Genomic DNA, 71,570 nt, shown 5'->3' with positions numbered 1-71,570 from the left:
GCTTTTCTAGCATCAAGTATTAACAAAGGTCTCTTGTCAAATTTTGATTTGAACTATGGACATTGCAATCACACGATGCTGAAAGTACTCATTTTCTGTGTTGCAGCTATGTTCAGAGTGCCTGCAAGATCTTCAGGGCGGCAGAGGAGTGCCGCCTGGACAGAGATGAGGAGAAGTCTTATGTTCTGTACATGAAATATTTAACAGTTTATGACATCATCAAGAAAAGACCAGACTTCAAGCAGCAACCGGTACAGTTAATAACTGTGAACTTAACATCTGTGCATTATATGACTAAATGTGTAGTGTTTCTATTGTTAAGACTTGTTGACTCGTGGAAGTTGTTTCTGAGTAACTAATTTCTGTTTCAATGGACTTAGGACTATTTCATGACCATGCTGGGGCCAAACAGCTTTAAGAAAGCCATTGAAGAAGCTGAGAAGCTCTCCGAAAGCCTTAAACTCAGGTGAGAGGCTCATTCTACACACCTTATGATGGAATGCATAAGCTGCAAGACAGGATATCAGGGCATGGGTTTTCAATCTTTACGTTTTAAACAGGTATGAGGAAGTTGAGGTTCGGAAAAAGCTTGAGGAGAAGGAGAGACAAGAGGAGAAGAAAAGAAAGGAGGAAATAACAGAGAAAGATGCTGGTCGAGGCTCTCCGAAAGCAAACAAGAAGGACAGTAAAAAGGTAAAGATGTCACAAAACACATTTATTGTCATGGTTTTTGCATATTAGAGAACAGTGACATGTGGCATTGATTCAAATGATACATACTGTATAGTCTACGTGTGTCTAAAGGAAAACATTTATCACTTACTTGGGTCGTTTTTGGGTCCATTTACATGGTTGGGTTTCATCTGAATCTACTGATTCTACAGAGGTTTGAGTTTATGGTTCACATTAGATCAGTAATAACAGCAACACTAGCAGCCTAATTACAGGGTACAAGGTTTGTTTACTCGTCATTCTTCAGCACATGAGTTGTATGAAGTGCTACTGACAAAACAACAATTACATATTGCATCAATAAATGATAAGTCATAAAAGCAAACCATTATTTATGATGGAGTGCATAGTCTCATCGCTTGAGCGAAGAAGCTGCTGTGAAGTCTGATAGTACGACTGCTGTGTGACTCGTCAGGCAGCAGCAGGGTGAACAGGTTTGTGGTGGTTGTTGGCTTCGAAGGAGCAAAAGCAGATAATTAAATGACATTACAAGTGAGGGTATTATTTTATCCTGAGGTATTAGTCAGATGATTGTTTCATCATTCATTTGGTTTTCTGTTTGTATGTCAGGTAAAAGGTGAACAGAATGAACTGAAGAATGCAACATCAAAAGGTAGGCAGAGTAACACAAGAGAGACATTTTCTGCTATTATTATCATTTTTATACTGAATAGTTTTACAGTTGTTTTACTTGTGTTGATTCGATGAATTTACCTTGATAGCTGCGCTGCCAGCTGGTGGGATCACAGCTGAGAAACTTTTCAACATGATGAAGGACCAGACGATCACCATAATCGTCATGGACGCCCGCAGCCACAAGGACTTTGAGGAGTCTCACATTCAGGTCCCAGCCCAGACCTGCATCTCTGTGCCTGAGGAGGCCATCAGCCCTGGGTGAGAGAGCACTCTACTGTAAAAGTACATAAAGTGGTTTTGGGAATGAGAACACAAATGAGTCTGTTGTTTCATTTTTCTGTTTCTGTTGTGTCATCAACTCTCATACAATGAAAGAATCTCAACTCCTCAACTTGACCTCGTGATCTGAAAATTTTGTCATGACTTTTCAGAATCACTGTGAATCAAATCGAGGCGAAGCTGCCGGACGTGTCCAAAGAGCACTGGAGGCGGCGGGGATTTGTGGATTATATAGTCCTGCTGGACTGGTTCAATTCTGTCACTGACCTTAAACTGGGCACCACCTTGCAGAGCCTCAAAGACGCCCTCTTTAAGGTAACTGTGTGTGTTGGTTTGTCTTTGTGCACTCACTTATGTGTGACTTGTGTGTGATGTCAAGGCTTCGTTTAACACGAGCTTTCGGAAGTGAAGCGTCTGTAACACTGCAGTCACCTTAATTGTATATTAACAGTTATTTTGCTCACTTTGTGCATGTGTTAGAAGCAGACAATACACCTTTGCAAGTCTTTTTTTTCTTTTTTTGATAAAGTTGAATATGCTTTTTGGCTCTTCTTGAATATGACAACCTTTTGTTGTTCCTAAACTGACCGGTCATCAATTTACGTCAGTATAGCCGATCTCACAGCAAAGCTGTTGACTGTCGTTCAGCATATTATGAACTGCAAGCAAATGTCTTACTTGTTCAATATTCTGACAACAGAAAACAGTAGTTTAAAAAGAAATACAACCCCAAACAACCGACATGTCGATTTGCACAGGACTCATGTTATCACTCGATCTCTGTGTTTGGTGAAATGTGTTGGGTAATGTGCAGTGGAATTTCTGTTTAACAAATGACAGACAGTGCAGATAAACACAGGATTAAAATCATAGACCTCTTCCACATTATTATAAATTACTAGAGGTCTCCAGGTAATTCTAGTCCAGTGCGAAAATGACTTTAGAGTGTCAATAACAACAGTAGAATTTTCCGTGATGTACAACAATGTGTTTGCACACTCCACAGTGGGACAGCATCACCATCCTGCGCAGTGAGCCTCTGGTGCTGGAGGGAGGCTACGAGAACTGGCTGTTGTTTTACCCCATGTACACAACCAACGCTAAAGTTCGGGCCCCTAGACAGAATATCATCAGCACCCTCCCTCAGTGTGAGTATCAGCAGCTCCGCTCGCATGCTTTCATTTAATACCAGGGCTTGTGTTAATGCAGCTTCTCTTGTATTATTTCATAAGATGATGAAAGCAAATGAATTAATTAGTCAAACAAAGTGGGAACACTGAATCTATTTCTGCACCTTGTATCCGACATTTTATGCTTCTGAACTGTGTTCAAAGGTTTTAAATACACACACTAGTCTCCAAGGCGCATGTTGGTGCCTCACCTGAATGTAGATGTTCCTACATTAACAATGCAGCACTTCATGACCAGTTATTGCAGCTCCCCTGCATTCCTCACCAGTAGCAGTGTCAGGACTTATGTTAAAGAGACAGTCTGTACATACTTTTTTCTCTTACCTGTAGTGCTACATATCCATCAGGGATGCCCAAACCAACTGTCAATGCCAATGTTTTACATTTTCAACAATTATAAGACAAATGGGTTTATACCATTGTTTATTTTTTAAGGTAAAAATGCTGTTGAAATATATGATATCCGAAATTATTTAAGATTTTTCATAATCTGAGCATGTCGTCAAAATGGCACTTTGCACAATGAGTCTTTCACTTTAGAGAACATCAGATTCTAGCACAGTTTTTGCATCACAACATACAATACATTATGTTTTTGCTTTTGGCCAATAGCACAACCTCAAGTTTTAGTTTTGGCCCTCTAGAGAACAAGTTTGGGCACCACTGATCTAGATGGTTTTGGTGGGAGTTACCAAGTTTTGGAGATGTCGGCTGTAGAACGTCTGCCTTCTCTCAGATAAAATGGAGCTAAATGGAAAACTATGCCTGTTTAATAGTTGTCACAACAAGGTCTTTGGATTATCTTGACTTACTGGGTCATGACTTTTGGAAAAGGATATTGTTGTTGAGGTAATCAAATGTATTTTCTTGGTGCTTTGAACATCACAAGCCGAGCACCATCTGGTTCTATCATATTCAGAGAGAGCAGAATTCTCTACAGGCAATATCCCTCAAATTTAGCAGCTCACACCAAAACAGATCATCTGGATGCTTAAATAATTAATTTTGTTGTTGGGGCGTACTGTCCCTTTAAGTCCAGTGAGATGAGGTTGAAAACAACAACAGAAAATCATTAAAAACGTTCATCATGTATTACACATGAACCTTTTAGTGTTGCTTCTAAGAAAGATTGCTATTATATTATGGTATTTTTTCAACAGTGAACTTCAGCTACCCGTCCCTCGAGGAACCAAAGCCTCCGACCCCACCTCCCCCAGAGCCTGCGGTCACACCTGAGCCTCAGGAAGCCTCTGCCCCTGTGCTGATGAACGGGGTTGCACCAGCAGAGCCCCCATCATCTAAGACTTCCATGGTTGATTACAAGGTCCCAGACACCGTCGATTTCCCCGTCACAGCCTCCACAAATTCTGGGCTTGACCCGAGCAAGAAGGGACCTGCAGCGGGAGCATCCAGCCAGTCACCTGTACCAGCCAAGACCTTCCCACAGGTAATGTATCTACCCTGATAAATAATAGAATAGAAAACATTGAGGAATAAGTGTGTCTAAACATGGTCTGCTTTATCCTCTTTCCCAGTTTGATCGTACCAAGAAACCCTCTGTCCGGGTGACAGACGAGCCGAAACCCAGCCTGAACGGGTCAGCGAAGGACTCGCCCCAGAACGGCCCTGTTGTCCCCGATCGCTCAGTCAAACCATCCTTCCCCTCCAACTCCTCTCTGTCTAAAGAAGAACAGAGTCAGATCCACTCTGAGGCGGTGGCAGTGATGGAGAAGGCGAAGCTAGAGCAGGAGAAACGAAACCAGGAGCGCCGTTTGGAGGAGGAGAGACGGGAGAGGGAACAGAAGGAGAAGGAGTTGAAGGAGAGGCAAGAAAGGGAGGAGAGTGAGGAGGAAGAGAAAGGACATCAGGACAAGAAGAAGCTCGAGAGGCAGAAGGCAGAAGAAGAGGAGGATAAAGGGAACAGGGTGTGGGAGGAGAAAGAGAGGAGGGGAAAGGAGCAGAGCTCTGACACACCCTCGAAGAGTATGTCTCTGGACTCGCCGGCTCCCAACCATATTGTTAGTGAAATGAAGGTGAGTCCTCTTGTCGGAGTTTGTCACCGCCACAGTGGATGTTTCCAGTGGAAGGTGCAGAGAGAAAATGTTGAAAGCAGGCTGAACATTTGTGCTTTTGGCATCAAGAACACAAGAATCCAGTGGAACGAATCACACAACAGGGATCAGTTCCTATCTTTAGAGTCCCTTTAAGTCTACTGTCTGAGATCTGTGGCTAAAATGAAACTTGTGAGTCAGGAAAAATTGTGAGTCAGGAAAAATTATGAATACAACACTTTCGTTTTTGCTCTCTTGAGTGAGTGAATATTTTTCCATCCAAGCCAGCTACAAAAACAAACTGCAGTCAGGTTAAGAGCCAGGTGAGGATGACATTTACATTAACATTCAGCAGACACTTTTGTCCAAAGCGACTTACATTAAGTGACAAGCATGCAGTTTCTGGTCCTGGGCTGGTGTTATTACACATGGTCTGTGATTGTGAGGTCCGTCAGGTGAACTACCAAATTCTTAAGAACAACACTGTATAGCACTCTCCTTCAAAACAGCACATTTTAAAGTGGCCTGTTATTGTGACCAGCTGAATGACTAACTGATTTTTTAACAAAGTCTCTTGTGAAAGCTTTGAGCAAAAAAAAAGCATTCCCTTTATATTTTCATTGAGTGTAATATTGTAATACTTGTAATAACTGTCATTCACATTTGACCCAGAGACTTCTGGTTTTCTGCAACTGCAGTTCTTCACACTTCTGTAATGTAATTCTGTGTAATTACAGAGTTAAAAAGAAGTTCAAATAAAGATACATGTCCCTTACAGTTCTACCTACACTCTTTCTCTATCACGCTAACTGCATTCAGCCATTCATACCAAGGTGTGTTTAGCTGCATCATTGACAGTCCCAGTGGAGTACACGATAGACCGAAATTACGGATGATAGACCGAAAGTGTCATGTGATAGAACTCTGAATTTTGTTAAATTTGAAGACATACCTTGGACACAAGTCATTGTTGTAGACCTCAATGTAGTAGATCTCCCAATAAGAAGTTTCTGCTTGACAGAACCATGATGTATAGTACATGAATTAGAGAATGTTTGATTAAAGTTTGTGTGTGTTTATTCGACAGAGGGAGCCCCTGACCAGAGCAAGAAGCGAGGAGATGGGTAGGAGTGTACCAGGCCTTCCAGACGGTTGGATGAAGGTACCAGATGTTTTAAACCTGAAATATGTGACGTTATTGCAGATGAAAGTTAAATGAAAAAAGGTTTAAAGGAAATAACTTATAATTTAAGGAAGTGTTACTTCCTACCTAATATTTAGTATCTTCTTACGTTTACCCCTAGTTCCTCGACACAGTGACGGGGACCTACAGATACTACCACTCCCCAACCAATCGCGTCCACCTGTACCCTCCTGAGGTCACCGTTCCCCAGACCCCACCCTCCACACCGCCGACAGTCAAACAGAAACCACCGCAGCCAGCTGAACCCGATGCCAACCATGAACAAGAGCGGGAGCAGTCTAAACTGAAACGCTCATACTCCTCCCCGGATATCAGTCAGGACCTGAGAGAGGAGGCCCAGAAGAAGGCCACGGCCCCGACCACTGCTGCTGTCATACCCACCATCAACAGAGACACCAAGTGAGGCGCACAGATGTTTCATTACTGAAATGTGTAGACGTATTTTGACATGGTCATAGTCTAGCTGCACTATATTCCTTTAGTCTGGTGTTCTCTCACCGTGCTCCTCTGCCCTCCAGACCAGCCACCAAAGTCTATTCTAAAGTGGAGATTGCACGGCCGTCAGCTGCCAAAATTCGCAACCTGAATCCTGCGTTTGGAGGTCTGGGTGCATCACTGACTGGCCTCCGTAACCTGGGAAACACATGCTACATGAACTCCATCCTGCAATGTCTGTGTAACAGCACCGGCATGGCGGAGTACTTCAACAACAATTACTACATGGAGGACATCAACAGGTAAGATAAATGACTCGAATTAACCGTAAAGTTTCAGGTATGAGACAAGTGATTCTCATCTGTCTCTGTTCTTCCCCTCCTCCGTCAGATACAACATCCTTGGCCATAAAGGGGAGGTGGCGGAGGAGTTTGGCGTCATCATGAAAGCCCTGTGGGCCGGGCTGTACAAGTGCATCAGCCCGCGGGACTTCAAGATCACCATAGGCAAGATCAACGAGCAGTTTGCTGGCTACGACCAGCAGGACTCCCAGGAGCTGCTGCTGTTCCTCATGGATGGGCTCCACGAGGACCTCAACAAGGTAGTGCACACACGTCATTCACAACCACCAGTGTGACATAAATAAAGTATTAACATTTTTGGATATCTGCTAGGAGCAAGAGAGAAACATTTACATCTAAATATGCTCACCATGAATTCAATATTGAGTGAATAAATAAGTTATTTATTCCTTTCAACCACGGCTTTCTGAGGCTTGCCATCTATTGCCCCTGTATGTTGTTGCACATTTGTCTGTTCAGAATAAAAACTTAGTCTTTTATCATTTTCCTTCTTTCTGTTTTTTTTTTCACCGGGTTTCATTTTGATGAAATTAGAGAGTAAGTAAATAGCTGTGTGTCCTTGGTCCTCCTGCAGCAGTGTGAGTGTGGCGTGTCTGCATCTGTCTGGTCTGATGCTCCGTCAGAACCTCTCTGTGCATGTAGACCCAAGACATGCCTCATTGCCTGTATCAACTGATTTTTCCTGGCTTCATGTGCATTTGAATGGGGGAGAGGACGAAGTGAATTGGCCGAAAAAAAATAATTTCATAGCTTATTAGGGGTGTCAAGATGCTCTGAATCTGTAATTGAAGTTGACTTTTTTAATTTCAGGTCACAATTTGATTCTATAAAAGAAACATAATTCAACACTTATGCTATGCGATTGTTAGATTATTGCATATGGATTTAAGATCAGCAGATCATTAGTTTTGCGTCCTAACAACTGAGAACATTTTCAACAACTTCTTCAAAAGATTTCTACAACAGCAGCTTGACTTTATCCTGGTGCTTTTTGCAGGGTAGGGTAGGCAAGTTCAAATGGTATTTGAAATGAGTCAAAGGCTACATACCCACCATTTACTCCATTTTATTGTGTTGCATTCAACAGTAAACCACAAAGGGTAGAAATTCAGTTTGTCAGAAAGTTCTGATTGTCAAAATGTGTCCAGAGTGAACCTTCTTCTCTGAACAAATCAATACAGGATCTCTGAAAAAAGGACAAAAAGGGAAGATCTGTGACACTGTCTGAGTTAACTCTAGTACAAACCAGTTTATAGGACAGTCAGTCACTGATCATGTTTTGGAATTTGATGATAACCTGATGGCTCATTTTGATCATTTTTTGATTTAGAGTCAAAATCTTGACATCCTTGATGAGTTCATATACAGTATTATTATTATTTCTAAACTCTCTAAAACACCAAAAACTTGATTGTTTTTCCTGTTAAATGCAATCGTTAAAGCCCCACTCCAGTGTATTGTGGCATCTTGATGGTATTTCTTATTTTCTGAGTCATTTCCTACCAGTGATGATGAGCCACACTATTTGCCAAATATTTTTTGATGAATAACTTATAATGATTTTGTATTCTACTTTAAAAAATGTATGCTGTTGCTACAATGGAAAGATGACGTATGACAATACATTGGAATCTAAACTGAGCTTGGTTTATATTGCTAATGATAGTAGCGTAGCACCTTTAGGAAGAGGGCAGTGCGTCGTGTTTGTGTGGCTGACTGAACGAGAGCGAGGGTGGCTGTGCTCGGAGCAGACAGGTGTGTTTTGGTCAGTTCTCACTAAGAACTCGGTGTTCCACCCGGATGGCTGTGGTTTGGCAGGAAGAAGCAGTGCAAACTTCAGCGAGCTCAGTGACCGCCTCAGCCTGTGCTCTGAGTGCACCCTTTATTTTTTTCAATAATTGTATGAGCATGTGAGGTGATATTCTGCCTTGTGGGAACTTTTAGGTGGTTTAAACTTTAAAGAGATGTTTTAGTAAGGCAACTTGGCCGTGTGGATCATGCATATGTCTTTTATATGATGTGCGATAAGAGTGTTTTTTTATGGATGTTTTCACTCGTAGTTTGGTCAGGGTTACGCAGTGAAACCTCTTGGTTAGGTTTTGGAAAAGATCATGGTCTGGATCAGAGTGACATATCAGTGTTGACTTTGGGATTCACATGTGACAGGAAAAGTGATGATCACAAAAAACAAAATCATCTCTGAAGTTACATGTGATAAGACACTTAATGTCAGGCACGCAGCACCGCTTGTGACGCAGGATGTGAGGTGCCTGATGAAATACAGAGTATTTAGGGAGTCATGCTGGTCTGAAAGGAGGGAAAGTTGTCTTGTAGTTGGCCATGAAGCTGTATTGAAGTCTATGGGAGATGCATGGACTAACACTAAAACCCAACATGTACATTGTATGACTTCTGATGACGAAATGCCTCGAGAAAATGAAAGAACACACTTCAGAGAGCAGATTAACCACAGATTTTTTATGTTTCGACATGTTGTTTGTCCTCCAGTTTCGTTAGGAAAGGTTTGCACAGTTGTTCGCAGTGTGACTGCAGCCTCACCAGCGATATATGCTTGGAGCTGCCCCATTATCAGACCTGTCAATCATTTGGAAAACAAAGTCAGTGGTTAACCTACTCTCTGAAGTGTGTTATTTCTTTTTCTGCCATTAAGACTTCATTACAACTGACACCACAGTCTGGCACCAAAGCAAGAATCAGTGACGTAATGACCTTTCTGTATTTTTTAGGTCCCATGACGCTAGACAGGCTTATCAGTGGCTAGAGTTGAGCTTTAAGCTGTCAGAGAAGCTTGTTCTCAGAAGAACAGGCAGTTTGTAGATGCTGCGATTCTGTCTCCATCTGGGGTTGAGTCAAAGTATTACACTCACAACAACAAGCAATTCGCATTTTCAAATTTAAAGGACGAGATGCTGATTAGGATCTAAGAACTGATGATGTGCACTCCTCATGACGCTCTCCATCTCATCACATCCTTCCTGTGTGACGTTCAGACCTGACTGCTATAGGCTGGCCCTGCCCCAGTCCTCTCTGTCTCTCCTGGCTAATTGATAAATCAGTCAGATTCATTGACGAGATATTAATTAGCAAGTGTTAACCTGCCTTTCATATCTTCCTGCCTTCATAATGAGAGTGAACTTGTTCTACTGCATGCTAATTTAGAAATGTGAAGTTTAGAATTCAGTCTGTAGTTCTAAACTGCAATCATTAAATTGAGCTTTAAGAGATCATAAAGCAGGTTTTTTTTTTTCTTGCGAACACCTTAACTGTTTCCTGTGTGCCATCATGTTATCTCTCTGTCTCTGGCTTCAGGCGGACAACAGGAAGAGGTACAAAGAGGAGGAGAACGACCACCTGGATGATCAGACAGCAGCCGACCTGGCCTGGAGCAAACACAAGATGCTGAACGAGTCCATCATCGTAGCGCTGTTCCAGGGCCAGTTCAAGTCCACACTGCAGTGTCTGACCTGCCACCGCAAGTCACGGACTTTTGAGACCTTCATGTACCTGTCGCTGCCTCTGGCCTCCACCAGCAAGTGTTCCCTGCAGGTCGGTCAAATGTGAACATGTGAATCATAGTAAAAACATCCTTTGAGTCTTCTACACTGTTGTGGAGGGCAGCGAAAACAGTTTACATAATTAAGTTTGATGAAGGGACAGCAGAGGATTGGTAGTTAAAATGTTTGTTAATTCTTGGCAGGATTGTCTGAGACTGTTCTCAAAGGAGGAGAAGCTGACCGACAACAATAAGGTGTTCTGCAGACACTGTAAGGCCCACAGAGATTCCACCAAGAAGCTGGAGATCTGGAAGGTTCCACCCATCGTCCTGGTGCACTTAAAACGGTCTGTAGTGCTGTTTGCGTAAATATGATGCAAAAGTGCCTTTTCACTTTCATTAAAACTGTATTTTAAACAGAATTTCCAATGTCCACTTTCATTGTTTGGGAAATAAGATTAAGAACTTGAAATATATCCAAGAATTTAAAAAATCTGGCATTTTCTTTGCTCGCTGACATACTGGATTTTTTTTTTTATTCCTACAGATTCTCCTATGAGGGCCGATGGAAGCAGAAGCTGCAGACGTCCGTCGACTTCTCTTTAGATAATCTGGACCTGTCCCAGTACGTCATTGGACCCAAACAGAACCTGAAGAGATACAGCCTTTATGGAGTTTCTGTAAGTAGAAGTGAAATTAAATCTTGTGTCAAGTGTGTTTTCTATTTTATGTGTTTTATTTATTTGTGCACCCATGAACAGTACAAATAAAAGCATGTTACAGGAGAGGTGAAGACTGTGATTTATAGAGTACGCAACAAACATAAAAAAACACAACAAAATGAATATACTGATGTACTTAAATCTTCTATATCTTTCATAAAGCCGCCAGTCCATTAATGGTCTTTAAAGCTGCATATCAGTAAAGTGATGTTATTTTCTGTTCTACTTGTTCAAGTACTTGTCTTTACCCACTTCGTCATTATATCCACATTACTGATGACTATTGATCTTATTGTAATTGTTGCAATATTGAAATTGGGGTATTTGGTCAAAAATATTGTGATTTTGATGTTTTTAAAAGTGTATCACGATGTAGATGAAACATTTTAAGATATTATTTTAAGGCCATATCTCTCAGCCTTAGAAACTGTTCATATGTGATGATAAAGTTACCTCCAAAGTAAATGTTTGAATTCGACTCTATAATTCTGATCTAGCTGATGAAACGAGCTGTAACCTTCTTCTTCTCTGCCCTCAGAACCACTACGGCGGTTTGGACGGCGGCCATTACACAGCCTACTGTAAGAACAGCCAAAAACAGCGCTGGTACAAGTTCGATGACCACGAGGTGTCCGAAATCTCCACCTCCTCCGTCAAGTCCTCGGCGGCCTACATCCTGTTCTACTCCACCCTGTGATGGAGCTGTGGGACACCAAGAGGGAACACTCCACCAGGGGCGGCGACGCTCAAGCCTAGAGGTTTCTTTTTTCTTTTAAAAATCACAGCTCAGAGGACCTGGCGCACGTAGTCGCGGGTTAACTAGTCGTGTTTTTGCACGTGAGGACGTTCTGGAGCGATTGGCTGTGAGAGTCCGTCTGTCGCGTGTCGGAGGAAGGCGCGGGCACACTGTGCGATGCTTCAGCTACTAGAGGACACTATACCTAAAACCTGCCGTCTGTCGTATTACTGATTAATCTAGAGACTATGATTTACTTCTACTCTGATTTCTAGACCTCGATGGTTGTGTTGTAGGGCTGACAGCTGGCTCAGACGCTCTTCACTGTCTTTTCTGTTGCCGTATCGCAGAACAGCTTTTCTCGTACTGTGTGAACACAAGGGTTAACAGTTAGACGCCATGTACATACTTACCAATGCTGATGTTGCACATTGAAACATGTAAATACTCGAGGACAAGGTGTTTATCTGTTAAGTGACCAAATTATTCTGTTTTCTTCTTTTCCTGAAAGTAGCAGCCATCATAGCATCATCATAATCATCCACAAGTTCTAGGGGTTTAATCTCTATAGCCTTCTAATATTTAACATGATCTCACAATGGATGGAAGAGACTGTGACTGTTGATTTTTTGCATTCTTTCTAAAGATAGAATTGAGATTGTTCATATTAGCCACATTCTTGCACTTACACAATATGCAATCAGTCTAAGTTGTTTCTGTAGAACACGTGTTGAACAGCAGATGTGAACACTCGACTCAGAAAGCTTTAAGACGAGACGGATGCTGAGATCTTGTCCGTCGCACTCCGTTCAGCCGATAACAGAACCTGCTTCTATAAAGATTGTTGTTGAATTCACTCTGTTAAACGTGCTTAACTCTTTACATTCTTATACTCAAACCCAAAAACTATATAGAGGAAAAATGACTGGGATAACTTCCTTCTCGGCTGGTTTTGAGGGAACTGTGATCTGATTAATTTGGTTTCTGTGTTCAGACCCGGGAGAATATGAAGATCTGTGAAATTGACCTTAATCACTTCCACGAGTGCGTTAGTGTCGACATTTGCTGCCTGACTTGCTGACTGACCCACAGACTGACAAGAGCCAGCACAAAGTCTACTGGTAATGTTTGTTTCTGAATGGACCATGGAGATGTGAGGTGGCAGGAGTACAGTTTTATGGCCTGGCATGAGATCATAATCTGTTTTCTTTATACTTGTACATGTTGATTTTATTTCTTAATGCTCTTTAAAAAAAAAAAAAAAAGATTTGTTTCAGATATAACGATTATATTAACCTCAAACGACTCATATGACTATTTATTAAAACTGCTTCAAATGAATGTGCTTATGTCTGAATGTTTGTGGATGAATCAGCTACAGGGCTGTTAAAACAATTACTTTCATTGTTAATTCATCTGTTGATTATTTTCTTGATTAATTGATCAGTTGTTTGGTCTGTGAAATGTGGTGACAAATTGGGGACAAATATCGATCAGTGTTTTCGAAACCCATACATATTCAGTTTACTGTCAAAGAGGAGCAAAGAAACCAGAAAGTATTCCCTTTTTTAAGAGAGATTTCCTTAAAAAATAAATCCCACAAACTAATTAATCAGTCATCAAAGTAGCTGACAATCAACGACTGATTCGTCATCGTTGCAGCTCTAGTGTAAAATTGATTTATTTTGAAGCAAAAATGTCAAACATTTGCTGGTTCCAGCTCTTAAATGTGAGGATTTGATGCTTTTCTTTGACTTGTATGACAGTAAATGTTTTTAGGTTTTGGATTGTTTTTGACAAAGAAGCAATGTCAAGATGTCACTTTGGGATATTTGCGATGAGCATTTTAAACATTTTTTAACAGTTACATTCTCAATTTTAATCTTTAATTTTAAAAATTAAAAATTAAAACGTTAGTTGTGCACTGTATATCTGCTACAGAGACAATATGGTGTTTTAACATTACACACAAACAGCTGCTATAATAATGACAAACAAGTCAGTGCTGGATCTTTACATTTATTTAAAGATTATAACTTATAACTTTCAAAGATTACTCCACTGATGTCGGACTCGCCGTTAAAAAGGTCTCGAAATGTATCAAATCAAAGAGATAAAAAGGAAGTTGAACTCCAGCCGGGCTGATCAGAGTCCGCTGATCTTTGGCTTTTGAAACGGCTTGCGGCTGTAGAGCAGCATGTAGCTGTTTGGAGACTGCACAAGGCTGTCCTGTACCTCTCTGACCGCTGAGTCGTCAAAACAGTGCCACGTCCGGGTCAGGGCGTTATGGCAGAGAGCCGTGTAGTGACCCATGTTCAGATTACCTGTGTGGTTCTAGAGGAGGAAAGAGATCAGTTTAAACCCAGAGCCCAAAAAGCCTGGGACAGAAAAGTTGAGAAACAAACGTTCTACGGTAACGAAGACACCAGTCTTGATCCACACAGGGTTCCTATAAGTCATCTGCCATTAAAGGCTGATACAATTTACTGTTTGTGGGCAAAATATATTTCATAGTTTATAGTGAAATGAATATATATTTGGTTGTGTTTACTCACCACGACAGCGTACAGGCAGTATGAAGAATATGAGGTGTTCTGTACCGAGCTGGATAGAAACGGGGAGAGATTGAGCTTCATGGAGAACGAAACATTAGTCCTCAGTTTCACCTGGTTCTTCCCCTTACAGCCAAACCTGCAGGGGAGGACCAATCACATTGATTTAAGAAGATATTATTAATGATACTGTCAACATGAGCCGTCCAGGATATAGCAGGTTATTTAGGCAAAGTAGCACTTCATAACAGAATATATAACTCACGTTGATGCATAAAGAATGCTCTTCTTGAATTGACACAATATAAAGACACTCTCGGGGCACTAGGTTACCTTTTTATTGGCCCATAACTATTATGTTATATATTTGTATATGTCCATCCATAATTAGGATTTCACCTATTTATCATTATTATTATTATTATTATTATTTTTTAGTATTTATAGACTGTCTCTTTGTGTCGTTGTGTGTGGCAGTTCTTCTTTAACCGCTCTCATTAACCAGATGATACACAGATGGTGTATGCCAGAAGGTGAGAATGAAGTTTTTGACTAAAATTTCTTCCTGTTGTTTCCTTTCAGCCCACTGAAAAGAAAATGTCCAAAAATCACATTTAAGATGTTTAGTTTAGTTCAGATTTCAGTTCATTAAACATTAAGTTAGACAGCCAACATTTGCATCTTTCTATTCAAACATATAAAAACTTTAAAAAAAATATTGTCCGAATTGAAGTTCTCAGTTTGGGAAGTTTCATGGTGACATCTGTGAGTTATAGCCCACTAGCTCTATACTATACCCTATCCATATATCAGGTTCACATTATATGCTTATTAGCCTCCTTTCACATCAGGAGGTGGAGGGGATGGTGGTGATGCTACCACAGCTGGAGTCCCACCACTGGATATGTTTCAGGACACCTGGGGACATTTCCAGTTGTTCTTGTGGTGACAAAACCAGCTATTTTTGAGGTATTTTAAGCCGAACTATGATGGTTTCCCAACCCTAACCAAGTGTTGTTTGTACATAAGAGCCAACCAGTGCATAAACACAACGTTTTGACAAGAGAGAAATAGAGACTTCAACCTACACAAACGTAAAGGTGCATAAAAAAACTGCTCTGAAAAAACTTAAATTCTGTACCAGCTGGACAAAGTTTGTCTGCTTGTGAGGATCATGTGACCTTTAGTTGAGATTATTTTGTTAATGCTGATTAAAGTCTTCAATAGTTTTACATTTTGTGCACTCATTAATTAAACTTGCGTATGAAGCGCTGGTTTCTACCCACCGTTTGAGGTGCAACATGAGGACCTCTGGAGGTTTGTCCAGACAGGTGAGGACTGTAGATTCTCTCCTCAGCTCACACACCGAACACAACATCTGCTCTCCTCCCGTCAGCACAGTCTGCTCGAAGAACAGTGACAGGCAGTCCTGCACAACGTAGAGACAGAACTGTGAGAAAACATGAATAATAAGGACAAGACGACAACCAGCACCTAAAATAGGACCTGTGAACAGTCTGGACGGTGTTTCCCAGCTGTAAGGAGGGTACCTGAATGGAGCACTTGATGATGTCTGCAGGGATGGGCAGTGACAGGACGGTGAAGGACTGCGTGCTGTGTGCCTGCTGGTCACAGTGCATGCAGACGGTCATGTAGCTCAGCTGGCCCTCAAACAGATGCGAGACGATGGTGGACTCCGCTGCAGTGGAGCAGTTTCTGTTCTGGTCTTTTCTCGGCTGCCGTATCGAGGAGTGCAGCTGACGCTTTGCAACCTTGAAAACACACACACACACAGATTCACATCATCCTGTAGGTCTAGTGATCAGCCACAGAGAGGTATGTGGTGTGATTGGTGCACCTTTCTGAGGTCGTCGTGGAGTGCGTTGAGCAGGTAAAGCAGCAGTTCCTGGGCGTCTTGCTGGGCATAGTTGTTGAACTGTGGGAGGATGGAGCAGAGCACAGACCGGGCCTCCACAGGAGCACAGCTGGAGCTGCTCCCCATCCACATCTTCTCCAGCAGGCGCACAAACACCTCGGCCACACGGCACTTAGACCTGCATGAGCAGAGGAAAACATGACTGTCAACCCTCAGGTGAGGCAGAAAGAGGAGGGTGGTGGCGGGGGCAGTGGTGGGTGGTGTTACCTCTCCAGCTCTTTGCGAGTGTCCTGACTGAGGAGATGCTCGACGAGGGGCACAGTGGAGCACAGACACTGTAACACAGCATTTAAGTAGCAGGAGTTTCCTGTGTTGTCCAGACCGCACACTCCGGGTCTGTTCCACCTGTGCAGCCTCACTGCAGAGCTGAAGGCTCGCTGGTCATTTTCCCTCAGCTGATGACAGCTGGACATGTTCGTCCTGCAAGACCAGAGACAGCACAGAACTGAAACCGTCCTGACTTCAAATTCTTTAAAGTCACAATGTTAAAACCTTGAAATATGTTTTCTGATGCTCAGTAGCTCAGTTTAAAGCTGAAACAATTAACATTGTAAATTTAAATAAATCTATTTTGATAATCTATTAACTGGTTTGAGTTATTTTTCAGAAAAAATAAGATTCCAGCTTCTTAAATGTGAATATTTTCGGGTTTCTTTTCTCCTCTATAGACTGAACAAATCAAATCAAATCAACTTTATTTATAGAGCACTTTTCATACACGGGCGTGTAGCACAAAGTGCTTTACACAAGAAAGATAGAACAATAATAAAGAAAGCCCCTCCCTCCCACCCTCCATAATACATACACACACATACACACATACACACACACACACCTGCACACTCTTACTACTGGCAATAGGGAGACATGGCAAGGCACTGAGGTTTGAGGAAGCGGCGTCTTTGGGGCCGTCCACACTGGGAGGAGTCACAGGCTGTGCCACGGGGGGCACCAGTGCCCAGGCCCCCCGACCCTGACAGACAACAGCTGGCCGGGCCGAGGGGACCCAAGGACAGCACCCCCAGCAGCAGCCCAGACACAGCTCCCAGTGTGGAGGACCCCCCTGAGGAAACTCTGGAGTTAAACCTTAAAAACTAAAGACATAAGATAGGATAAAAACCCTGACAAAAGATAAGTAAATGGAGTGAACAGTTAAAAGGATAAAATTACGTGAGATAATAAATAAAAATAGTACCGAAGATAAATAAAACAAATACAATTATTTAAGATTAAAATCATCTTTAAAAAAAAAACAAGATAGAAGGAACAACATAAAATACGATAGAACCACATAAGAATGGAATAAGAATTTAAAATATTAGTTAAAAGCCTGATTAAAAAGGTGTGTCTTTAACCTTCCCTTAAAAATATCAACAGTCTCTGCAGAGAAGTCTCTTTACAGAAGGTAAAGCCTGCACGCTCACTCAAATCATCAGGTCAGACTGTTTCAGGCCAACAGGCCCTCAAGCTCAATCATGGCGCGTGTGGATAATCATCCCAAAAACATCCAGCAACTTGATAATCAGCTAAAGTAGGAAAAATTCCCACAGAACAAATGAATTCCAAAAATGCAGCGCCATATATCAAAACATCAACCAAACATATGTTTTACATCAAATGCATCATCCCATGAGTGAAATTCACCAAATACCTGCATCTGCAGAAATCTTGAAATGGAAGGAGGAGAGGGCAAAACTATAAAGTCATGTCCAGTATCGGGCTCAATGTTCTCCCATTCTCACAAACATGTAGAAGGTAGGCCCATAGTTACAAAGCTGAATCACTGTAACATTCAGATAATGATTTTAGAGAAATTGTTTGATCTTGTGATCAATGATTAAGACCTCGGGTGTCTGCGAGGGGAAAATGTAAAAACGTAGGAGGGTATTTACCTCACATTTATGTGGTTAACATATGTATGAAAAACTCAAAGAGCATTAAAAACCAGGATAGCAGAAAACAGAAGCTGTATCCAGGACCAGCGTAACCCAGAGGCAGTGCATTTCTATTTTTAAGATATTATGTGATATTTTCAGTATAGGTCAAAGGTTTTAAAAACAAAATAGAGTTTCAGTCCTTTCTCACATCTGTTTTAGACAGTGGGGTCATGAAGCTGCTCTGTGGTCTGCTGGTAGGGCAGCAGACACTTCTGTATCTTTTGTCAGACGGCAGCAGGGTGAGCAGACTGTGGTGGGTGGTTGTTGTCTTTTTGTACCCTTTGGCCTCTGAGCTGAAATCTAAACTTAACGGAGATTAATGACACGTTTCTTGCTCAGTTTGTTGCAGATGAACCCGAACAGTCATATTAGAAATGAATTAAGCTGAAGTTGCAAAGAAAACAACCAAATGGGAGCCTTGATATATTTTTAGAGATTAAACCAAACTTCCAAAAGTAGAAAGTCATCAGCGTACATCTGCTTCTGTTTGACTGGTTGCTGTTTGATTTGTTGTTTCTTCAGAAGTCCAGTACTGTGAGGTTATATTTAGCTCAAACTGAAACACTAGAACAAACTGCAACACTAACCTTCTCTTAGAAGACCTCGTCTCTTGGTACGAAGTGCTGTCCAGTGGTGGCAGAACCGGCACGGTGATGCTGCTGTCCACAGCCAGCTGAGAGGCCAGAGCCCTGGTGAACTCAGTCAGGTGGACCTGCCTGTCTGAGCCCTGGATCTGCAGCGTGTGGAGCACGAATGTGTTGATGCAGATGATGTGTAGCGTCCCCCAGAGGCCTGGGAGGAACAAGTCTACCTCTGATCCTTTCAGGTCTGACACAGGAAACAGAGCAGGTCCGGTCCAGCCCTGGAGATGAGACGGTGAACCCTCGGATGTTTGCTGCTGATGTGGTCCGACCGGAGACGATGTCGGGTCATTGAGCAGTGGAACAAAATCAATACTGACCCCTAAGCCAGAGCAGACGTCTGAGAGTCTGCCCTCCATCCACGCAGAGCTGTCCAGCTGAACCAGGGGCCTCTGTCTGTAGAAAGGTCCCAGCAGGTATCTGACCACCTGCTCCACCACAGGCCTCCTGCTCTGCCTCTGGAGCTGCTCTGGACAGTACAGATACATGTTACAGATGAACCCAGAGCTCGTGTCACAGAGGAGGGCGAGATGAAGAGAGCAAGGACCCTGCTGGTAGGACAGACTGTATTTCTTCACGGCCAGGTTGTGACCAGGTGTGTACAAAGCCTGGTAGCGCCTGGTGATGTGGCTGCAGAAAGCAGAGAGCGCCTCCAGCTTGTCTCCATCCTCCAGCCTGGTCAGAGACAGCAGGCTGGTCTGGAAGCTGTTCCTCTTCAGGACGCCCTGCCACCCATCCAGTCTGAAAGTCAGCTCAGAGCCAAAGCTGCTGCTCTCTCCTACAGTCAGGCCGCTCTGCAGGACGATAGAGAACCACGCTAACGCCTCAGCATACTCCCCCTCAGAGAGATCTGCTCCCTGCTCTCTGCTCTGATGGTTCGCTCCAGCCTTCACACCAGCAGCTCTCCTGATCAGCTCCCGGACGGCTCCTCGGTCCAGCACTTCCAGCAGGAGCTCTCTGGCCGTGTGGTACACCTGGTAGGCGGGTCCGGTCTGAGTCCTGGTGAGCGGCCTCACCTTTTTGGACCTGAAGATGTTGGGTAAACACAGACCATCCCTCTGAGAGTCTCCATGGAGCTCACCCAGCAGGTGGCACTCCTCTGACATCCATGTGCACTCCTTCACTGACAAAGCCTTGGCCTTCATCTCAGTCTCTCTAAGATCAAGTCATCCTAAAAACCGACTGCAACCACTAACACCTCAACTGAAATTCCTCCTTGTCGTCCGTTTTGTTTGATGACACAACGAGAAGGTGAATAGACAGAAAACGCAGTGTTCATCGAGGTGTGCCTCATATCCTATCTGGTGTCTGACGGGCTGCGTGTAACATACATGTTTGCATGTGTGTGTGCAGATCTGCTCTCAGGTGAAACACTCTGACACTCATGAGACTCGGCTGTTGAGGTAAATCACCAGGCATCCGCTGCAGCCAGACAACTGTGTCTTGGCAACCCACAAACACAAAACTCGATCAAGGAGCAGCTCTCATGACACGTTTTTGTCCTCCTGTGAGGGATTTAAGGGTTCGGCTTTACATTTAAAACACCACTTAGAAGCTAATGGGAACATTATGCTTTCAGTTTTCTTCATAGTGTAAATATCAGTAATTCATTGAGGTTTAGACAATCTTTCACACACTCCATTAGGTGGAGATTTTTAAGCTAACTCCTATGTAGCAATTGTTTTTGCAATAATAAATAGCATTCTTTATCTTCTCTAACATCTGCAGTGTTTACTACAGAAGCCCTGAGAAACAAGGCAAGACATTTTTTGTTCCTGGTGATCCATTTTCTAACTCTGACCTAAATAGTTTTTTTCCCTTGTGTTTATGACTTGAGAACAAAACGTGTGAAACCAAGTGGTAATAAAAAAAAAAGTTATAGGAGACTTTTTATTTCCATGTGTAAAACTGAGTGAATTTTTGTGCGAGTGGTTTTCTTTCCCAGGCCACATTTTTCTTTTCATGTACGAAAACAAGTGGTTTTGCATGTGCGTCAAACAAAGTGAAAAAACGTCTTTCAGGAAAAACATTTCAGGAACCTCTTTTTGTGAAACAGAGTGGGGGAAGAAAAGTTATTTTTTTGTAAGGCTCATTTTGTGAGGAACTCACATGGAAAGGGGAGTGTTTGAAAGTAAGACAAACATTCTTTAGATCATGTGTATAATGACTGAAAGGATGAAGCCAGGTTTCCCACAATGCAGCTGAACAGCTGTAGGCTATACGCTCACCCTGCTGGAGCTCCTTTGTAACAAATACGGCTGCTGCTGTCGTTATATTTGGCATTTTGAACATAAAAACACAAAAGTACTGTACTCTAACTGCTGCATTACCATGATAACCACAATCTGCAGGCCTGGGAGCAGCACTATACTGGCAGGTTTAGTGCCTTGCACAACAGCACATCAAAAGTGCTACAGAGCAAAAGGAAATAGCAATTAATTTGTTTTCAGATGTTTCAGTCCAAAGAGGTCAGCCAGAGAACTGCAGGTACACAATAACACAACAATCTCTTTTGCTATAATGCGTTTGAGAACTGCCATGCTGCACATTCTCCACACGGGGGAGCTGTTTGGTCACTGGGCTCAGCTCTACAAAGGCCAGCCTTTCTTCTAAAGCGAAACAAAGTAGCGGCAACGTCACTGATGTCGCCTCCTACAGGTAGACTGAGTTATAGCTCCAAACCTTAACACATGTTGTTCATCCAAAAGTAAATACTGACTGTTTTCCCACGCTGTGATACATGAAGTGTTACAGTTACAAATGTTGCTGAGTCATTTAAAAAGTTGAGGGACAGCAGTCGTGTAGGATGAAGCATCACTGCACTGAGGCAAATACAGAAGCACTCCATTAGCGGGTTATTGGTGATGGAATTATACAGGCAAATGTGTTTCTGTAAAAATACAGTTTAAATGTAAATTACTGTATTTTTAATGTGGTATAATCCTGTAAATTTACAGGCATTTACCGGCTACTGAATTGAAGTGAAATGAAATTGCAGGAAGAATGTGTTAAAAAAGGAAACTGCAAGTAAATGCTGCCATTAGGTTACATCACCATACCGTCATTTAGCAATAAAATATTGTAGTGCTACAGTAATGTTGTGCTGGGGTCACATTAAATACTGTGGAACATTACTGAGATCTTCATGTGTGTGACTTCTTATGAATGTGTATTTTCACGTGTTATATTCTCTCTGGGTGATGTACACTTTCAATAAACTGAAGTCGAAGTATATCACAGTAATATAGTTACTGTGTACTACTGTGAATTTATCGCAATTATCTGCTGGTAATTTACTGTGAAATTACAATACTGGCTCTTACAGTGTTGCGAGCACACAAGCCTCACAGATGTTAACGTGTGGATTATCATTTCCTGGTTTCAGGTGTATTTGAATGGTTGGCAGCAGTGTTTTTGTTTCACAGTGTTGTTTCCACTGCGGCGAGATCAGTTCAACAAATAAAGTCTGGTGCATTTCTGCCAAATGATCCAGTCAGTATTCTGTGTTTCAACAAAAACACGTTTCAGCTTCTACAGATTTGATCCAGCGTCCCCCATATGGGAACAGAAATATCTGATACAAGCTTTTTGTTTTGGCTTCCGCACAATTGTAATATTCCAACCTGGCTGGATGTGAAATGCAGATTTATTTGGCAATAAATTAACAAAAACAAAAGGAGTTTATGAGCTTTGGTTGGCCTGATCATGACTAAATCTAGGCAAGTTCAAAGTCCCCAAAGTACCTGTGTTTGTTACACTATTGCCCTTGTTAGTCTCAAGTTCACCTGGGATATAACCTGTAACATCCAAATAAGGCGTCTCTAATAGAATGGAGAGTGTTGTTTGATTAAAGAACTTCTGCAAAAAAGAAAAAGGCACATTTTAACCTGTAAGAAAAGTAAGATTTTAAGCCAGAGTGCAGAATAAACGACACTAACACTGTGCATTTCCATCATGCACATTGGGACTAGAGGAGTCTCAGTAGCTGTCTGCGCTGAGTGTTTTTTCCACGGTAAATCTTCTGTATGTGCTGCAGCACGGGAGCATCGTGACAGAACCCTGCCTTCTCTCATTGGGGGCGGAGGAATCACACAATTACCTCGAGGGCTCTTAAATGCTCTGTTGCATAAATCCAATCCACCTTCGAGCACAAAAATATGTTAATCCATCAATATCAAAGGGCATCTTCACTCCTTCACTGCGCCCTTTGAGCTCTCCCTCATATAAATCCTATTCATTCTAAAGAGGAACACATCACCCAGTATTCACTGTTACGCAATGTGCTTTACTGCGAAGTGGCCAGTTCGTGTCACCCACACGATGAATAAGAAAATGCAAAGGTGATGATTTTATTTCATGTAGGAGTCTCAGTGATGCACGTGTAGGCAATATTTTGCAGCAAAACACGATGTTTGTGGATTCATATCACGGCTGCATTCTAATAAGAATTCTAAAAAAAATTATATCTACTTTATATGGAACCTTTAAAAATCATAGTTTCCAAAGTGCTTTGACAGACTGAGCTAAAGCAAAGCGAGACACCCAGAACGACAATATAACAGAATAAACACTCAATATTTGGATTTTTCCTTTCGATGCTTCGTTGGTGAAACTATTTGACGGCAAGTCAGAAAACACAGAAACTACAATCCCTATGCCTCTATTTTCCCTGTGAATTGCTTCTGTTTGCTGGATAAAAGACAAACAAAGGCAAGAAATAAAAAATGAAGAAACTATCAGAGCTTTGGTAACTTTTTTATAGACTTGCATTAACACGAGACAACTGTTGCTCCAGTGTTTGTCAGACAGCCGTTGGCAACCCTGCTGGAAAAAAACAGCATAGACCAGCAACAAAACACCAAAACCAGCACCAAAACACAACATATGCTGGACCAGCATATGTTGTGTTTTGGTGCTGGTCTATGCTGTTTTTTCCAGCAGGCAAGCCACAGTCTTGTTCTGTGTGCAGAACAAGACGTTTTCCCTTTTGCAAATGCAGATTTAGTAACAGTTTAACATAGATTTTATCTCAACAACACACAACTTTTCCCCCCTGGTGTTTCCAGGTGCTATTGCTGCTGCTGCTGATGCTGTTGCAAAGACAACTTGATCATTTCTGTTTTCGTCAGAGTTGAAGAATTCAAGACAACACAGGACACATAGGTTATGTTTTTGTCCCAAAATCAAAAAACACATATTATTTGTTTATGGTGCTATTTATCCGTCTAGATTGTTTTAGTGTGAGTGGCAGATGTTTGGAGATATTATCCGTAGAGGTGTCTGCCTCCTGTCCAACATGACAGAAGTTAGTGAGCTAGTTAATATAGCCGTCAAATGAATGTGATGGAGTAAAAGTCAAAAGTGAAATGCAAATGTGAAACCACCTGACCACAGTTCTGAGGAACAAAGTCACAGAATAAATCATATGAAGAAGTCAGTGGAGGTGAAACGTCATCGCTGACACTCCCTCATTTCCTCTGCTAATAACCTGTGAAAGGTTAGTCACACTGTCACACACACACACACACACACACACACACACACACGCATGCACACACACAGAAGTGGGTTGTCTGGTAATGACATCTCGTCTCACTCAGTCTCACCTCGGCCACATACTGACTGGAGGAATTCCTCCTACAGCCTTTCATTACACGCATTAGGTACACAAGTGGTTATTTGTGTCTTTGCTTAATTCAAATTAAATTCTGAAGACTCAGCAGGAACATTGAGTTACTGTATTTTGTAGAACACCAATAAGTGCTGATGCTGTTCACTTCCCTGCAGTCTGGCAGGTCCCCTTGATTTCTACATTGTGTCGTTGTCTGAAACTGAAACTGAAATGTATTTTTCCGTTGAACCCAACGCTGGAAACGTCCTGAAAAAGGTCAGCTTCTGTGTTCGTGGTGGGAACGTATGCAGGTTTTTCCCTCGGAGGCCGAGCTTGTGAACTGGCCACAATGTGAGAAGAAGGACAACTGATAACACCCGCAGACCTCAGTACATTTCCTGATGGAGGACAGCGATCCTAGATTTACAACCCAGATTCCCCCAAATAGTTCTGACACTGTGTGAAACGCAGATAAAAACAGATTGCAATCATTACAAACAAACTGTGTTTACTGACAGGGGTTTTATGGAGGCACAAGCCCGGCTTTACACAGCTATAAGTAAGCTAGCGGCACAAGAACTGCAACCAAACTTTACATATACTAACACACAAGCTCAATAGCAACTCACAATAGTCACAGGCTGAGGCAAACACAAATGTACCCATTGTAAAATCTTATTTCCATAAACAATGTGATCTCTGTTTGATAAGACTGGACTTTATTGACCATTCACATGGAAGACCTGTCAGTGGTTGTCATCGTTTCATTTTCTAGCAGGTTCTTTGACAGAATACTTTGACAGGACGGGTTAAATATAGAGAACTCCACTCACTGTATAAGTCCAACCTTTGTGGCTTTATCTATGGAAAATAAAGTGAATTAACCTTCGCACAACTTCTCCAATGTGGGCGGCAGCAAGCAGTGTCAGTCAGGAGACTCTCTCACACACACACACACACACACACACACACACACACACACACACACACACACACAGACACACACACACACAGACAACACAGTGTACGGCTTGTCCCGAGTGATGCAAGGTAACCAATTACATTTCCTCAAGTGCTGTTCTTGACATACTTGTACTTTACTTGATTATTTCCACTTTACGCAACGTAATTCTTCCCCTCCTTTCCATGTTAGAGGCAAACACTTGTGCTTTTCACTACTACTTATTGCTACATTTATCTCACCGCTTTAATCACTAGTTACTTTACAGATTTTTTTTTATGTCCTTCCTATCCAATAAATGATGATGGTGTCAGAGAATATGATGCACATCTGTAGACTAAAGTAGACAACAGTATATTAGATAGGTTATAGTTAATGAGCTCAACGTTAAACATGTGCAGCAGTTAAATGGCACATACACATTAATGCAGCTGTAATATTCATCCACAAACATTAGATATAAACACTGACAGGGAACATTTTACTGCATGATGAGTGTTTTTACTTTAAGTACAATTTGCTTATGATACTTTTACTGAAAGGAGGTTCTGAATGCAGGACTTTTATTGTAATGGAGTATTTTCAAACACAATATGGCATTAGTCCTTTGACTGAAGAGAAGGATCTGAATATTGATCAACATTCAATATAGTTTACCATCCTGACAGTTCTGATACTCACTAGTTGGACAGTGAAGGCAGCACTTTGGTTTGCAGCATCAGCACCGCTGACAGAACCTGAGCTGACAGCAGCAGTGAGCAGCTGCTCCTAACTGCTCCTTAGTAAAGTTGTCAGCAGTAGTTAGAGAGTTAGTCACCTTTGTTTGGTTTTGCCACAAACTATCGGTTTTCTTCCCGCTTCCTCTGTCATTGTATACTGTCTGCACTGTAAAAGAATACTAGTAGACGGGAAAAGTCTGTTTTATTCTGTATAAAAAGCACTAACGTTTACATTTAACAGATCTAGATGAATCGTTTTTATATTCAGTGATTTATATTCATTTAAATACTAATAATGACAAATCAAAACTACAACTAGCAGTGACTCTACTTTGTAGTAAAGTGATACACTCTATGGCAGAACATTAGAGACATATGTCCATATTTTGTTTGATCTGTGTCATGTTAGGACTAAGTGCTCATATGATGCTGATGGTATGCAGTGACATGTAGTGACAAAACACACAATAAACACAGTAAAAGATCAATTTGACAGACAGTTTTCAAGTTTTTGATAGACATCGTGATATTGTTGTTGTGATGTGATATTGTATTATATTGCTATCGTAAATTCTTTAGGCCTCGATAACAGTGTAGTGAAATTCTGCAATTGAGGCAGCCCTCTTACATATAGTACAAACAAACAATAAAACCAGATGTAATGTTGTGGAGAAATTGATAACAGTTGGTTACAGCTGAATGACATTAAAACTGACAACACAAAATATGCCCGTGAACCAGATTTTTACAAAAACGAGATTATAAAAATAACATTTCTGATAAAATCATGTGAAATATTTGATCTTTAAAACAACTTGACTTTAGAGAACCAAGAAAATAATCAACATCAATCCAAAACAATCTAACATGCTTAATGCTCCAATTCTGTCATTTCCTGTCAGCAGCTAGAACAGAGAGCAAACACACAATTCTGTGAAATACACAGAAGATTTACACACATCATATGACTTAGTGTATCCCATTTTGAGAAGCACTGTCCTCTGAGAAATCATTTCCCCTGGCTGTGTGATTGATGACGGATGAGGTCAGTCAACATGCTTCGTCTTTCGTTCGACTAAGCCTTTTGTCCGACACGCGTCAGATGATTCCCGCTGAGGAGAACCTTGTGTTTTCTTTGAGTTTGAGCAGCAAGAATTTAATTGTTTGACATTACAAAGTGGAAATAAAACCCTATTAACTTCATTTATGGAGGTTGCTTTGTGCATTCTGTGTGAGCAAACTGCATGGTAGGGAAGAAAACCAGATTAATTCATGCTAAATGGTCATGTTACTTCAGCATCATTCCTTCTATTAGCAATGTAGTTTACAATGTAGCTTCCATTTATTTCCACACAAAAGAAGAAATGTCTCATTATGGAAACTCTTCAGCTAAATTAGTGTGATCTGCTTAAATGAACTTTACCAGGAACAGCTGTTGCTACTCTACAGGCAGTGGGAACATTGTGTAATGGGGACATTATGAATATTAATAAGCTTTTAGGACGATTTTCTTTGAATGAAGGCACAAATTGCTGTGCTAGTCACTGTTGTTTATCAAAGTAATTACGCCTAAGTGAGGACTAATGCATTTTCCTCAAACTGATTTCTGAAATTCTTTTACTGGCTGTGAAGAGGTCTGATGTGATTTCAGTATGAGAGAGAGATGGGGAACAAAATCAAGGCCTGGTTCTGTGCAAAAGATGATGTTCTGCTTAAGTATATATGAGGCTTCAGCGGGTTGAGCGAACTAAACCAGGTGGCTGGTCTTTAAAATAACAGTGTGGTAATTACTCAATTCAAATTGTGCCCCCCTTTTTCTTACATTGAAATCACATCTAGAAAGGTTAAAAAAAAACATTTAAAAGTAAAGACGATATCTGGGTGGTCAAGCTCGTGCACCCACTTCAGACAGGGTGCACGCTAACGCCTTTAGCTTAGCAGCTACAGTGAAGATTTCAGCTTTAAAAAGGGTGTAAATAACTTTCTAAATCAAATACTTATATCACACCAGACGAGCTGTATAAAGGCATTCTCTGCAGATATGAGACAGTAACACGCCTCTTCTCCTTTTCTCTGTCTGATTCTGTCTTCTTATGTCTTTTACATCGTTTCATCTCGCTACGTCTGCTGTACCCGATGTGCACTGATAGGTTGAAATCAGTCTTGTGATGTTGGGAAGGTGGTGTGCAGTTATGCAAAATAAAGATGATCCATAATTCTCCTCAAGTGCATTCAAAGTAAAGTAAAGAGTCTGTTACCTGAATTGTACTTGCACTAATTGCAAATGAGAAAGAAATGTTTTCTAAACAAGGAAACTTCACCCGACTTTCCATCAGTGTGGTTGTGATTGGATATTTGGATGACTAAATTTTCATTTTTATGGCAAACTTTTCCTTTAACTCTACAACAAAATGCATTTGGCCTCATTTAAGTTTAAGACTAAAGGCTGTTGTTTAGCTTTGCAGCTTCTTTTTTAGCACAGACAGAGCCTAAATTAATCACAGTACGCGCTGTATAGAAGTCGTGTAAAACGATCCACTGATCTGGTGTCAGCGGTGAGGAGGCTCTTTAACTTGGCCACTAGTTAAATCTTTCAAAGCGAAGGTCCCTGAGAGCTAATGTCTATTTATAAGGGCACTTTGTGTTCTAACTTTAGTGTCCAGCACTGTGCACAACTCTGAATATGGACACACATTCTGACACTGAGGAGCTATAATGAGCAGCCTCAAGTTGTGGCAACTATCGGAGGCTTTGTCTCAACTCCTCTGCCAAGCAGGTCATTGCATCTCTTCGAGTTATTTCAGCGCTTTCCATCGGAGGAACTTCTGTGGAAGCTTAAGGAGTTCCTGGTCTTTGCTGAAATCTCCAGCATTGAGTTTTAATTGGCCTTTCCTGGAGAGAGAATAGCAATCATGACCTTGAATTAGTAGGCGATGTGTTAAGCTCCTATCAGCTGATGGGTGGTGAGCTGAGCTGCTTATCATGGCGTCCCTGGTTTGTATTTTTAACCAGGAACACACCTGACAGGAGCTGGACCTCAGGGGAGACCTCAGACTGTGAGGGGATGAGTGGCAGCAGGAGGGAATATGAGAGAGTGAAGTATGTAGGTGGAAGAGTGAGAGGAAATAAACAGTACTTAGTAGTAACTTGCTGAAGGATTTGCAGATGAGGTCGCAGGGTAATGGGGGCGTCTGAGTGGTGCCGAGCACATCAGAGCAGAGATCCAGGCGACTGAATCAGAACCGTCTTTCAGCAGGAGAACAGAGAGAGTGAGACGAAGACGAAGCTGCAGAAAATATAAGAGACGTGTGGACATGTGAGGCAGAGTGAGAGCGAAAACAGAGCAAGCAGCACACGACAGTTTGATTTTGACCTACATTTAGTCTTGAGGCACTCCTCTTATTCCGTCACTTGGCACAGAAGAGGCTCCTTAGCTTTCATCTGACTATTCCAGCAGGGTTTAATCAGCGTGGCGGAGGATTTTATTGTTACCAAGAGAGCAGGATAACAACACATAGCTGGCCTAATTTTTCCCAGCAGGAAGCAGCAGCAGTGAAAAGCTCCGGCCCAGCTGCAGCTGATTACTGCAGGAGAACCGGCTCTGAACCTTCGTACCACAACATTTCCCTTCCTGTAAGGTCACGGTTGTTCCAGTGAGCCTCTGGTCTAGTCAGAGGATTATGTTCACTCCAAACCAGTCATGAGTCAGTCTGTCTCGTGTGGACAAATGTTTGTCTTTTAAGAGATTGGTACATTTGCTTAACCGCGGTAATTGTACTTTATTGAAAGTTACTGCGAGCAGCTCTCATCTCATGTTGATTCTGATGACCCGGTAGACTAAAGGTGATGACAGTGACACAGAGTAAACTTTGTTTTTATGTCGTACCACCAGTCTGTCCTCAGGCTGTGAGCACTGCTGTAATGTCACTAAGTACATTTACTCAAGAGCTGTTCTGTACAATTCTGAGGTACTTTTTTACTTCATTTGAGTATTTCCATTTTCTGCTATTTACACGTCCACTGTACTACTTTTTGAAGGCAGATATTGTACTTTTCACAACATTTATTTGATAACTTTAGTTGTTCATTACATTCCAGATTATACACTGCATCCCAGTGAAAGAAGCACCTTTTATAAATTAGTTAATTTTATTGGTACCTGGATAAAAAAGAAACACTAAATAAGAAATTCAGGGAATATGCTGTATATCAGATCTGATGATCGGTCAGGCCAATAACCAGCTAACCATAAGTACACAGTAAATTGACAAATCTGGATTTTTCCTCTCTACAATTGATCCCAAATATCTGTTCTTTCTACTCCTTACATTTTCAAAGCAGGCTTGTCACTTTGTTTCTGTGCTCAGGATGCTTTAACAATTTGTTCGGTAGAAATGTCCTTCAGAGGGAACCTTTCACTTTGATACATTTCAAAGCCTTTGCTGTTACTTTTACTTGAGAACAGAAGTTGAATCAGTACTTCAAGTCTTTGTTACACAAGTATCTGAACCTCCACTTGACTAAAGACTGTGTACTGAACACCTCTGCTACTTATTGAAAGGTTCTGGGTTTGACATATTTACTGACATACAAACTGTTGGAATATGTAAAATGAAACCCAAGTGTGTTTGTTTTTTGACTTCACTGTAAGAGACACAAACATGAAGAACATGTTGCAGCTCGCACTTAAATTCTTTGACTTAATATTTTGAATGGAGGACAATTTTCACTGTGTGGTATTTGTACATTTAATTCAGTAAGACTCGGAAACTTCCTCCACCACTGTTTCTACACAATCTGATGTGGCCACCTTGTCGAAATTGCATGATGCAGAGTTTTAGAGAAGTTGTAAGAAATACAGTGAGGTTGTGATGCCTGTGATGGGATGTGAAATTGCGTCACAGTGTTTCTTTGAAGGGTTTATGCGTCACGATTGCAGAACAGGCAAAATGTTGCAACCAACAAAGTGCTGCGGCCACAAAATGAAAATGTACACATTTGTTATGCAATTTGTTGTTCAGTTATACCAAAAGGCAGGTGGGAGTCTGTGTCCCAAGTGGCAAGCTCTGATATATGGTGTTCTGAGTCAGAGCTACATTTAGCTGATGATTCAGGGCTTGTGTCTCCAGCACTCAGTGTAATTTAGTCTGCCTACTTAAAACATCAGAAGTAGAGTCTAGAGGTGGCAGCACTGTAGTCAGCACTTCTTCTCCACCAACAACAACCTTGTGGACGTGAACTCGAACAACAACAAGAAAACCACCACTTAACTGAGTGTATGAGGTCAGAAAGAAAAAGGACGGACGAGACAAACTCTTTGCCAGTAAATTTATTTTGAGATATTTTGTAGAACAGGGGAACCAATGATTACAAAAAAAGTCCATAAGTGTTCTACATGCTACACCTTAACCTAATTCATCATGCTTGCCTGGAAAAAGTACATAGAAATTTAACAAAAAACGTACAATTAAAACTGACGTACATTATACTCACCATTAACTTTACTTTGATGTACCTTTCTCTTGCCTCCATGCACACATTTTTTTTACATTACATTTAGATAAAAAATTAAGACTTGTAGGCGCTTCTTTAAACCATAGAGCAGTTTTTTTTTTCCACTAAAGACAGAATGCACCTATAAATAAAAAAACAAAAACAAAAAGAATGATATCCGTATGGACAGTATTGGTGGAAAATGGAAAGCCTCGACTTCTTTTAGAACACAACAGATGAATTTGCATCCTACCGTAAAACAAAAGGAACACTTACACGCCCATATAGTGCCGAAATGAAAATGGAAGTCAGTCCAACTCCTCAATCTTCAATAATCACATTGAAATAACACATTTTTGATAAAATAAATATCGCACATCTGCTAGAAATAAATAATGATTACTGAAACACCTCACTATGTTAAATGCTAAAGTGAGACAGATTTCATCTACGCGACCACTTCATTTCATGGCATGAGGATGGTCATGTGTGTAAAGCACTAGTGCGGCTTCGAGTGTCTCTCGCGGCTGTTACCTTGAGGTAGATAACACATTTACATTAACGCCTACGATAATGGTTGCTGCTGGCATCATGTGTCAGATTTACAGTATGAAAGGGTTATTAAGGAAGCTTTCTTCAGGGGGAAAAGTCATGAAGTCAAATGAAGGGGAAAAAAAAAAAAAAAAAGAAAAAAAAAGGAGGACGTCCCATCCCGTTCTTTTTTCTGTATCCCATCCCAGGAAAGGGTGTTTGAAAGCACTTTAAAATGCCTACAGCAATGTTAGCGTCTACCATCCTTCTTTATGTCACAGCCAAACCTCCTCTCCCAACATCCATCTTTATCTAATTCTCTTTACCTTCTGTCCATCTACAGTACTTAAGTGTGCGAGTGACATGCCAGTTTAGCAATGAGGGCGCAGACATTAACCCATGAAGGCCTGGTGATCAAGGCTCAGAGTGATGACCAAAACTCTTTAAATATAATAAATCACCCCTCTCAACTCTTAAAAAAATGATAAAAATTCAAAGTAATAAAAAAAAGGTATGAAATGATTCAAGTACAATAATATACGATATTATTTTTTTAAAAAAACAACATAAAAACAAAACGGTCTAGATTCTGCACTGTGAGGGAGGATATAGATTTCTTTAATTAAGATGCTTAAAGATGCTGCTGTATGTTTTGTGGGCTATTTGTGGGGAGCATTTGACAGCGCAGGGGGTGAGGGACGCCTGGATGGATTTAAGAGGCAAGTCATCGGGGCCGTCAAAGCCGGGCAGGGCCAGAGAGTCCAGCTGCACGTTGAGCACGATCTCAGTGCTCCTGCTGAGGAAGCCCTCGTCCAACTCTCTCGCCTCCAAGGGCTCCGTCTCCGAGCTGGCCACAGTCTCTCCGACCACCTCTTCCTTCCGGCTGAACAGGCGGTCCAGATAGCTGGTGTAAGTGCTCTCCTTCTGGAGGTGGTCCTCTTTGCGAATGTCCCAGCACGCTTCATCTATCAAACAGCCGCTCTCCTCAACTCTCTCCCCAGAGCCGAAGCTCTCCCAGGGCTGAGCGGGCCAGGCGCCGTCCCCGCCGACGACCCCCAGCCCTCCTCCGCCTAACTGGGCGAGGTTTACCAGGCACTTCTCCTCCTTCTCCTGACTTATGGACTTGGACATGGAGCCTGAGCGGGGAGCCTCCAGCTGGGAGACGGAGGAGTTGAGCTCGTTCAGGAGGCCCACCTCGTTGAGCAGGGCCACCTCCTGACAGGGCTCCGGCTGCAGGCTCAGTTTGATGGTGCTGGCGATGAAGGAATCGAAGTCAAAGCCTGGGTTCTGCTGGCTCTGAGGCTTCTCTGTCTGGTGTTTCTCCTGCTCTCTGTCCTTCTCCACCGGACTCTGGGTCTTCTCAGCCTCCTTTAGTGCGATCTGTGCCTTCACCAGCCCATTCTTCTCGCACTTGCTCTTGGCCTTGCGGTCAGCCTTCTCCTTGCTCTGCTGCTCCTTCCAGTTGGAGAGGTCGATGATGAGCTTGGGTTCGTAGTAGTGGTTGACTTCACTGTCCCTCCAGATGAGGTTGTCCAGGTAGGAGGGCGACACAGCCTTGTAGTTACAGGTGTGGCTACACTGTAAGTCACAGTATTTGTTCTCGTGGTGGTCGTCGTCCTGCCAGGATCGCTCCGGAAGGAACAGAGTGGAGTAGTCGAAGGACGGCTCATCCAGGAACTTCTCCCGATCTCCATCAGCGTATTTACGAGGATCCACCTGGGAACAGACAGCGGCTCCGATTAGACTTCATCTCATCCAAAAAGTAAACTTTTGATGAACTCTCACAACACTAAAAGCATTCAAAATATTTTACATAGGTGAAACCAAAAAAGAGAAGAAACTTATTGTTGAAGATCCTTAAAATTCACACACACCTGGACCTCCTCCTCGTCTGTCACATCAGAGAGAGCCCTTGGGTCAACCTGAACTTCGTCCGGGTCGTGGGTGCTGTGCAAGTGCCAATCAGCCTCTGACAGTTGGCTCTCATGATACCTGGTGGAGTACAGAGGTAAGAGGCGTTAGAATAGCAACAATGAAGCCCAAAAAACTTTTTAAAAAGCTTGAGTTTTCAAAACACACCATTAAACCGATTCAGAAAAACTCCAGAGCAAAGTAAACACCAAAATGTCTAAAGAAGTGAAAGTCTCAGAGCGCAGGTATTTGAGGGGAATCAATGAGAAATCATACCTGTCCCAGGTGTGGCTGTGGCTCTGGTCCATGAGCAGGATATCATCTACTTCATCCTCTATGTGGAAGGGGTGCAGAGAGATAGGCTCGTCTAGGGGGAAGGAGTAGTCAGCCATATAGGGGTGGGCCAGAGCCTCCTCTGCAGTGAGACGATCCATGGGGTTAAAGGTCAGGATCTTCTCCAGGAAATCCAGGGCTGCAGAGAGGGAGGAGAATGAGATTATCAAGTAGGAAACATGATATGACCCTGGGGGCCTCATAACAGAGAAATGTCCTCACCACTTGTCCCATCCTAACTTAAGAGAAAACAATCTTCCCATTACAGAGGCCATTCCTACTCATGTGTGAGTCTTATCCCAACTACAAGCTTTAACTCAATCTGAACTCATCCTGTCAGGCCTGAATCTGTGTTTACAACATACACAAGACTGCCTGTATTCATGACAACAGCTGTTTTGTGTCTGTGGAGGAGTGGACATACTGTATCCCTGTTAATACGTAGGTCTGGAAATTTTAAAGCAAAGAGGCGAATGTCAATGCTTCCTTCTCTAAGAGGCTAACATCAGTGTTAGCTTCTCTAATGGGCTTCATTTGAAGGCCTGATAAAGACATGTTGGTAAATTAATGCCCTTTTACTGATTTAGTCACAGCAATAAAAGCTTTTTAGTATTTCCTTTCTCATCTACTGATGTGGCTGAATTGCTCTTGAAATCCAGTTGGCGCAAGCATTAGCTTCTCCATCAGGGTCGGCTTCTCCAGTTATGTTTGAGTACAATCTCAATCATAATAATCCAGTGTTCATGTTGTTCCCTACCTTCTCTGTCATTGCAATACAGAGCTGACAAAAGTGGTGCAGCCATTTTTGACAGTTATTTTGAGTTTTAGACAGGATCCTAACTTTTCTCTCTTCAAGGATTTTTCCTAAATGCAGTTGTTCTGTAATACTAAAAATCCTACATTTTTATCACAAACTGTGTTGAGAGGCCCTGGACCCTCCATCTTTGGTCTGTGCTCATATGAGAACTTGAATGTATAAATAAGTGGTGCTCACCCTGGGGACTGACGTCAGGCAGCAGCTTGGCCAGCGGTGTGTGAGGCTTGGACATGTCGTTGCGGATGAAGACGGGAATGACGCTGTGGAGCTCCTGTCGGTCTTCCTCTCGCAGCACAGGGATGGACTCCAGGATCAGCTGCATCTGCTCCAGCTCGTGGGCTCCTGAAACACCGGGCAGAGAAACGTTAGGTGCTTTCCTGGGCGGGTTATAAAACATTCGACGTCTGCTTGGCTGAGTTTTTATTTAGTAGGGCTGAGCGCAGGAGATCATGAGAACAGAAATTATATTTGCCTAGTGCTCAGCTCAGGGCAGTTTCAACAAATAAGAACAGTGAGTCTCTCCCAGCTCCAGCTGGTTTTTAAAAAGGAGGGCAATGAGGACAGTAAGAGCAGACTGTTTCTGTCTATTCTGTACACAAACATGTTGACTAACAGGATGAACATATCAGACCTGGGCCCCATCTTTACCTTACCGAGTCCCCTGACCTGTTTCAAAGACTACCTGCTGGTGTATTTGCATATGAATGATTAGAGTGAGTCAGTTAAAAATGTGAGTCAACACTTACCAGCAAAGAGGGTTTTCCCTGTGAGCATCTCAGCAAAGATGCAGCCGGCGGCCCACATGTCGATGGCTTTGGTGTAGTTGTTTGGAGAGAGCAGCAGGCGAGGAGATCTGTACCACTTTGTGACCAGACCTTCAGAGAGATGGCCCTGTTTGAGAGGGAGACAAGACATTGAGTTGGAGATACTCACCACCACATTTTTCCAAAGAGTATGAACGGTTCATCATGTTTGGTTCATTCACAGTTTCGAGGCTTTAAAACCTGCCGTTTCCCCTCAGTTACAGATAAATGAGACCAACTTTACTTCATGTGCCTCCATGATTGCTATCCAACAATACTGCTGTTAACATGAGGCCCAGAGCAAACCATGCCTGCTGGTCCGTGCTAAACCCGGTAACCCTGGGTCATCTCCTTGACTCTGTGCTGGTCACGTACGCAACACAGCACGGAGACAAAGAACCCAGAGAGAAAGGAAAGATGAAAGGGGGGAGATCAGACACGTGCGGGCACTGTCAGCAGTCCGAGAGAACAGGATAATCCCCCACTGCCACACACTCCACTCACCAATGACACACTGGTGACACCAATCTGCTCTTAACCAAGGCTATGGCTGTTGTCAACCTTCAGTTAATTGGTTTGAGCGACTTTTCAAGAAAGAAAAAAGCCAAAGTTCTGATTCCAGCTGAATACTTTCTGGTTTCTTAACTCCTCAGTCACAATAAACTGAATATCTTTGGGTGTTGGACAAAACAAGTGACTTGAGGACACCACCTTGGGTCATCTGATCAACATTTTTCACAATTTTTGTCACATGACACATGAAAATAATGAACAGACGAATCAAAGAAAAGATGTGCAAGTTGCAGCCCTACAAACCAACAGGGACAGGGACAAAGGCAACTGACCTGTGTGTACATACTGGGCCATTGGGGGAGGGAAGACGGTAAAACAACACCCTCGCGGCCCTCTCTCACTCCCCCCACATGCAGTGGAAGTTTGTGGCAGGGCCAAAATGGTTGCCTCACCACTGAGCCAGGCTCCTGTTTCTGCCCTAAGTTAGTCACATATACTTGATGTCACGCCATCCTGGAGTGTATCACTGCACCCTGCACGCCCTTGTTTTAATGAGCCTATAAATGACACGCCATGTAGACTGTAGAACAGATAGAACTACTTCCATCAGGTAAACCAGTCTGGCAACGGCTTTCACCAGGGAGCTTATAAAGAGCTTGAGGGGGAATTACAAGTAAGTAACACACTTGGGCAGGTCACACCTACGGAGAGAAACATCCAGCTCTCATTCTGAGAAACAAACCTATGCAAATGGGGTTACAGTCAGTGGAGAAACAAATGCATCCTGCTCAGCAGAGCATTGCGACAGAGACGTAGATAACGTTAGCTTGAAAGAGTGTCGGGTCATTGCGTAAGGACAACTCGATATACGATGGACTCTGAACTAAAATGAGCAGATTAGAGTTTGCCTTCCAGCAGAGGACATAAGGTGGATTCTGTTACCATTCCAACTCCCCTATTTGCTTTAACTGATCTCTGAGGGAGCCATCCGCCACAAAAGGCAGACACACACACACACACAGGCATGAAAGCATCAGCCAGCACCATACCTCCGGCAACAGTTGGTAAATAACTTAACCACCTGATCTAGATCTGACCAGGCTGACATTTAATGACTCATAGCAGGCTCCCTCAGTGTCTCTGACTTCTGTTAGTCATAGCAACCTTTAGCAGGTCAGGACAGATGTCAGTGAAGGTGAATGGTAGGGACTGAAGACTAAAACAAGATTTCCTTGCTGGCAATGAAAGTGTTCAATCTTTAGTATCCCACACATACAAATCAATTCACTGGGACTCACTGCATATAGTAGGTCAAGCAGAGTAACACTGCCGTCCCAAAACACACTGGACATGTCGACCTCATTAATGAATAAGCAGTTTATTTATGGTTTGATCAATGGTAAAACTATTTGTTAGAATGTTTTTAGGCTTGGAAAAAGTAGAACAACCTCCCTGAAATTCATTAAATCTCAAGACGTCAACTGAGCCTTTTTCTCGTTACATCTTATGAACTCTGGTGCCAGACAGGCCTGTTGCTGGCTGAGTAATTGGGTCAAATGTGTGTGTGCTCTTGCAGTTGTGGTTTGGCGAGTTGTATGTCGCTTGTGTGGGCAGAGAGGACCTCTTTGAACCCGCATCCCCCCACTTAATACATTCCTTGAAAAGTTCCCCGCTATTATCTCCACAACATTACAAATTACTGAATTTTATGCTGTGCCACAGGCAAGATCATACATTCCAAAGTTTTCATTAGTGCAGCGACTTTGACTTGTGGTGCAACTGGAAATTAACACAAGCTTAGATCTGCTTCAAATAAGGCCCTGAGCAAGGCTCCCCCAACGAGACAAAGAGCTGGATCTGGGCTGGACTAGTTGGATGAGTGCACGTGAATTCTTGTCATTCTTGATCCTGAGCCACCACGAGGGCCGGCCTAAAGGTTCACACAGGCAGAAACAACTCGATTTCTCAGGACAATAGAAAGATAACACAGAAATTCAGGTAGTCTTGGCAAGCGTCATAAAGCATACTTAAAAGAAAGCCATGTAGGATTAATAAAAGCCTGAAGAAGGAGGAGGAGGAGGAGTTTTGTTTTTATTAACCCAAGCAAAGCAGAAAACATGAGGAAATGCCTTCTGCTTATATACCATGTATGATGCTTCTTTACTGAAACTCTGCCAGAAACTGAGGTTCACTGTCAAAGAGCGCTTCTTTATTTAGATCCAACGTTAGTCAAATAACATGCACTCAGCTACCCAGCTGCCCCGGCTCACACATCCTACTACAAGTAGAGGGTGACTGTTAGAGAAACGTGGCCCCTCATGTCTGACCAACACTGCGACAGACTGTTTTTACAACACCTCCACACTCCACTGGGCAACACAGTGTCATGCAAGGGTGACGGGTTCATTTTCAAACAAGCCTCATTTGGTCTGAGACTCCAGACGCACACACATCAGATGAAAAAGTGTCTCGTTATCAGTGTCCTCCCTCCCCCCAACATACGGCTGTTGTTATCATAGTAGAGACAGACGAAATGCTTTGGAAAAGAGAGCAGCAGCAAAGCCTATTAAAGTCAGTCTGACAACACGACTAAAGCGTTTGTATCCTTGACAAAAACTCTGCAGCAGTAGTCTGCTGCAGTACCACAGCAGACAATAGTCAAACACAAGAGAGCTGACCCCAGTCAAGCAGCTTTTCAATACCCTCTTGCCTGCATGTTTCCCATCAGGAAAAACTGCTTATGTAGAGGGGAAAAAAGCCCACATAGCAAACCCTGCTGTAAGGGTGGAGCGCAGTAACATCGGGTGGGTGGCTGCAGTGACTGAACTCTGTGAGAAACTCACTTCTTCCTGGCAAATTTGAGCCTTAGCTTGCCTTCTTTCTACAGCAAAAATACCTATTGTTTTCACCAAAGAAATGACTCACAGTAGAATATAGGAAACATAGTGGCAGTGAGCTGAAAATGAGCAGTTCGAGTAAACAAGCGCGTGTATGACTTTCTACAGCAGCGTATGATGTGGCAAGATCCCGACTGAGAGGGATATGAATGAGACTGCCAGCCGGAGGGATTGCATCACGTGAGCCCACTTCAGACCCTCTGATGACTAATCTGAGACACGTGTAAGCATCTGACTGCCTCTGAGCTTTAAGGAGATCCAGCAACTCCAGTGACAGGGAGGGAGAGACCACCTCCCAACCTAGATTTCCCTCACATCACACCACCATATGGCCTTTCAAATGGAATTTCCCCGTCCCATTATAAAGGTGACAGAAGCACAAAAGGGCAATACAGGCCTTCCACCTGGTTTCAATTAAACAGGGTGATCTATACACTCCTCATACTAAAAGATAAAAGAGACTGACTTTATTGCTACCATTACACTGCTTTGCAAAACAAAATACAGGTTTATAGAGAACATTAAATGTTTACGTTCAACATTTGGGGTCTGGCTTTTAATGCCCAGGTTTACATTATGCTGGCATCTGATGAGAAACATGGAGAAAAACTGCCTTCTGACAAACAATGCTCTTGATTCTACAACATACAGGTATGAAAATGGAGAAATGTCCTCCTTGGCTTTGGTCTGTTGGTTGAACGAAAGCAGCAATCCGAATGTATCACTTTAGGATTTTGTGCATTTTTCACAATTTAGACATTTCATGAAAATATTCAGCAGAGTAATCGCTATAAAACATGTTAGTTGCAGCCCTGCTGCAAAGGGAAACACAGGGGGAAAACAAGTGTTCTTAGATATAAATGATTCCTCACGTTTTAATGCTGCATATCCATAACTGATATGCTGCAGCCTTGAGCCTTCAACATCATCATTAGAAGCTGGCGAATGCTCAAGGCTGAACAGCGCCTGCACTGCACGCTACATTCAAACATCCTTTTTTTCTCCACCTGGGAATGAGGATTATTTTCATCTTTGTTAGGCCACATTGTCATGAACCCACTCATTTGTATATTTAGACTTGGAGTGGAGCCTGTTTTCTCTTTACTGTATACACTATAAATGGAAGAGAATATTTCCCCGGGTTGGGTTTTCCACAGCCTCACTTCTCCTGTGAAGGGAAACAGAGGCGTTACCTCAAGGAACCACATCCTGTCTTGTTTACTTCCTTCTGTGAAACTGCATCACCCAGGGGAGCACCGCATTACTGGGCGATATTGTAAACATCACATGAGAGAGCAACAAAGCTCTCATCTTTTTTTATTTATTTATTTTTTTTGGGGGGGGGGGGGGGGGGGGGGAAGACTCTAATCTATGCAGCAACCATTCATCACAAAACCTGTATTAAAAAAAAACAAGAACATATTCCAAAGAACAAAACAGCTACTCAAAGAATGATCCTACCTTGTGAGAGTAGTGAGGGTCCATGATGCGGGCGAGCCCAAAGTCCCCGATCTTCAGTACCAGGTCCTCTGTGTTGACAAACAGGTTGGCAGGTTTGAGGTCACGGTGCAGCACATTGGCGGAGTGGATGTACTTAAGGCCCCTGAGGAGCTGGTACATGAAGAGCCTGGCATGGCCCTCAGACAGAAGACCCCTCTCCAGCAACTGACACAGGTCTGTCTCCATGTACTCCTGCACTATATAGACCGAGTTGACCTCTGTCAGGGAGACCACGTCCTCTGTGAGCCTGCGACCATTAGGGCCCAATGTCTCAAACACCTGGAGACACAGAAATAAGGGTCAAATCAGATATAAAGTCATAAGATAAATACTCTTCGTTACTCTGAGCAAATTCCTTGCAACCTACCTTGACAATGTTGTCGTGATCAAGGCGTCGGATAATCTTAATTTCCCGCAGGGCGTGCTTCACACTCTGGGGGTCGGTCAAGATAATTTTCTTCACAGCTACTCGCTTGTCACAGTCGGTGTCAACCGCAGAGAACACTAGGCCGTTCCCTCCGTAGCCAAGAGGCTTTAAGTCCATGTAGCGAGAACCCAGGTCGAAGCCGTGGATGTTCATCAGGGACTCAAACTTCTCTGCCATGATGACCGTTTTGAGGTTTCTACACCTGTTATCTCTAATGTTTGGTCTCCAACAAAGGAACACCAACAAAGGAATTTATTTGGAAATTCCCCCACTACTGCTGAGGCTAACTGACCCCTATACGGACGACTACCCAGTCCCCCCTGTCTAGCTGTCACTGTCAGATGCGGGGCACTAATGTGTAGTTAAACTTTCTTTCCATTTTGAATAAGGAGAGGAAATGTTAATACTTAAATCCTCCGCCAATTCTTTATCTTTAAATTGAACAGTTCTTAGTAGTGTTTATAGTCTGCAATGGAATGGACTGGAATGGGGCCCAATTAAAAAGCACTGACACTATGTTAAACTATAAAAAGCATGTAGTTGCATCCTTACAGTGCAGATACATTCAGTGTACGACTGGTCCTGAGCAGCTTCATATGAAATGTGCCTAAATGCACTTTGTTGAAATCTTTTTTTTTTTTTTTTTTTTTTTTATATTTAAATGTGTAATTTTCCTGTCAAGTCACCTGATCTATAAAATTGAAATGAGTCTGGCCTTTAAGTCTTCAAAGTAATTATTGACCCTCAATGATCAGGTGGCTCAAGCTCGCCACAGTCGCAATCAAAACTATCCTCCATTTTACTTGGGTGTAACCTGAAAGACAAGGAAAAAGACGAGAAAAAAATGGTAAGATATAAAGCAAGAAAGGCAATCGAAGTATAGCTCTTTTGTGGCTCCAGGGGAAGCTGCATGCTATCTGTTTCATTGCCTCCAGTGATGTTACTCTGTGGCTGAAATGCATTGTAGGTAATGTGTTTTTTAATGGAAGAATAATGTATGAAATAAAACTAGCAATATCTCTGGTTCTGCTGTATCAATTTTGATAATTTGTTTATTAAATGGCCCGTAAAGAGACCAAAACTGTCCTAGGAATGCAATACAAGACCAAAATCCAGGTTCCTACAGCTTTTCCATAATAAAATTAAAACATTTCAAAATCATTTTCAAGCTTTTCCATCACTACAGGATGTAACTGAATGCATTTTGTAATGTAAACCAGCATTTTTAATTATACAATCAAATATCCTGTATCATTTATAGATATCTGGCCCTAAAACGTATTAGGCCTACTAGCTGTTGCAGTGATGGAGGGCAGTCTGTTGGCTGTTTTTATTTAATCTTCATTTCTTTATCTAAAATTGAATTATTCAGCAAGGTCACACCTTTTCATGAAAGTAATGCTGTTACAATTTCAAGCAGTTTTAGGTACCTTCTCAAGATATCCAAGCATGTGTCAGACATTGAAAACATGTTAAATTCAAGCCTTTAAGGATTTCCAGCTTCCCTGCAAACCATGAAAACCTGGTGCCTACAATACCCACAATGGACCATAGCCACTGAAGGTAATAGAGCGGTGTGGGGATTACATATCTGTAGGCTAACCAAGGAGTTAACACCTGGTCCCCTTGACAAAAAGGGGATTTTGGATTATTGCAGAAAAAATGATGTGGCAAAACACAGGTTTATGATATTGACATGTTTTGTTCAGCAACACAATCTTCTCAGTTGAACACTACTTTCGTGATTATCAAAGCGTAAATGAATATCCAATAAATAGACTTAATTTCGGTCACGTGGCTCAAACGTCGCCACCACTAAGTATCTTACTATACACGTTTTCCATAAAATGATCCTCGTGCAAGTCAAAAAGTTAGAGTTAGAATAGTTTGTAATTAAAGCTGGGCTAGTGGGTAGATGAGTCTCCATTAGCACCCACTGTTTATAAGACACGCAAGGGTATTATGATTTAACAGTGGGGCGTTTAGGGATGTATTTTAAGTCTTAGAACAATACAAGCGCAGACCTTATTTCAAGCATTTCACCAAAAACCCTGCTGAAATAACCCCTTTGATTTAGAGACAAGGGTACCAGAAGTGCTTAAGTGCTAACTGATTTCCAGGTTTTCAGGTACTACACAACTCTATATCACCCACAATGCAACTTAACCGGAGTGACATCACTGGAGGCAATTTATCAAATCACACACACAGCCTTCTCTGGAATCACTAAAGGTATTACACTATTTTTTCCCCCCAAAACTTTTACTATAGTAACACTACTCCCCAGGACCTGAAACCACACTATAATGGGTAAAATTGGTGGAGTAACTCTTTAACAATGTGACATTTACCTAAAAATAACACATCATACCTCATCTGTTACGGTTAACACGTAACAATAGCTCCATTAAAACAGTAGACAAAACACAAATGGTCTCAATCACCGGCTTCGAGTTTAAACGTGGTCTCATGGAAACTAACCCTCCCCCGCCCGGTTTCAGCGCCTGCTAGCTAGTCCGGTTTCTGGGTATCGATAAAAATGTGAGCGGGGTTAACAGAAGGTGCTTCAGATTATCTGTTTATCGCCCTTGAGTGTCTTTACATAACACAAATTAAAGACAAACGACAGTGTTTATTGTGAGATTTTCGCGTTCATACCACCTATTTTTAGCCTTGCGTGAGTCTGTGACTGGCTGAAGGAAAAAAACTGCCACGAATGGAAGCATAACGGCAGGCTGACACGGCACTGACAGACCTCCGTCGACCTTATATACCACATTAACATGAGCACCCGGTAACATACACATAAATCACATTACAGGTGGGAAAAAGGAGCCAGAAACGGTGCCTGTTTTATAAATATTAAACACAGCGTTCAGGGGAAACCCGCCGATAGCGGGAACAAAGGAGTCGTTGTTGGCGGAGGCTTCTGGTTACGTGGTACAGCCGCTCTCCTCGCGCTAAGCAACACAAAGCCGACATCGGTTAAACCGCTAGAAACGATCGCAAATCCACCGTGAGACGGCACAAAACACAACAGTGACGAGAATAGGCCAATAGCTGATTACTTACAGTCCTTATTCGTCGCATTAGTTTCGTTATATCGTTAATCAAACCCTGGAAGAGGTTTGACTGTGCTCCACGACCGAGTCCTGCTGGTCTGTTGCAATCGCCATTTAGGTTGGGCTGCTCTATGAAAGCTAGAGTGACGTCACCAGGCTGCCTTCATGGATTGTCGGAAATACTCCAACTACGGTGAGAGTCCCTCAAAGATCATATGATGAAGCAGTGATTCCTGGTGATGTGAGAGGCTTTTGGGGCCTGTTAAAAATACGTTGCTCATTTATTTATTTTATTTGAGTATCACTAGCACGTTGTATCATTAACTCATTATTACCCTATTGTTATATTGAGTATATTTATCAGTTAGCCATAAATAATAGTTTGAAGCCGCTCTCGTGTTTACTTGTGTTCATTAGTATTGATGCCACAAATAAAATGTAAGCCCTCATATTTGCATTCATTTATATTGTATTTATTGTTTGTTTGTACTCAGGATTGTCATGATCCCAGATCCCATCTCTCTGTCTCATTTTTCTTGAGATGCCTTTGTTTGTCTTTTAAATATCATCATTAATGTACTACATTTCATACAAATATACAGTTGGATAAATGGATTGCATGGATTATACTCCATTACAGAAACAAAAGGAAACAGATAAAAAACTATACAAATTTATAAAACTAATTAATTAATAATAATTTGGAAAAATACAATAAATGCCAAAAACAACAGATAACACACAATAAACAGGAACATCTAATCAATCAATAGACAATGATCCAATGTGTTCCTGGTGATTTGTCAACAAGTTATGGTTGAAGTGGTGTTTTTTATATTTTATGTAAAATGCATGCGAAATATGGGCCTATATTAATAAAAGCCAGAAAATAAGCTACTTTTAACAATGCAGATTTCTGGTGAGTCTTGCAAACTAAAATATATCAGACATTGTGGGCTATGTCATTAACAGAGCGCCCCCTGGATCGGGTCGTTTTCGAAGGTTGGAGCTCCGAGATGTATTTGAAAGCAGCACGAGTCATTCAAAACATGTGTTGTTACTTGGAAGTCACGTGTCAGCGGTAGATTCAAAATCCAGCTCGATTTGTACAGGTCATGTTAATGGATGCAATGATAACAACGTTGTTCAAATTCCAGAGACGGTTCCAGTAAACAACGACGCTATAAACATGCAATATGTGTTGTTATAGCGCTCTAAAGCAAAGTTCAGATCCAGATAGAATACAAATCATAGCTCACCTGACCTACAACACAGGCCTAGTTCTAGTAGCGACAAAGACAGCAGGTTTGTTTTGTTGTGTTATCTTCCTCTTAAACATGGCAAGATAAAAACATCCAAAAACTGTTGGTCAGACTGCTCAGAAACGCGACAGGCCAGGTGATAAGCGGGTTGTTGTCTTACCTGAAAGAGAGATCTCAGTGTTTGTTTTTTCCTTTTTCTATCTGCTGTTTATTTATTCACATTCTTGTCGAGTCAACACCGAATGAAGCCTGTCAATAACGGATGTCTCCCTGCAGGCTATATTCTCTTATTCTCCCTCCATGCGTCTTTTTGTTGTTGTTTGTGTCGTCTTTCCATATAAGGTGATGTTTTCCGGATTGGTCCACGAGTTGTTTTCCATATTTGTTTTCTGTCTAGTGTGTCAGATTATGGCACTCAGCGTCGCATTAGTCGTGTCAGTGACAACAGATCACTCACTGCGGTTTGCGGATTTATAGAAAGTCCATCTGGCACCGAGATGCGCAGGGTGTTTGTCACGGCTGATCTCCACGAGGCTTACACAATTACCCAAACCGAACAACACATAGTGAAGAGATCACGAAAGGCACCATTCATCTATTTAACTGTGGTTAGATCCCCTCTGGTGTCCCACAGTCAGCGCCTGGTTTGTCCTTCTCTGTGCGTGCGTTTGGATGAATGGACGCAGGGTGGATGGGGCGGGCGGGCAGCAGCATCACAGCCGCAGCAGTCTACATCAGCATCCGCAGGCAGACCATGTGAGGACCCATGTGCCCGAGAATGCAGATGCCCCTCACGGGCCGGGATGGGCTCTGCGATGGAGAGCAGGACCTGCATGCGGACCGAGCGGGATGCGACAGACTTCAGAGGCACTAATTGTCCCGGTTAATAGTCGGACAAGTACAGAGAAACACGCTGAGACGAGAGAATGACACCGTCTTCTTATCCTCGGGTGATAGTGACGTAGGAGTTTGTTATTTTGTCTCCTGCAGCAAGTCCATAGACAGCAGGTTATGTAATAATAGATACAATCATAACACCTCATGTGATCAGCTTATTTAAAAGAAAGATAGAGGAAAGAAAGATGTAATAGAGCAGCATTAAAACGTGTATTTCCTTGAGATGAGATATAGTGAACTGTATATTAAGATGCACTATGTAGTTTTAGGGAGGAAGAGGTAGGTCGTTATAGACTGATTTTTTTGTTAAGCTTAAAGTGAAACTCGCGCCAAAATGCAACCTAGGGTCTTTTTGTGAATGTACCCGAGTCAAACGTTCATTTAAAAGCATAATTACGACGAAAGCGCCACTTTTTAGATTGACCGTAATTTTGTTTTCGGGTCAAAATCATTTTCAATGGAGTGCTAGGGGCAAATACTATGTTATTACTACGCTATTTTTAAAACACTAACATGACCAACACAACATGAAAATTTGCTGGTAGTATCACCAGGGTCTCTACACATGAACACGAGCATTGAGAACATTGTTTGTGTACACAGAGTTTACTAAAAAGAATGTTTTTGAACAACTCACGTTAGCAGTAGCTTGCTCCGCTCGCCGCCGTCCTGCCAGCCGAGAAGTGTCGATCTCAGAATGTGACGTAACCTGGAGGTCAGTTAAGGTGGAACGCTTCTAAAGCTTAGTTCCATATAAATGCACGGATAATTCACATAATTTGACGTTGAAGTTGTAAAAGGAAAAAATGTAAGAAAAAATGCTAAAAATCAAAAGCCGGAAAAGTCACATGAGATCTCGCGTGGATAGTTGTTGCCAGAAGACAGTAGTTCCACCTTAACTGTCCTCCATGCTACGTGGCATTCGGAGATCGATACTTCTCGACTGGCAGGACGGCGGCGAGCGGAACAAGCTACTGCTAACGTGAGTTGTTAGAAAAACTTTCTTTCTGCCACCTTTCTAGCTTCAGTGTTCTGGGACCTTATTGTCCTCTGAGAAAAGCTTGTTTATTCAGTTATGGAAAGATAAATATTTCTGAGTTTTAATTACTTCCTCATTAATATTGAAATGATAATGAATAATGAAGAATAATGATTTTAAGAAGTTTTGAATGTCATCTCCAAAACTTCATAGTGCCCCTTTAAGGTGCTCTGATCCTTTCAAAATAAAGGAAACACATGAAGGAAACAACTTTAAGAGAATTTGAATTAGTATTATCTATTGTTTATTGACAATGGATGTTTATGGCGCACTGTGTAGTTTTTGAAAAGACATTTAAACACAGAAATGCACTATTTAAAATATTAATAAGATAGTAGAACAAGCTTATTTATCTTACTGTACATCCATAATGGATAAACAAACTGTTCTCAGAGGAAAGTAAGGTCCCAGAACACGATTTGAAACTGGAAAGGTGGCAGGGTCCAAAGTGAAACAGTATTAAATTAAAAATGTGTCCAGAATACTTCATGGTGCACCTTTAAGTAAATCAAAATAATAATTTAATGATTCAGTCAAGCTCTGGGTTGGTGTCCAACCCGAGCTGCCAACCCAACATGTCAGTATTTGTTAATCTGTCGATGAGACTCAAGAATCATCTACCTTTCTCCAAGAAACCCAAAGAAAGGAGGAGGAGTCATTACGTCACTGAATCTTGCCTTGGTGCCAGACTGTGGTGACGGCTGTCTTGAAGTCTTCGGGAGACGTATGGAGAAACACGCTAAAACCAATCCAAACATATCTATGTTGTATGACGTAAAGAAGCAATGCCTCCAGAAAATGAACGACTTCAGAGCATAGGTTAACCACTGATTACTTCTAAATGATTGACAGGGCTGATAACAGGGCAGGTCTGACCAATATCACTGATGAGAACAGGATTCAAGGGACAAGCAATGTGTTGATAAAAAAAAGTCAGTTGTTCACCTGCCCGCTGAAGTGTGTTATTTCTTTTTCTGGAGGCATTACTTCATCAGAAGTCATACGACTCCATACTTCATGCATCTCCCATAGACTTCAATACAACTGACTCCACAGTCTGGCACCAAAGACAGATTGGAGGAGGAGAATCAAAACTTGAACACATCTAGTAACATTCTCACATGATTTAGTTAAAGGTGCACCTTGTAGTTTTTTAATCAGAAGAAAAAATCTACATGGCTGGGTTTTCCTGATGAACTGTCCTCAAAGAACATCAGCAATTTCATACTGTTTTACTTTGTTTGTGTTTGTAGGAACTTTCTAAGCAGGTTCCTTTCTTACTCTAAACACCCTCTGCGGACACCTTAAAGCAACAAAATGTAACTTCCTGGAAAAAAGATCTTTGACTCCCGAGGCTCATCGTCAGATTGACGAATACTGACGCCTTGGCTTGGAAGACCGGTCAGATGCCAATCCAAAGCGTTGGACGACCTGGGGTCATCTTTCTTTCTCCAGGAAGTCACATTTAAGCTCAGTCTCCAGGATATAATGTTAGCACCACTACACAGATACGTCCAAGGTTGGCATTTGTACCAAATCATGTTCATACTATATGCTTATTATCTGACTTTCACATCAGGAGGTGGAGGAGATGGTGGTTGCTTTATTACATTGAACAAGGCTGCCAAGCGCTGACCGCTGTTTAAGTCACACCACTGGACATTTTTAAGGAGACCTGCAGATATTTCCAGCATTTTTTGTGGTGACCAAAACCAGCTATTTTTCACCAGAAGTTGGACCATCTCCATCCAGTTTATGTGCATAAACCTAACCAGAGCATGAGCACAGCATTGTGACAAGAGAGAAATATCAAGTTCAGCCTAAACAAGCATAAAGTTTTAACTCATGTGGGGTTTTCATAGAAATACTGCAAAATTGGGTTGTACATTTTGTTGCTCTAACAACATATAGCAATAATACAAAGTCAGAAATAATTATTTGTTTCCATGATTGGATTAACAAGCTGTTCTCTGAGGAAAATAAGGTCCCCAGAACACTGTATGAAGATAGACAGGTGGCAGGGTCCGCCACATATAAACAGTATAAATTGTGTTGTCATTTTAGGTTAGTTTGTTTATTCAGTCATGAAAACAAAGAGAGTTTGTTTATTTAGTTTGTTTAGGCATAAAAAAAAAAAAAAAAAATCTTAAAAACCAAAACTACAGAGTGCACCTTTAAAATGTCCTTTCTTTACCAGTAATGTTGCTGCGATGATTCCCTCCCGCTGCCCTCTGACGCTCTTTCACAAGACTCACTGATTGCTTTGGATCAAAGCTAACATTAATGATTAAATCATATTTGTAGATAAGTTATTGGCACTTGCTTGCACATTTAGTGAATGAATGGAGGTCAGAAGGAAAAGCTGCATACTGCTTCTCATTCCCTTCTCATTTTATATTATTTTGGACAGGAGACGGATCAAAATAACATCTTCTTTTTCTGTTATTTGTATTGCAGTCTCAACCGGGCTTCCTTTGTTACATCATGAGACAAAAGGTTGACACCGAATCTTAACCCAACACATCTTCACCGTGTAAATTAGTCGAGATCACAGTCAGTTCTGTCTCGCTGCAATGATCTACACTCCAAAATAAACACCGCACTGTTTCAGTCCAGGTGTCATGTTTGTTGAGCACAGAGTTGTGTGACGAATCAAGTTGTACACACGCTGTGCTCATCTGCTGCTGATAGTGGTATGCCTCTTACTGACACACACACACACACTGACACACACTTTCACCTTTGTGTCTCAGTATCACCTGTTCTCAGGAATACCTTCAACGTCCCTGACACTAATGAAATCTTCTTCCCACTCACCGATGCTGAAACTGTCCCGAGTCGAGTGCAGCATCATGGAACAGCAGTTAATAATCCAACCAGGAGAATTTATTCTGTATATCCAGACAGGTGGAGAGGTTTCAGCGCAGTCCGGTATCTCCCTCTATATATGTGGGTATGTGAGTGTATTCTCAGAGATCTGTCAGTGTGTTGTGTTACTCCATGTGCCTCTGCTTGTGAGGTGGAGCTCCATGGACAGTTAATATAGGCCCGGCCGGTGAGGGGAGGAGTCTGCTCTGTGCATGGCATGGCCCTGTCAGTGTGTCAGACTCCCTACCAGCAGAGTCCACTGCCACCATTCCTCTCCGTCTCGCTCTTTCACTGCTACTTTCTTCTTCTCCGTTCTTTTCTTCTGTTTTTTTTTTTTCTCTGCATGTTTTGCTCCAGAACTATAATCGTGTGCAGCCTGCAGTGAAATATGCTTCTGTTTCTGGGTGAGACCTTTGCAAATCCAGTTTCAGTGATTCATGATTTTTTTTTTTTTTTTTTTTGTATCCGTCAGCTTAAATCAGAGGATTACACGGCACTAATGGGTTGTGAATGTTCTGTGTTTCTTTGGATTAGAAAATCCCTCAGAAAACACATCTGAGTGAAATGAAAAAAAAACATGATCATATCACATAGCTTTAAACCAGGCAGATTTGGGCACATTATAGCACATCAGAGTCGGAAAACATACACACATTCTTTACTCAAGTAGAATTTCAGATACTTAATAAAAAAGCCTAGTATTGTTAAATATAATTACTTAATCACTTCCCACCTCTGCAGCACATGCATATAACATATTGAGGGTCATACATTTCCACAAGCTTCATCATCAGCACTCATCATCAGTGTTTTATAAAGTACACAAAAGTAAGAGGTAAAAGTTAAAGTAAGGGTCTCCTGTTGTGATATCACTTTGGTAGGAGTGAGAGTCAGCCAAACAAATAGTACTCGAGTAAAACTCTTAAAATATCTGATATTAGATAGACTTAAGTATCATTAATATTCTGGCAATAGAAGTAAATTAAACATATATTTACATTAACTACAGGTCAACCAATTATCAGATCAGATCCTCAATATCGTTGTGATTATCAGTATCAGTCTTATTTCAAATACAATCGCTGATAAAACATTTAAAACTGCTTTACTCTATCTCTGATGCAGTAAGTAATCCGCCAAGTAACTAGTAACTAAAGTTATCAAACAAATATAATGGAGTAAAAAGTATGAAGTACATATATATATATATATATATATATATATATATATATATATATATATATATATATATATATATATACTTCAAAATTGTAAGTAAGGAAATTGAGTAAATGTGCAGTAAAATTTACAATTTTGAGGTATTTGTACTTCACTTGAGTATTTTCATTTTCTACTACTTTATATTTCCCCTCCACCACATTTTGGAGTATCAAAAGTAAAAGTTTATGCAGAATAGGCCCTGTTATTGTTGCATCATTATATTAAGTGATAGAATGTAACTAGGTACATTTACTCAAGTACTGCACTTAGGGACAGTTTTGATGTGTACCTTACTTGAGTATTTCTATTTTTCTGCCGATTCATACTTCCACTAAATACATCACTACAATTTGTAGGCAAATATTTTAAGTAGTTTTTAATCCACAGCATTCATTTGTTTTCAGCTTTAGTTACTAGTTACTTCACAGATTACATGCTGCACCAGAGTCAAAGGAAATAATTGATTACATCAAATAAATGTAGTTGAGTAAAAAGTACAATATTTACCTCCAAAATGGAGTGGAGTATATGTATAAAGTAAATGTACTTAGTTACATTCCATCACTGTATCTACTTAAGTAATACAATTTTGAATTCCTTGTACTTTCCTTGAGAATTTAAATGTTCTGTTGCTTCACACTTTGTACTCCACTACATTTATCTGATATCTTTAGTTACTAGATACTTTGCAAATTCCATGCTGCATCAGAGTAGAACTAAATTAAATATTTTGTTTTTAAATCTGCAATTGGATTACAAATCAGAACATCTCATCCAATAATCTTTCAACCTGCAGATCATGTTAATACATACATAAATCATTTACTTTTACTTTTGATACTTAAGTACATTAAATATCAGATGCTTTAAGGATTTAACTCAAGTACTGTCCATATGGGTGACTTTAACTTTTAAAGTAATATTTTAACACACTATCTTTTTTTCTACTCAAGTATGACTTTTGGGTACTTTTTACATCCTTGAGTAAATCTACTTAGTTACATCCCATCGCTGGTCATCAGATCAGAACAGACAGTATATGTCAGGACAATGAGGCACTTTTATGAGTTTGCAGTAGTTCATCCTCTGAAGGGGAGTCTGTGTGTTCATTGCTCTCTGTAATGGTCAGTGTCATCGGGGAGTTTATGAAGTTGTGATTCTACAAATGCCAGAGAAGATTCCCTCCGGAGAACGATGGCTTTTTTCCTCCTGTCCCACCAATCCTTTTGCTCTATACTCACAATATCACATGGCGTCTCTCACCCTCCTCCGTCTCGGTCTGCTGGCATCTGGACAGACCGTCATGTTTGGACTGTAAGGAAATGGTTGCGTGCATATTTGTTTGATATTCAAACCAGACTGCTGCAGGGTCTGGACCCAGTGTGTGTTATCACAATACAAGAATGGACGTGTGAGGAAATGATGGCAAAGCTGTGGGTTTTGCGTTGTTTGCCTATATTTTGCTTTTCCTCTGACTGCACTCTGATTATCACTTCGCAAGACCTGATATCAGATCCAATTTCTCCTACAACAACAGAATTAATGTTACTCGAGGACAATCATTGCAACTGACATATCACACATTTGCTTTTTGTTGTTTCCTTCAAGCCCAGGGAACACCAATTAAACATTCTCCACAAACAGGGATAATGATGTTGGCAGTTGTCAGATAGAGAGTGGAAGGATTATCCGTCGTAATTTAGAGACAATCTTTGTACTGTTGTGTTTTTAAAGTGGCAAGACATCTTCAAATATGCAAGAAATATGGGAATTATCATAGGACAATCTGGAACAAGGATTGGTTAATAAGAAGACAACACAAGAGAGGTGTTCATTTTTAGTGTGAGCCCCAAAGTGTGGAAAGATCTAGTTTTGTAATCTTCTCTCGAGGCACACTGGAACAGCAATAGAGGTTGTTGGAGAAGGTGACGCCACTCTTAAGACATCAAAATGCTGATTACAGGGACTGCAGTGAATGATGTTCTCTCTGGGGTTTTTGGAAACACGTGAGCAGAAGTGGCACAACTGTTTCAAAGTAAAAAGTTTCCCTCTGAAGACATTTCTGCCAGCCATTTCTGTGCAGAGCTAACTGAAACTCACGTCACATTAATGTAATTCAGAGACTATTAAAGTTAAAGATAGTTGATGAGTCTTATTCCCAGGACGACACTTAGACACATTTTGGGTTGTTAAAGCGTCCTGAGCAGCAACAAAGAGAGAAAACTAAGAAAACCGAGGCAGAAGGCTGCAGGGTCTCTGAAGATATGACACACTAACACTCCTTTTCTCCCCGTTCCAGTCTCCCTCTTTGTGTGATTCCCTCCTGTTACGTCTTTTACTTTGTTTCGTTCCACCATGTCCGCCATGCCAGAAAAGTAAATACTCAAATAAAGTAGAGATACCTGAAACATGATCAAATATTTGCACATCGTTACTCCCCACCCCGCAGCTACAGTGAAGATTTTATGGCACAATCTCATTTTTTAAATGATCTTTTTTACATTTGATTAATACATTTCATGATATAAGTTTTACTTAAATGATCAACAGTTTAACATCATTTCAAGACGTGTGTGTATTGTGTTGCAGAGATATCTACCAGTTAAACATGTTAAGTTAACATGCTCCCACACCGGACAACTACGTCTCCATCTGCCTCAGTTGTTTAGGAGAATGCTGCAACTTTGAAGCTCCAGAAATGATTTGTGGATGACTAAAACTTCACCCACATGAGTTTGAGTGGATGATGTCTGCATTTTTATTTCTGGGTGAATTGTTCCTTTAGTTGTAATGCTGCGAAAACACCAACATGGAGATACGAGCTAAACCTGATCACTTCTACCTAACATGACTGTTGATGATCTGCAGCGTGAGTCTGTGTGTTTGTGTGGGCTTACATGAATCAACTGTGACTAACACTCGGAGCACTGCCTGTATAGAGCAACGCTGATGAACACCATTCATTAATTAATCAGTGATTACTCTGAATTAGCACAGCGAGAGCCGATTACATAACACAACTCACAGCGTCAATACGTCAGAGTGACCAGCACTGATCTCTGATGCTTCTGCTGTTTTCCATAAAGTGACTGCTGTTATATAACGCTCTGTCTCCCCGGACCTGAAGCCAAGGTACAGAAGGAATCGGGACATAGAGTGAATTCTTATACTCTTGTTAATATCTGTGACCATTTGACCCTCACATGAGCTGTGTTATCCGTGTGCACCCTGCTCAAGTCAGATACCATGCAACCCAGGTATTTCACAGCGTTGTGAAAGAGGCCCCCACACAGAAAGAGCTGGTACATTTCCCTCGCTGTCTCTGGAGAGCGGGGGGAAACGTGTTTACATGATGAAATCCTTTGGTAGTTTGAGCTACAGTATTGATAATAAGGCTGAGATGACCTTTTTTTGTGTTTACCTACACATGCATGAGTGATTCATCTCTAAACCGCCTGAAATGTTACAGAAGACCTCTTCCTCCTTGTATCCATTAACTCAGAGTGAACAGACTGTCTCGGCTAACTGTTGTCTTTTCCGGGATGTTTCTGTCCTCCTGCGTCAGCACTGGAGACGTCTGTCCACACACCGCTGCTCAAAGGTACAGCAAGATTACTGTATGAAGAAACCGATACACACATACATTCCTGCACAGGACAGACAGGATCTAGTTCCGCTGTTTGAAAGATCTGAATGTGTGTTAGTAGGACATGACATTATTTCATCATTGTTATGCATAAAAGTGCCACAGCTTCACTTCACAAGGTGATGTACAGTTGATGTATCAACTTATTAATGCAAAGAACAGATGTTAAAGGAACAGTTCAACTGTTCCAGTCCTCGTCCATGCATGAATCACTTTTCAAATCATTAGCAGACATTGCTGGGTAGTGCTCCTTAATTAACAGGCTAATAAAGCCTGCTCACATGGCCAAAGAGTGGGTCAGAATGAAATGTTTCTGCATTAAAGGCAGATTTTGAAGAACAGCCAGAATCTAATTATCAGCATGGCTGCTGATCTTGAATCTTTGACCTGATTTATCAGTGTTCAGAACGAGAGAAGAGAAGAGAGGACAGACGAAGAGAGGACCATCTGCCTTTGCTTTGGTGTCCTCTTACATCAGCGAGTGGAGCATCCCAAGACCTATAGGGCTCTATTTGTGTATCTCTGATTATGTGTGTGTTTCTGTGATGTGATGTAACTTGTTTTGCCTGCTCCTCGCCCTCAGACAAAGAATAAAAAAAGACAATTGTCTGGATGTTCTGCAGACAAATGATTAAGTGATCTGGCAGGGCTATGTGTGTATTGTTTGTGTGCTTTGTGTTTGATGTGATTGAATTTGTTTGAATAGGGGATAAAACTGTGTGTTTGCTGGTGATGTAAGAGGATCAGAAGCTTTGGAATCTGGAGGTTTCTTAACAGGAGGAATACGAAAACCTTCCAAATCTGTACGCTCTTGTATGTTTAAAACCACTCGACAGGTTCAGATAACGAACATGTTATCAAAGTCTCTGTGCCGGCCGATCTTGGCAGAGTGTTTTTGGATGGCATAGCCGTAAAGTAATCCGATGTAAGTTTAGCTGTAGCCTTAATTAGTCTGGAGTATCTTGCCGATACACATTTAGACAACTGGGTTAACTATCTTACAGTATGTTGTGCTTCTTTATGCAGTGTCATAATTTTGGCAAACGTAAGAATGGTCAAAACAATAATAATAACTGTATCTATATGGCAAAAACAAGTTATGAAGCACTTTACAAAGAGATAAAAACAAGAGAAAGATAGAGATATCCAAATAAAAACAAGCACAGCAAGAATAACACAAATAAAACGAAAGATGACGATTCAGGAGAAAGCGATTCTGGAAGAAGAAACCGATTTACCGATGGGAGGAGGGAAGAGAGATTACTTTTAACTTCTGGGATTAAAAAGTGGATTCATCTTCACTCCTATTTATCAACCTGACTACAGCTGTGATCCGCGTAGGTGACCTCCAATGTTGTGTGTCTATGTTCTGTAATGTTGACTGCTGACTGGAGCAACAGGGAAATTGGCTTTATTTCATGAATGTTACAGAGTGGAGAGAGGAAAACGGATTCTCCGGTGAGTGCTGAATAGTCAGAGGTTCAAACAAACAGACACACGCTAGTTTCACGGTTGTTCAAGCAAGGGATCCGGCTGTTTGGGGTTAATAAGCACCTGTGCAGGTAATGCTCAAGCACCCTTGGTAAAACTCAAGCAAGTAAGGCCTCGCTGGTGGTGACTATTAAATAACCACCACTGCTGATGAAACTCTGACGTGACTCTGGTGTTTTTTCAGACAAAGTCCACTGTCTTCCTTCCCTTACGTGGAACTAGCCATGGGCAAAATGAAGGAACTTCTCTGGGTGGAACACTGTCGGAAACATTTGGGAAAAGGTAAGCATAAAACTCAACAAAATACATAATAAAGGTCTACACATTTTTAGACATTTTATTGCAGAATTCTAACATATCAATTCCAAAAAAAGGAACAGTTTAGGCTACCACAGAGCTGACGAAAATCTTGCCAGCTAAAGTAACAGTCAGCCACCTAAAATGTCCAGTTTCCAAGAGGAATAAAGGCGACATTAGAAATTTAAAGTTATTCTCTGAGTCAACTTATTATCAATTGTATAATCCAGTCAGTAAGATTCATAAGATGCAATGATCTTGATATGTTTGCAAACTTTATTTGAGCTAGGTTTCTAACTACCAGCTAACCAGCCCATCTAATGTATTCCATTCTGATTTTACTGTGTGATCACATCTATTATCTAATGAACAATCGCAGATTTACTGCACATGCTAAAGGCTGTTGCTTAGCTTTAGTTTATGGTGTACTATAAATATTTGATGCTGGGTTAAACATTTGTAGTAATCAGCTTCAGCCAGTTTTAACTGCAGAACTGCATCTAAACAGATGCCCGAGCCACCTCAGCTGGCTCCTCTCGATGTGGAGGAGCAGCAGCTCTACTCCGAGCTCCTCCCGGGTGACAGAGCTCTTCCCCCCTTTCTCTAAGGGAGCGCCCTGCCACCCTGCGGAGGAAACTCATTTCGGCCGCTTGTATCCGGGATCTTATTCTTTCGGTCATGACCCAAGTTCATGGCCATAGGTGAGGGTAGGAACGTACAGTAGATTGACAGGTAAATCGAGAGCTTCGCCTTTCGGCTCAGCTCTCTCTTCACCACGACAGACCGATACAACGACCGCATTACTACGGCTGCTGCACCGATCTGCCGGTTAATCTCACGCTCCATCCTTCCCTCACTCGTGAACAAGACCCCAAGATACTTAAACTCCTCCACTTGAGGCAGTAACTCTCCCCCAACCCGGAGGGAGCAAGCCACCTTTTTTTTGGGTCGAGAACCATGGCCTCAGACTTGGAGGTGCTGATTCTCATCCCAGCTGCTTCACACTCGGCTGTAAACCGCCCCAGGACATGCTGGAGGTCCTGGCTCGAAGGAGCCAACAAGACCACATCATCCGCGAAAAGCAGAGATGAAATCCAGTGGCTCCCGAACCAGATCCCCTCCGGCCCGTGGCTGCACCTAGAAATTCTGTCCATAAAAATAATGAACAGAACCGGTGACAAAGGGCAGCCCTGCCGGAGTCCAACATGCAATGCGAACCAAGCTCCTGCTCCGGTCGTACAAGGACCGTACAGCCCTTAGCAGAGGGCCTCCGACCCCGTACTCCCGGAGCACCTCCCACAGAATGCCACGAGGGACACGGGCGAATGCCTTCTCCAAGTCCACGAAAACATATGTGGACTGGTTGGGCAAACTCCCATGAACCCTCAAGCACCCTGCGGAGGGTATAGAGCTGGTCCAGTGTTCCACGGCCAGGACGAAAACCGCATTGTTCCTCCTGGATCTGAGGTTCGACTATCGGCTGAATTCTCCTCTCCAGTACCCTGGAATAGACTTTCCCAGGGAGGCTGAGGAGTGTGATACCCCGATAGTTGGAACACGCCCTCCGGTCCCCCTTTTTGAATAGAGGGACCACCACCCCGGTCCGCCAGTCCAGAGGCACTGTCCCCGACTGCCACGCGATGCTGCAGAGACGTGTCAGCCAAGACAGCCCCACAACATCCAGAGACTTGAGGTACTCAGGGCGGATCTCATCCGACCCCGGTGCTTTGCCACTGAGGAGCTTCCGGACTACCTCAGTGACTTCGGCTTGGGTGATGAATGGGTCAACCTCTGAGTCCTCAGCCTCTGCTCCCTCTATGGAAGGCGTGTCAGTGGGTCAAAAGTCATCCTCAATATTTTGAAATCATTTCTAAAAGGGATATCCATGCACTCTATCACCTCTAGGCATTTTCACATAAAAAAACAACTTCCATTGTCTGGTGCAGGAAATCGCTCTCTTGTAAAGGCTTCAAATAAACCCTGTAAACGAGATATAATTCTGTGTAGACACCAACACTTCTAGGTAAGTCAACTCTAAAAAGTGTGATGTCAAACTTCAATGGAAACTTTTTTCCTATTTATGGCAATAAAACCATAAAGATTAGGAAACAAGGTCAATGTTAGTGGCTGCCTCTGTTGTCTTCCACAGTAGTGACAGGAGACATTCTGGAGGAGCTCAGTGTTCAATGTCTGAAACAGACCATAAACTGTAATGTAATAACTACAGTCGTTACACCAAGAACAAACCGTCCACGGCATTACAAAGGAGAGAGAGAGACAGCTTGATTGATATAAGAGAGAGCAAGCTCAGAATTTTAACATTTACAATATAAATGAGGTAATAATACAAACTCAGAAATATGTATTCTTTAATTTTCCGTAAGTGAATAAACAAACTGTTCTCAGAGGAAAACAAGGTCCCCAGAACAGTATTTGCAGCTAGAAAGGTGGCAGGGTCCGCCACATGTAAACAAATTAAAACAGTATGAAACTGTGTTGTCATTTAAGGTCAGTTTCTTTGTGCAGTTTATTCAGTCATGAAATCAAAGAGTGTTGAAAAACGTCTTCCCCAAAACTACATAGTGCGCCTTTAAAATGCCTTGTGTGATATCTGCTATCTGGATGTGTGCTAATCTCACCACAGCACCTCTGTCCCCTCTCTCTCTCTTTTTACTGTCTACAAGGTCTCGCTTCTCACAATATTTGGGTTTCAAATAAGATCAAGGACGTCCTGTGTCACTGTCAGCACTCTGCTGTCTGGACATATTTCATAACTCCTTAACACTTAATTATCTACATGTGTGCTGTGTCAGTGAATGACTTATTGCGTGTTTGCATGTAAACACTGGTGGGGTTTTTTCGGGTGTGTACATCTGTCTGCACTTTGTGTGTATTTATGCGAGTGGAGGTCACGATGCTGTTCCCACCGAGAAGACCTGTGACTTAGTTTCCAATGATTACATAACATCCCTCTTATCTCTCCTCTCAGGCGTTCCTTCACAGAGACACATTTCCATTTGCTGATTTTTAGCCCCTCTCTCCAGCCGCAGCATCGGATCACACCGGTGGTACGTATAGGATTGATTGCCCTCTCCTCTCTGAGCGTGTGTCACAGGCGCCGAACAGCAGCACTCTCCATTAATCACCGACTGATCACAGCTCAACCTTAAACCCACACAAATTGCTCAGCGTGTTGGCCTCCATCCCTTTTCAGGCTCCCATCAGCTGAACTCGGGGGGACTACAAAGTGGATGGTGCATTGATGTGCAGCAATGATGGGCTTGTGCAGAACACGAGGATCAGGCCTGTGGGTGAATAGCGCTGCGGCTGCTCTCCCTGCCCTGCTTCCTTAGCCTCCCTGCATCGGCTCTGTGTGTCTGTCACTGCAGATCGATGCAGCACTACAACAGGAGAAAAGCACACAGTGTTCAGCTCTATCAGCAGAGTGGCAGGGCTAATGGGGAGCCTGTCTGGCCAGTCTTGGCCTGACCTAGCCAAGCTGTCACTGTGAGCTCCTCGGACCTGCATACAAATTATTGGAGAAAAGGTTTTATAATGCTCTGCCTGGACTGATCTCTGAGCAGCATGGTCACCAGGGTAAAATGTTGGCACTGCAAACCACAGATATGTTGTTATGTGAACTTCATGTGTTACATGGTAAAAGGCTGGCAAATCAATGACTGCAGTTTGATATTTTCTTTACAGTTTGTCTTTCAACATTTGTAAATGTGAAACCACTGGATATTTCTGATGAGGGACCACGGAGCTGTCAGCATTTTTAAGGCAGCATTTAGACAGAATCCAGCGATGCGCCTCAAACGCTGGTCATCCCACAAATTTGACAATGAATGGATAGTAACAAAATGTTTCGCTGGTTGCTGTTAGCCCTGCCGTGGTTTTAGCTGTTCTGTCCGTCCACACATACAAGACGTGTCTCTTTTTGAGACAGCTCTCTTTGCCTTCTTATTTTCTTCATGTGTTTTTAATCAACTAGTGCAGTGCCCGTAAGAAAAGTTTATTCCTATAAAAAAGTGGGAGGTTAAGTAGCTTTTTCATGGCTGGCCAAATGAGGCTGTGTTTGAAGTTGGGACGTCAGGGATATTTAGGTTTGTTGTGAAATCCGATATTCCAGGGTATAATTGGCCGTTTTTGACTATTTTTGATTGTGCCATTATATTTCACCTTAAAAACTATTTACTTGGTGTCATTATTTTCAGCACAACCTCACATGTGTGACTGTACAGTTATTTTTTTATTTTGACATACTGTATTAACACAATGGACCTAAAATCACAAAAAAACATGAAATCCGAGTAGAAAAAGTTAGATTTTTTTACTGTGAAAACCACAAATATGTTTAACAAACCATTCTTTATTACTTATAATGCAAATATAAATGGTTGTTTGCTAAATTTGTGCACACATTTTAAACATTTACGAAGGTATATGTAACTATTTACATTTAAATGCAGGCAATGCTCAAGTCTGCCTGTGCTCCTTCCAGCTGAATTAAACACTACATAACACACTAACTATACACTCCAAACACGCTAAATGTCACACATCTCTCAACTCTCAATATCGCTGTCTATACACCGACCGTCGTTGCCTGTCAATCATCCGCCTCCGTCCCTCCCACAACTTCCTGTTCCTCAACAACCAAACTTGCTGCTCGGACACTTTCGTGACAAAAGCCCGTTTTTACCTTTTCTTCCTGCACCAGACACAAAGCAAACGTGATGGCAATGTTCGCGAAAAAAGTGTGGCGGACATTATTTACCCTAGGTCCGGTTTTGGACGTGCCGATGCGTCCAGTCCATCGACTTGGGAGGTGGGCCTTGTAGCTAGCGGCTAGCCGCCTACAGATTCCGATTCCACTTTGTTGTCCGGCGTCTCCGGATCTCCTCAGACCGGAACAGACTCGGTCCGGACTCGTTTAATCTCATTAATCCACAACAGTCAGTTTAGATGCACAGAACAGAACAGAACAGGACCGAACCGCCGGCAAAATCCCGGTCCAGCTCCCGCCGCTGCAGGTATCAATCCACTTGTTTCTTCAGGTATGTCGTGGGCTTGAGCTCTGCAGTGATTGGCTCTGGTGCGCACGTGACTGTGGTGGCTCCGGTGGACAATGCTCGGCGGAATTTGTAAAGCATTTATGAAATAATTTATTCACGGTATCATTGCAGTCCAAGCAAAGGCTTAGATGCACACCACTGAACCACACAGCAGCCATGTTGAAAGTCTCAGGTCAGTGTGATCCTGATCCGCAGAGATATTTGACTAACAGACACATACACACACACACACACACACACACACACACACACACACACACACACACACACACACACAGACAGACAGAGATTCCTTGCTTTTATAGAGAGAGAATTGTCCTGGTTTGTAGTGTTAGGCATTTTGCACCTGTTTGAAACCTTTCACCTGTTAATGCAGACAGACATGGCTAAATGCCAAAAGTGGGGAACACAATGGCCGTTTCACTCCTTCTTAGGTTATGTTTCACTTATCATCACTCAGTTTGGTCTTGTATACCAGTTTAAAAAATGTAAAATGTGAATAACATTATCACACACAAACGAGCTGTGGCATGAGTCTCTCAACACCTCTGCGCAGCCCTGCAGCCTTATTCTGATTGTTTAATGAGACCTTGGAACAATCTCTTGCTGTGTTTTTGGTGACAGAGCGGATGTTTTCAACAAGACCTTGGGTCGATCCCTAACTGTGTTTGTGCTGACAAAACCAGATGTTTTTAGCGAGACTTCGAAACGATCTCCAGTCATGTTTGTGGCAAAAAAAACAAGTGTTTTAATCTCAAACATGATGTTTTTCTAACCATAACCTAGTGTTTTTTCAGCCTAAAGCTAACAAGAGCATTACCACGGTGTTGTCACAGAAAGTTGCATCATAGAGAACATTTATGGCCAACATTTATTTTAGCGATTGGGTTGCTGTGAAGTGACATCTGGACACCTGCCCTTATCTGAGACGATTCCTTCCTCTCCGGTAACCATATAACACGGCTTTGAAAATGGGATTTTCCAGTAACACAACAATCAGGTCTGTGACAGTGGCCTGATTGGCCTGTGTGAAGCATCAATCATTAACATGTACTCTTGTGTCATGTGTGAAAGTGCGGGAAGTGGAAAAACACATTGATATTGTTGCAGGTCCACTGCGTCCTCCCTGTATCAGGGGACAGTGAACTCAGGTTTGCTTGTAACGTGTAACCCTGTACCAAGGAGTGCTGCAGCTCAGACTCACTGAGGTGTGTGTTCATTGGGTAATCTGGAGACTTGTGTGTGTTTTCCCAGCTGCACCGCACACTCCACAGTACACCCTCGTGTGGGATGATAGCTCGGAGTTCTTGTGGATGGGTCACTCCAGTTCAGCTCATCTCTGCTCCTCTGCACTGCAGGAATATGTTGCATAATTAACAAAGGAAAAAAAGAAAAAAGAAGAAATGAGATTGGGGTTCCTCTTCGCATCTGTTGGACACTTTATAATTCCTATCAGGACGGATTAAATTGGCAGATTGGGCAGTGCAGAGTTCACCTGAAAAATCCCTTTAAGAGCATGTTAGAATTTGGGATAGAGAGATTGTGTCATACTGTATCATTACGTTACGTAAGGGGGGATGACAGAGGAGCCCTGACCTCCGCCCCCCCCCTCTCTTTCCATCCACAATGAGTACATCTCTCTTGATGTCAATGTAACGTTGAACGTAAACGCTCTAGTTATGTTCAGACGGATCAATACGCTGAGTGTGTGTGTTGAGTGTGTGCGGCCATGCTTGCACAGATGTGTTCTAATAATAGCTGGTAATGAATGGGTGACCGTGTGCTCTCAGATATATCCAGTGCCACAGACAGGCCGAGGCGATGAGTCAGGACAGATTTTTTACAGCTCTGTTGAAGCTTCACCCAGACACTCAGGAATGTCTTCAATTTTTTGCCTCAACAATTTATCTTTTTCAACTCCTTATCTAGTTTGACAGATAAAAAATGTGACTCACATATCTGTTCATTCAATATAAGGCTACAGCCAGCAGCTTAGTTTAGCATAAAGACTGGAGACGGGCAAACAGCCACGTTCTGTCCAAAGGTAAAGAAATGTGACAAACACCTCTTAAAAACTCACCTATTAACATGCAGTGAACACATGAAGTACTAACAAGTCATACTTGAGTAAAAGTAAAGATATCGTGTTAAAACAAAACTAATCCTAATGAGTATTGTCATATTAAATATACTGAAACTGGCAATAGACAGTTGGTTTTTTGCTCTAACTTATTATGAAATAAATGTTGATGTAATGTCTGCAGAATACTGACAACATCAGCGTGTAGATCTGCTCCCAATACACTCACATTCACTCTGCTGTTTTCTCTGCCAGTGAGGACAGATTCTCCCGGGAAAATGAAGGCTGGCTGTTGATCCAGTCAGGCTGGCAGCCTGGCATCATTTCTGTCTGCTCCTACAGTATGTCTCCATCAGGAGCCAGATTGATATGGTTTTTGGCTGCACCTTGTTTTAGAGTACACTTATAAGATGCAATAAGCCAAACTTATTGTCAAATAAGACCAAGACTATGAATAATATGGTCCCTATTTTTGAGTGTAGAGTGTCTGATATATTTTGGATCTGATATTGCACTGCATTTCATTTCTTATTACATAACCTTGTAAAACATGTTGTAATGGTGTATAAGGATCTCCTATTTGGTTTCTAACTATATGTCAAATAATACATCACAGGGTGATTTAGGTGTATGGTTTATAATATAGTATACTATGAATAATAATTATATATAATATAATATATATTCTATGTTTTGTCTATTTTGATATCAAATTCAGCTGGTTGCATCTCATTAGTTAGTCAGGATATAATTGTGTTTTTAAATATGTTCGAATAAGGAATATATTATTTAGAGGTTTTGCCTAATTGATCACAAATTATGGATTATTACGCTTTATAAGTTTACAGATCTTGTAACTGTCTTTCATTACTGTCTATTTAAGAACATATTATTTCTAGTTTCCTTATTTTATCTAGTAGTGTACTATAAAATAAAGAGCAACCTGGTCTTTTCAGGGCCGATAACAGTATCAATTATCTGTAATCCAGGAGACAGCTACAACATACTCAATATAATTGTTCAGTACAATTTTGAGATACTTTCCATTTCATTTTCTGCTACTTACATACTGTCACTCCACTCAACAAATGTAGCTACTTGTTATTTGGAAAACAGAGTGGTGACCACTAACAGATAAAGGATGCTACGTCAGATATAAAGTACTGCATCTTTAAATATATTGATTTTATTGGCAATCAGACACAAAAAAAGAACTTTACCAATAAAAATGTCTCAATATCAGCCAGACCAATTGCATATAATCAGGTTTTGTCACTACAACAATCCAGGTGGCATCACATTTGCTTAAAAAAAAATTTGCATCATATAAACTTAATGTCAACAAAATAGGATTGGGCAAAAAAAAATGTTGCACCATTGATTTCTCTAACAGAAAGAACAGGCTCGATTAGGTAATCACAATCCAATGTATTAACTTTTGTGCATCGGAGCGGATAAGAGTGAAATCAATAGCTGTTCTTGTTTAATTGCATAACTGGTCTTAGTCATGCATGAGCGGCTGAAATCTGTAGGCTGTGTTCCTTTTCACACTGCAGAGGAGAGCAGAGCAACACAAGTGTCTGAAGCTGAAGGGAGTTTAATACAGAAAGCACAAACTATCCGGGAAACTCCACAGTGATGTTTACTCGCTGCATGTGCACATCACACAGGATGATGCTTTGAGATTCCATCATTTGCGTCTTCTGTTTCCCTCTTTGTTTCTGAGATTGCTGACATCTCAGGATAATAGCCACATGTCTCGCCTAAATTGTCAGCTGCTGATGGCGTTGTCAAACTCTGCAGAAGGAAATGACGATGATGAGCTTTCTTATGTTGGTGTGCCATCAGATTTGAAAGGTACACAAGCACAGACTATTAAGCGTTTTGCTGGGTGAGGGGCTCGAGGCTTTTATTCGCAAGTCTACTGCTTCTGTGTGTGCACTGTTCTCTCAGACTGTGCATGAACAAATATTACCTCGCAGTAATCCCTTTTATGGGAGAGGGGAACGTCTGTGGCCTGGAGACAGGCTTAATGGGTAAATTTTATTCAGGAAAGAAAAGGGAAAGTGGCAGTGTGTGAAAAGGAAGATGCAAATCTACGCTGCACTAAGACAGAGCAGAGTAACAGTGGGATGGAAACAGGAGAGAAAATAACAATAACAATAATTCAGATCATGACATTTTCGATTTTGTGACCAATTCAACATTGCATTAAGTGTGAAATGAACAGTTCGATTACATTCTGTGTTTCGTTAAGGACACAGATATGCTGTCACATTTAGACAACAGCAGAGATGCAATCTGCAAAACAATAATCATGAAGTGAAATTACGAGTTGCTGGTAGTAGACCATTTCATTACTGAATCCCAAGAGTGTATGTGTCACTTGCAGTGATAAACCAAGTAAATGGACTATAGTGCTTTTCCATTTTACCGCTCAAAACACTCTACAACACAGCGTCAGATTCACACAAACATTCATACACTGATGGCAGGGGTGCCATGCAGGGTGCCAACTGCTCATCATGGGCAATTTGGGATTCAGTATCTTGCTCAAGGACACTTTGACATGCAGGTAGGGGCTGAGATTTGAACCAGTGACCTTCGGATTACTGGACGACCTGCTCTACCTCCTGAGCTATAGCCGCCCCAAGAGACCAACCTTTTTTTCCTGTTTTAGTTTGTACGGTTCATCCTCATGTGTCATGTTGTGTCCTGCCCTTTGTCCTGATTCATTTCATCTGTCCCTGGTTAGCCTCCTCTGAATCTGTGGTGCGTTCCATTTCAAGTTGGAAGTTGACATTTTTAGAGTTTGTATTCCAACTTCCAATCTAAAAGCATCCGCAGTCCCATCTGCTCAATAAAACATGCACACTCCCTGCAAATGGATGTTTGAATGGTAAGTCTGTGAATGTCACAAACAGCTACGGCAGCTGATTTAACATCTGAGTGCCCTGCTGGGAAAACCAGCATAGACCAGCACCCCAACCAGCACCAAAACACAACATATGCTGGTCTTGCTAGTGACCACACGACGGAAGCAGGGGCGTTGCTAGGCCTGCAGCTTTACAGGGGCACAGCACCGCCCCCCCCCCCCCCCCCGTCTCAGTCTATGAAAAATAGACTGGAATTTTACAGGGGGGGCACAGCGCATGTTTACCCGGTAAAGAGTGTCTGGCAACGCCCCTGGACGGAAGTGAAAACAGGAAACGGGAAAATAAAATTGGCTTTTAAAGGTGCAATATGTAAGAATTGGACGCCAGCGCTGGAGGACTGTTTAACTTCAGACCACTGGGTATTTAGACCCAGTGCTAGCTGGTTAGCATGCTAACTTTAGCATGAAGACATCTTTACAACACAATACATATATGTCTTTGACATGTTTGTTGATCATTTTAGTCAATTAATGAACGTTTATATGACATTTCTTACATATTGCACATATAAATGACAGAGGACATGTTGAGGCTCTCACAGTACAGTCCTTATTAAAACTGCAACACTTGACATAGAAGAGGGATTGTATCGTATGAATACAGACGTACTGTATCAGCATGTATCAACATGTTGATACACCAGGGTCTTGTGTGTTATGGGAGAACTAATGAGAACCTGCGGGCCAAACACAGGAAACTGTACAGACAACAGAGACTGAGGTGGGTGCAGCAGGTTTGCTGTTTGCTTCTTCCGTGTTGATGCAGACAAACAAGAGTCCTCCCTCCAGACTGACCTGTGTGTTGATTTGCTTTCTGCTGTGAGGCTTGGGGCTTCACAGGTAGACTCTCTGGGAGTGAGTCAGAGGCTGTGCCTCACTTACTGATAAGGGAGCAGAGCCACAACGTGTACAGCAGTCGTCTAACATCTGCTGCTGAGCTCTCGCTGTCCTCTCTGCCCATCAGGTTTATGTGTGCAACCGAGCAGAACATCTTCCAGATGTTCCTCACATACAGTACAGTGTGCTGCATACATGACAGAGCAGGATGTACCTCAAAGGTCACCAAACACAGTCAGACAAGAGAAACACACTTTCATGCACACATTCTGCAGTAAACGCAATGCAGACAAACCTGTAGTGATGTTCTGAAGATGCACCGAAGGCTTCAGAGGTCGGTTACATAATGCAACAGTATCAGATCAGACAGCATCTAATTTCTTCAAGCAAGATATCCGGGTACGTGTGCATTCATGCTGTGCTCTTAAAGTGTAATCAAACAGCCGTTTTCAGCTTCATGACGATGCACTTTCCAGCTAAACTGAGAGGGACTTTAATAGTATGAGGGGCACTATGTAGTTTTGGAGAAGAAATTCAAACTAAGAATGTTATTGTTAACCATATTAATGTGATTAAATGATCAAATTCATAGAACAGTTCTTGAGTAAATGTACCACCTCTGCCTTTAAATGGTCATGTGCATGGCTTTATTTGTTTCATTCGACATCATGTACTTGACTTGTTGGAATGTCTCATGTTTGGTCATGTCCCCTAAAATTAGTCCTCATCCAAAGTTCAGCCCCAAACATCCCTCTGCTGCATTTCCCATGGCCTGCTGTATCAACCGTGTGACGTCAAACATTTTCCATTTTTGGAGCATGTCCTGAGAATTGAAATAATAGATCTCTCAATGTAGTATTTCAAGTATTTCACTATCGATTTTGCCTTGTTCTGGATAGTAACACTCGTCTCACCTCGGTGACAGCTTGTATCCAAAGAAAATGTGGTTTGTATGAAAGTAAATAGCTTTAATGTTATCTCTGCAGGACTCTCTTTGTACTACCTAAATAAAAGTAATTTCTGAGAAAGTTAGGTTTGATTCACTTCCACAAGCAGGTCTTTGTCAGTTTCCCTGCCTCTGCTCATGAGGTTAAATACTTTCAATGGAGCCATTCTTGTTTTATTCCTGCAACACTGTACTTGGTGTCTTATGTAATCTAAGAAAATTGAGCAAAACAACAAAAATGCCAACAGCTACGAATATCACACCTTTGAGCAAGGCACTTAATCCCCAAATCCCCCACTGAAAATAACCTGAACAACTTCAAACCTTAGCACATAGTGTTTTTGTGCCGATGTGTGTTGTTCTTGTTCCCTGGTTTCACCTCGTCCTCTCTCCATTTCTTTCCCCCCAGCACAAACTCTTCGTGCCAAGACTGTTCCACAGAGATTCAGCTGTCAGTGGTTTGGATCTTGTTCAAGTTTAAAGAAGTTGTTGACTTAAATTCTTCCTTATAGAAAAAAATATCATACTATTGAATAATACAATTTCATTAACACTACATCACAATGTTTAACTGCAATCAATACTTAAAACTGAACTGTTGTTTAATTAGAAATGTCAAAGAATTACACTAAAATAATATCAAGACCCACATAGAGTATCAGTGAGAAGACTGGCAATTCTGTACAGATATTATATTCATTTTTAAATATCTGTCACCAGGTTGGATTACGACTAATCCAGGTTGGATAAATCATAAAATCAAAACTTTTTCCATGGTTGGGTGCTGAGGATGACGTGACGAGTCTGAGGAAAGAATCTGCTCTGTAGTCTGGTGATAAGACACTTAAGTTTATGTTATGTCAGCATTGTATATCACAGTTCTTAATCTTACATAGCCACAACCAGATATGTTACATCATCACTGTACATAGTGGAACGAACTGTGTTTAAAGGTCCTATTTGTGAGAAAAGTTGATTTTTGAGTCTCATTCCAGCCTTGATACTGATGCTTTGGGACTGGTCGCTGCCATCCCAAACCGCCAGATCCTGACAAGTTGGGAATTAGTTTAAAAAAGATGGCAGTTCTCTTGGCAACAACAGTTGCTTCTTTAGGTTACATCTTTTAGTTTTATGATGTGACAGCGCTGTGCATCTGGTTAAGTTTAGGCACAAAAGCCACTGGTTGGGTTCAGGAAAGATTGTAAATTGGCTTGCCTGGTTCTGTCTCCATAAACGCAGCTGGTGATTGTCCCAATGTCTTGTCAAAAATGAATGCCAGTTACGATGTTATTTTGACCCAAAGTATGATGTTTCCCTAAACCTAACCAAAGCGCTACCGTTTGAAAACATTAGTAAGAGTCCAAAAGTCATAAGTGTGACATATGTGAACTGTTTGTCAGCAAGCTCTATTTTAAAAGCTAACTGGACTGTGCATATTGTGTTTTACTGCTAATCTGAATGTGACAATCATCTGCAAAACTGACACGACAGTTTAAATCTGAAGTTTACTGACCAAGCGTCTGTATTTGATGAGTTGGGAGTGCAAACATGGTGAAATGTTGATATGATTATGTACAGGGTGAAACATACAAATGTACATTTGTGGTTTGCAGAAACATGCAATAGCGACATTCAGCTGAGCCAACACTGAGTTTTTCTAATGTGTTAAACCACAAATCGTCACTGGAGCTCACCTTTATCTTCCCAATGATAAAACTACAAGACATACAGTACATGTGACAGTGGCAGTGAAATGAAAAGCAAATCTGTGAGACTCGTTCCCCTCTCCCCTCTGAGAACATATGTTCCCACATGTGCTGATACAGCAGAGGGTGTAATCCTCTCTCTCCCACGGCTACGTGCCCCCCAGCTCCTACTGCAGCGCCCCTTTAACTCTCCTTGAGAACCTTTAGCCTACATACCATAAGAACTGGGAGAGGCGAGTTATTCTGAGGAATAAAGTGAATTATCGAGCGCCTGTCAGACAGGTTGACAACAAAAGAAATCCAGACAGTAATGCGGTGAAACAGAAAAGACAGAAAGGCCCGGGGAAACTAATGAGAGGTTTTCATGAGGGGGAGGAGGAGGGTTTTAACCAAGGAGACATGTCATGGCCAACAAGAATGTGGTCTATCTGATTAATCTGGTGACGGGCCAAGGAAGAGAGGTGCTGGGTTGTGTTAGCTGCAGTCCCAAGGTGACATGATGCTGTCTGAAAACAAGCATGAAAATAATGGGACTAAATGAGGAAAGGATTTACCATAAAGAGGAGGAGAGAGGATAGATGAATGGTGGGGCTCTCGATTTCATTTCATCTTTTCTAAGAGCTCGTAATATGGAGCTGCCTATTTTTACCAGCGCTCAGTCTGCATCACGCCACCAGCAGAGATGAGAGGTTAAATGGGGCGGCGACCTGCAGCGCGTCATCGCGCCTGCATCGTCATGAAGGGATCAATAATTGAAGAGGA

At 41.9% G+C, this 71,570-nt stretch overlaps 3 protein-coding genes across 6 annotated transcripts in view; 1 reads left to right on the top strand and 2 right to left on the bottom strand.

The window, feature by feature from the left end:
• usp8 (ubiquitin specific peptidase 8) overlaps positions 1 to 13,202 on the top strand; it is a 14,828-nt gene extending 1,626 nt beyond the window's left edge. For both annotated transcript variants that reach the window (XM_030414767.1, XM_030414768.1), the window contains exons 3-19: positions 107 to 251; positions 381 to 466; positions 561 to 693; positions 1,303 to 1,345; positions 1,455 to 1,626; positions 1,800 to 1,962; positions 2,654 to 2,795; positions 3,998 to 4,284; positions 4,373 to 4,870; positions 5,976 to 6,050; positions 6,193 to 6,491; positions 6,611 to 6,829; positions 6,918 to 7,128; positions 10,220 to 10,456; positions 10,608 to 10,750; positions 10,951 to 11,083; positions 11,664 to 13,202. In XM_030414767.1, coding sequence (XP_030270627.1) covers positions 107 to 251; positions 381 to 466; positions 561 to 693; positions 1,303 to 1,345; positions 1,455 to 1,626; positions 1,800 to 1,962; positions 2,654 to 2,795; positions 3,998 to 4,284; positions 4,373 to 4,870; positions 5,976 to 6,050; positions 6,193 to 6,491; positions 6,611 to 6,829; positions 6,918 to 7,128; positions 10,220 to 10,456; positions 10,608 to 10,750; positions 10,951 to 11,083; positions 11,664 to 11,822 — 3,145 coding nt within the window. In that variant the 3' untranslated portion in view covers positions 11,823 to 13,202. The remainder of the gene's footprint in view (positions 1 to 106; positions 252 to 380; positions 467 to 560; positions 694 to 1,302; positions 1,346 to 1,454; positions 1,627 to 1,799; positions 1,963 to 2,653; positions 2,796 to 3,997; positions 4,285 to 4,372; positions 4,871 to 5,975; positions 6,051 to 6,192; positions 6,492 to 6,610; positions 6,830 to 6,917; positions 7,129 to 10,219; positions 10,457 to 10,607; positions 10,751 to 10,950; positions 11,084 to 11,663) is intronic.
• A 658-nt stretch (positions 13,203 to 13,860) lies between these two features.
• LOC115580015 (uncharacterized) lies at positions 13,861 to 20,368 on the bottom strand. The gene is made up of 7 exons (XM_030413830.1): positions 18,874 to 20,368; positions 16,557 to 16,769; positions 16,272 to 16,467; positions 15,964 to 16,185; positions 15,700 to 15,842; positions 14,417 to 14,552; positions 13,861 to 14,195 (listed from the first exon to the last, which is right to left on the bottom strand). Exons 1-7 carry the CDS (start codon positions 20,070 to 20,072, stop codon positions 14,007 to 14,009), a joined length of 2,298 nt encoding a protein of 765 aa, XP_030269690.1. The 5' UTR covers positions 20,073 to 20,368; the 3' UTR covers positions 13,861 to 14,006.
• Positions 20,369 to 31,531: 11,163 nt separating this feature from the next.
• mapk6 (mitogen-activated protein kinase 6) lies at positions 31,532 to 50,734 on the bottom strand. 3 transcript variants are annotated; one of them, XM_030414036.1, is made up of 8 exons: positions 50,521 to 50,734; positions 41,384 to 42,257; positions 40,978 to 41,295; positions 36,050 to 36,194; positions 35,481 to 35,645; positions 34,430 to 34,625; positions 34,117 to 34,234; positions 31,532 to 33,958 (listed from the first exon to the last, which is right to left on the bottom strand). In XM_030414036.1, the coding sequence occupies exons 2-8, from the start codon at positions 41,618 to 41,620 to the stop codon at positions 32,861 to 32,863; spliced, it is 2,277 nt and encodes a 758-aa protein (XP_030269896.1). In that variant the 5' UTR covers positions 41,621 to 42,257; positions 50,521 to 50,734; the 3' UTR covers positions 31,532 to 32,860. The 3 variants fall into 3 exon arrangements, with proteins under 3 accessions (XP_030269896.1, XP_030269897.1, XP_030269895.1); XM_030414037.1 differs by lacking the exon at positions 50,521 to 50,734 and adding an exon at positions 45,928 to 46,469; XM_030414035.1 differs by lacking the exon at positions 50,521 to 50,734 and adding an exon at positions 44,516 to 44,662.
• Between the last annotated feature and the right edge of the window lie 20,836 nt (positions 50,735 to 71,570).

This window comes from Sparus aurata, chromosome 4, assembly GCF_900880675.1.
Source record: "Sparus aurata chromosome 4, fSpaAur1.1, whole genome shotgun sequence".
NCBI classification, from domain to species: domain Eukaryota; kingdom Metazoa; phylum Chordata; class Actinopteri; order Spariformes; family Sparidae; genus Sparus; species Sparus aurata.
This window is presented reverse-complemented; position numbering and strand designations above follow the sequence as displayed.

What these genes read in the sequence shown, in the direction of transcription:
- mapk6 (XM_030414036.1), bottom strand. Translation starts at nt 41,620, where the DNA reads ATGGCAGAGAAGTTTGAGTCCCTGATGAACATCCACGGCTTCGACCTG. An exon ending in ACCCTCACTACTCTCACAAG is followed by an intron (nt 36,195 to 40,977) that starts GTAGGATCATTC and finishes CCTCTCAAACAG; the next exon opens with GGCCATCTCTCTGAAGGTCT. An exon ending in CACAGCCACACCTGGGACAG is followed by an intron (nt 34,235 to 34,429) that starts GTATGATTTCTC and finishes GTACTCCACCAG; the next exon opens with GTATCATGAGAGCCAACTGT.
- LOC115580015 (XM_030413830.1), bottom strand. Translation starts at nt 20,072, where the DNA reads ATGAAGGCCAAGGCTTTGTCAGTGAAGGAGTGCACATGGATGTCAGAG. An exon ending in ACGAGGTCTTCTAAGAGAAG is followed by an intron (nt 16,770 to 18,873) that starts GTTAGTGTTGCA and finishes CTGGTCTTGCAG; the next exon opens with GACGAACATGTCCAGCTGTC. An exon ending in ACTCGCAAAGAGCTGGAGAG is followed by an intron (nt 16,468 to 16,556) that starts GTAACACCACCC and finishes CTGCTCATGCAG; the next exon opens with GTCTAAGTGCCGTGTGGCCG.